The 72,089-nt window shown below is 45.6% G+C and overlaps 1 protein-coding gene and 1 non-coding gene across 12 annotated transcripts; both read left to right on the top strand.

Annotated features, from left to right (window-relative positions):
• The first annotated feature begins 20,442 nt into the window (after positions 1 to 20,442).
• Positions 20,443 to 43,532, top strand: LOC141020535 (uncharacterized). Of its 2 annotated transcripts, XM_020301166.4 has the most exons (11): positions 20,443 to 20,715; positions 20,820 to 20,999; positions 21,188 to 21,319; positions 21,831 to 21,970; positions 23,322 to 23,411; positions 23,587 to 23,709; positions 24,439 to 24,588; positions 25,657 to 25,743; positions 42,411 to 42,581; positions 42,705 to 42,784; positions 42,928 to 43,532. In XM_020301166.4, the coding sequence occupies exons 1-11, from the start codon at positions 20,565 to 20,567 to the stop codon at positions 42,977 to 42,979; spliced, it is 1,356 nt and encodes a 451-aa protein (XP_020156755.1). In that variant the 5' UTR covers positions 20,443 to 20,564; the 3' UTR covers positions 42,980 to 43,532. The 2 variants fall into 2 exon arrangements, with proteins under 2 accessions (XP_020156755.1, XP_073352532.1); XM_073496431.1 differs by lacking the exon at positions 23,322 to 23,411.
• A 107-nt stretch (positions 43,533 to 43,639) lies between these two features.
• Positions 43,640 to 50,260, top strand: LOC109742090 (uncharacterized). 10 transcript variants are annotated; one of them, XR_012181556.1, is made up of 12 exons: positions 43,644 to 43,871; positions 44,988 to 45,123; positions 45,191 to 45,303; positions 45,437 to 45,852; positions 46,416 to 46,497; positions 46,626 to 46,822; positions 47,077 to 47,167; positions 47,258 to 47,317; positions 48,937 to 49,027; positions 49,122 to 49,228; positions 49,620 to 49,721; positions 49,824 to 50,260. It is a non-coding gene; the product is annotated as an uncharacterized protein (transcript). The 10 variants fall into 10 exon arrangements; XR_012181559.1 differs by lacking the exon at positions 45,191 to 45,303 and adding an exon at positions 44,712 to 44,770 and having other exon boundaries at positions 43,660 to 43,871; positions 49,939 to 50,260; XR_012181553.1 differs by lacking the exon at positions 45,191 to 45,303 and adding an exon at positions 44,712 to 44,770 and having other exon boundaries at positions 43,660 to 43,871.
• Positions 50,261 to 72,089: the final 21,829 nt, after the last annotated feature.

The raw sequence follows: 72,089 nt of genomic DNA, 5'->3' as shown, positions 1-72,089 counted from the left end.
TACTGATATTCTGGTCGGCCTTAAGTAAATCTCACGTAGAATAGAAAAAGTAGAGTCAAAAGCACCGGACGTAGTGTATAGAAATAAGACTAGTACTCCAGTACTTAGCGAGTAGTAGTGCCTGATTCCTCGGGGCTTGAACCTGTAATCCAGCAGCCGGAACTTGCGGAACTCGGCCGATCGGACAGCAGATTTCTTTTGTCGGATTCGATCGAAAGTACAATTTGACAGCTTGTAGGACTCGGTGTAGAAACGAAAACGGATCTCCTGTCGACGGATCGTGTCGCGTCGTCGGCGGCGCACAGAACATCAAACCCTAATTTTTTTTATCTCAATCTGGTAAACTTGCACTTGATGCAGATCCTTACAAACCGGCTCATCTTCATCCGAGAATTTGTGAACCTCTCGACCCTGAGAGAGATCCCTCCAAGAACTCAACACCACCGTGCGCAGGCCCCACGGTGGGCGCCAACTGTCGTGGAATTGTCACGGCAGATGTCCTAGTGTGAGGACTTAGTCGTGAGGCCAACGCATCTATGCGGTAGCTTGAGAGGGGTTGATCGGAATCGAGAGACGCAACACAAGACAAGGATTTAGACAGCTTCGGGCCCCGGGAAACATCATCCAGTAACAACCCTACATGTTGTTTGAGGCTAGGTCTCATTATGATCACGGGAGAGTCGCCGGGAACTGGCTCTCGGTGTCTAGCCCTAGAGATTGTTTCTTGTTACTTGTCCCTCTTTGAGGTGCCCTGCCCCTCCTTATATAAGTTAGAGGGGCAGGTTACATGCGGAGTCCTAGTAGGACTAGGACTAGTCTATCTTTTCTTACAAGTTGAATACAAGTCCGGGTCTTGCTTCCGCGTAAAGGAAATATTCGTCATCCCTTTCCTTTTAAGCCGGCCCACCATCACATGAGCCGGCCTTCTGGGCCTTGGGGCTAGTCTTCTATCTGACCCGCCGTCGGGGTCATCCGTGAGTCATCAGGCTCGTGAGTCGTCTGGCAATGAGCCGCCAGACCCGTGAGTCGCCAGTCCTCCGGCGGGTCACGGTGAAGCGCCAAGTCCGGCCCGGTCATACTTCCGGCCGGGTCATACCGCGTGGTATATCCCTGACAGTGCACGTTCGCGACGTTGGAAGGAAGCTCAAGTTGATAGGCGAGGTCGCCTCTTTTGCCAATGATCTTGAAAGGACCCACGTATCTAGGGCAAGCTTCCCTTTGATACCGAAGCGACGAGTGCCTTTCATTGGAGAGACACGGAGGTAGACATGGTCTCCGATCTCGAAAGCCACATCACGGTGCTTACTATCATAGTAACTCTTCTGGCGCGATTGCGCGGCTTTGAGATTATCACGGATGACTTTACACATTTCTTCAGCTTCTGTGATTAAGTCATTGCCAAGAAGTTGGCGTTCACCAGTCTCTGACCAATTGAGAGGAGTACGGCACTTTCTGCCATAGAGAATCTCGAATGGGGCCTTGCCCAAACTTGCTTGGAAGCTGTTGTTGTAGGAGAATTCAGCATATGGAAGACAATCTTCCCATTTCATGCCAAAGGAAATGACACAAGCCCTGAGCATATCTTCAAGAATTTGATTGACTCGCTCGACTTGGCCACTAGTTTGAGGATGGAAAGTTGTGCTGAAGCGAATGTTGGTGCCCATGGCCTTCTGGAAGGAGTCCCAGAACTTGGAGGTGAAGATGCTTCCACGATCTGAAGAAATCAATTGTGGAATGCCATGCAATGAGACAATCCTAGAGGTGTATAGCTCTGCCAACTGAGCTGCTGTGATAGATTCTTTGATTGGAAGGAAATGAGCCACTTTAGAAAGCTTGTCGATGACAACGAAGATAGCATCATTTGCACGCTTGGACTTTGGAAAACCAGTCACGAAGTCCATTTCGATATGATCAAACTTCCATTCTGGGATAGCAAGAGGTTGGAGGAGACCAGCTGGTCGTTGGTGTTCTGCTTTCACTCTTCGACAGACATCACATTCATTCACGAACTGAGCAATTTCTCGCTTCATTCGAGTCCACCAATACGACTGCTTGAGGTCATGGTACATCTTCATACTTCCAGGATGAATGTGAAGAAGAGAATAGTGCGCCTCGTTCATAATGACTTTCCTTAGATCACCCTTAGGAACCACAATCCGGTCCTCGAAGAATAAAGTGTCTCTGTCATCAATGCGATAGCACTTGTATTTGGAAAGACCCTTGTCGATACCACGTTTCACCTTCTTCACCATGGCATCAAGAAGTTGTGCCTCACGAATCTGATCTTCTAAAGTAGGAGAGACTATGAGGTTGGCAAGAAAGGCTTCAGGAACAACTTGGAGATTCAGCTTGCGGAAAGCTTCACAAAGATCCGGTTGGAATGGCTTGAGGATTAAGCTGTTGCAATAAGCCTTCCTGCTTAAAGCATCTGCAATGACATTGGCCTTGCCTGGAGTATATTCAATACTCGGATTGTACTCTTGAATCATTTCGACCCATCGAGTCTGCCTGAGGTTGAGGTTGGGCTGAGTGAAGATATACTTGAGACTCTTATGATCGGTGAAAATGTCCACTTGTCTTCCCAACAAGAGATGTCTCCACGTTATTAATGCATGGACAACTGCCGCCAACTCAAGATCGTGAGTGGGGTAGTTCTTCTCATTGGGCTTCAACTGACGAGAGGTATAGGCCACAACTTTCTTCTCTTGCATTAACACAGCACCGAGACCTTGGAGAGAAGCATCACAGAAAACTTCAAATGGCTTGGATTCATCAGGAGGAGTCAAGACAGGCGCTGTGACTAGTTTCTCTTTGAGAGTGTTGAAAGCAACGTCACACTCAGGAGACCAGACATACTTCACTTGCTTCTGGAGGAGGTTGGAAAGAGGCTTTGCAATCTTAGAGAAATTCTCAACGAATCTTCGGCAATAGCTTGCAAGACCAAGAAAACTGCGGAGCTGCTTGACATTCTGAGGAGGTTCCCAATTCACAATTGCGGACACCTTCTCGGGGTTAACAGCGATGCCCTTGGCAGAGATGATGTGACCAAGGTAAAGAACTTCATCGAGCCAAAACTCACATTTAGAGAACTTCGCATAGAATCGATACTTTCTGAGCTTGTCGAGCACCAATCGCAAATGTTTGGCATGGTCCTTCTTATTCTTGGAGAAGACCAATATATCATCGAGATACACCAGGACGAATTCATTGGTATAGGGGTTGAAGATGAAATTCATCATCCGAGAGAAAGTTGGAGGAGCATTGACAAGGCCAAAAGACACGACAGTATATTCATAAGAACCAAAACTTGTTCTGAATGTTGTCTTGGGAATATCTTCTTCACGAATGCGAATCTGATGATAACCCATACGGAGGTCAAGCTTGGAAAATACTTTAGCACCTTTGAGTTGCTCGAATAGCTCATTGATGTTGGGAAGTGGATACTTGTTCTTGATAGTCTTCTTGTTCAATGGACAGTAGTCGACACAAAGTCGGTCCGTGCCATCCTTCTTCTTTACAAAAAGAACACCACAACCCCATGGAGATGAACTCGGTCTGATCAAAGCCAGACGCTCTTGTTCATTGAGTTGTTTCTTCAATTCCTTCAGCTCCTTGGGTCCAAGCTTGTATGGACGCTTGCAAACGAGTTCCGTGCCAGGCTCTAGATCGATAACGAACTCAACTGGCCGGTGAGGAGGCATACCCGGAAGCTCTTCTGGAAAGACATCTTGGTACTCACAAACGACTGGAATTTGAGAGATGGCATTCAATTCGCCCTTCTCATTGAGAGAAAATAACCGAATGGTTTCATCACGAGCGGCATAAATGATGACATCCTCAGAAGAATGTGTCAATTGCATTTCCCTGGCAGCACAATCAAGTTGAGCCTTGTGCTTAGAAAGCCAGTCCATCCCGAGAATTAGATCAATATCCGAGTCACCAAGAACCATTGGAGAAGACAGAAATTTATAATTGCCCATCTTGATAGAAACATCGGGAGCCATCATTTTGGTATTCATGAATAATCCCGGAGAGGAAACCGCTATCGGCTTAGGCAAATCAACAGTATGCAAATTGTTCATGGATGCAAAAGGTCTTGATATGAAAGAAATAGATGCACCAGTATCAAACAAGACTTTTGCAGGAATATCATTAACAGGAAGATTACCCATTATCACATCAGTAGATTCCTCCGCTTGAGCTGCATTCATCATGTTCACCTTTGCAGACTTTGGATTATGCTTGACCACTGCATTGCTGGAAGATCTGACAGGAGGAGTAGGCGGAATACGCCTTTGGTTGAAGCACTTGTTAGCATAGTGACCTTTCTGCTGACACTTGTTGCAAGTCACCTCTGAGAGTGGACGATGATAAGGAGCATTGGGCTTTGGAGCTTGATTCTGAGACTTGTTCTGATAGCCAGAGTTGGAAGAGTTGGAAGAACCATGGCCACCTTTGTTCTTCTGCTGGTAAGGCTGGCGAAACGGAGGAGGAGGAGGCAACCAGAACTTCTGTTGCTTAGCAGCCACAAGTGAGGAAGAAGAAGACTGAACTGTGTCCCTGACTCTCTTCTTAGAAGCCTCACACTTGAGCTGAGCAGCCTCTTGCTTCAGTGCCATATTGTAGAATTGATCAAACTGAGTAGGCTCAACAAGAACGAGAGCTAACTGCAGATCCTCTCTAAGGCCACCTCTGAAGTCATAGATCATGCTCTTTTCATCAGGAACGTCTTGTTTAGCGAAGCGAGCAAGTTTCTGAAACTGGATGTTGAATTGATACACAGACATGTTGCCTTGCTTGAGATTGCGGAACTCCTCACGCTTGCTCTCAACAACACTTTGTGGAATGTGGTGCGCTTAAGTCCCGACAGAAGTCAGTCCAAGTGATCACACGACCTCCTCTGGAATCTTTGTATTGCTGAAACCAATCAGCAGCTTGGTCCTTGAGCTAAAAAGAAGCGAACTTGACATAGTCCTCAGGCCTGACATTGCTACATTCAAAATGCTTGTTGATGTCCACGAGCCAATCATCGGCATCCGTGGCCTCGGCACAGTAGCTGAAAGACTTGGGCTGATTTGCGAGAAACTGGTTGAGGGTAGAGAAGTGAGGCTGATTGTTGCCTTGGCCTTGATTTCCTTGATTGCCTTGCCCTTGGGTGCGTTCTTGCAAGAGTTGCAGAATCATCTGAGCATTGGCGTTGGTGGCTGCCATGATAGCTTGCCATGCCTCCGGAGGCGGAGGTGGTGGCGGAGGGTTCGCTTGACTCCCTTCATTGCGATCTGGATTCTGACGCGTTGGCGGAGCCATCCTGAAGAGGGTGACATCCGTTAGCATCTTGATAGACAAATAGATAAGTAGAATCAACGGATAGAAATTGCAACATATAGTCTTCACAATAAACATTCGAACGAAGATGAACGAATGAATTCCATAGTAAATCATCACACTTCCGTTAAGTTGAGAAGCCACTTGAAAAAGATATGGAAACAACATATGACTTCGAAGCAACTCGAATACCACAAATGAAAACAAAACAAAGTATTGGCTTGCAGAATGAGCCGGAACAAACATATGATAGAGATTTCGTCCGAAGTTTCGTGGTGGGGCCCACACGGGCTCAATCGTACAGCACCATCATGTACAAGGCAGTGCACATGACATACGAAGCGTCCCCGAGTCGGCATAGCCAAGGACTCTTTAAGACACTACGAGACCACTGTAAAACCAACCGTGTACAGGCGGACCACTAGACGTCGAACCCCAATCTCATATCATGCGTCTGTCGGAAAGATATCCTAAGAGCTACTTGAATTCCCACTTATAAACTCCCGAAACTTTCTGGTTATGCAATCTGGTGTTGGGGATACAGGGGACACAAAATATATCACCCAAACTAACAATCCCTAGATCTAGCTATATCCATCCGTCAACACATAACCAAGAAACCTTCGGAAATCGTGTACCTCAACCTTTAAAAAGCATCCGTTATACGAGTTATGGCAATACTCCCGAACTCCCGCCCCAGTACTGGGTGGCGTCGAGGTGATCTCACCAACAACTGCATAAAAGAGATTTCGATGTCGGCGAAACTCAGGTATTCCAGAACTGCAACGATAAAATTGTGACGACAACACCTCGGAGCTCAACTCCCTGGGACACTGCCACAACCCCTAAATGTCAGGAGGCACCAAGAACAATGTTCTCATCACAAAACCATCGGAACGATTCCAAGATACCCGCGTGATCCTAAAAAAAAATTTAGTGAAATTTGAGGAGAGAAGAGTCAAAACTTCTACGTCAGGAGGCCTCACCAGAGCGACGAAGGGACTGAGGAGTAAAAAGAATCCTACTCTCCGATATATATAATCCTAAGACTCAAAACATTTTTGTTCTAGACTCAACAACGCCAGCGATTCGATCAAGCAGGGGGCTCCTAAGTCGGGGATGGCTCTGATTACCAACTTGTAACGCCCACGATGCGGCTATATCTCCCACGTGTCGAGGCACGACTTAGAGGCATAACCGCATTGTGGTTTTGTCGCAAGAAGGATCATCTTCACACAATCCCATGTAATGAACAAGAATGGGATAAAGAGTTGGCATACAATCGCCACTTCACACAATACATAAATATAATTCATACATCATCCAAAATACACACATAGACCGACTACGGTCAAGATCCAAATGAAAATAAGATAACCCCAAATGCTAGATCCCCGATCGTCCCAACTGGGCTCCACTACTGATCATCAGGAAAAGACACATAGTAACGACCACGTTCCTCATCGAACTCCCACTTGAGGTCGATCCCATCATCTGCACTGGCATCGTCGGCACCTGCAACTGTTTTGGTAGAATCTGTGAGTCACGAGGACTCAGCAATCTCACACCCGCGAGATCAAGACTATATAAGCTTATAGGAAAGGGTGGTGTAATGAGGTGGAGCTGCAGCAGGCACTAAGCATATATGGTGGCTAACAATACGCAACAGAGAGCGAGAAGAGAAGCAACGGAACGGTCGTCAACTAGTAATGACCAAGAAGTGATCCTGAACTCCTACTTACGTCATTCATAACTCAAACCGTGTTCACTTCCCGGACTCCGCCGAGAAGAGACCATCACAGCTACACACACAGTTGATGTATTTTAATTGGGTCAAGTGACAAGTTCTCTACAACCGGACATTAACAAATTCCCATCTGCCTCATAACCGCGGGCACGGCTTTCGAAAGATAATACCCTGCAGGGGTGTCCCAACTTAGCCCATCATAAGCTCTCACGGTCAACGAAGGATAAACCTTCTCCCGGAAAGACCCGATCAGTCTCGGAATCCCGGTTTACAAGACATTTCGACAATGGTAAAACAAGACCAGCAAAGCCACCCGAATGTGCCGACAAATCCCGATAGGAGCTGCACATATCTCGTTCTCAGGGCACACCGGATGGGCAAGACGTCGGGTTGGCATAGACCCTGGTTGCCCAGGGGGCGCCGGACATCGCCCAGTTTGGGCCAGCACTCAAAGGAGCACTGGTCCGGGGGTTTAAAATAAAGATGACCCTCGGGCTCGCGAAAACCCGGGGGAAAAGGCTTAGGTGGCAAATGGTAAAACCAAGGTTCGGCCTTGCTGGAGGAGTTTTATTCAAGGCGAACTGTCAAGGGGGTCCCATAAATCACCCAACCGCGTAAGGAACGCAAACTCAAGGAACATAATACCGGTATGACAGAAAGTAGGGCGACAAGAGTGGAACAGAACACCAGGCATAAGGCCGAGCCTTCCACCCTTTACCAAATATATAGATGCATTAATATAATAAGAGATATTGTGATATCCCAACATATCCATGTTCCAACATGGAACAAACTTCAACTTCACCTGCAACTAGCAACGCTATAAGAAGGGCTGAGCAAAAGCGGTAACTTAGCCAAACAATGGTTTGCTAGGAAAGGATGGTTAGGGGCTGACATGGCAATATGGGAGGCATAATATAGCAAGTGGTAGGTAGCGCAGCATGGCAATAGAACGAACAACTAGCAAAGCAAAGATAGAAGTGATTTCGAGGGGTGGTCATCTTGCCTGCAAGGTTCTCAGAGTTGTCGAAAGCTTGATCCTCGTAAGCGTACTCAACAGGTTCCTCGTTCATGAACTCGTCTCCCGGCTCTACCCAAGACAAGAACACAAGCAAAGGAACCACAATCAATCACGGGGAATGCACAAGCAACATGATGCAATACATGAATGATATGCAAGATATGATATGCGATGCGTATGCGTGCTCCGGAAGAAAAATGATGAACAAGGCAGTAACTTGGAAAACCAAGCATTCCACTGGAAAGATGAGATGATTTCGGTCGAAATCGATATAAAGATCACCGGAAACGGATGCACGGTTTGCAAATGGCAAGCAAAACAAGAATGACACGAATCTGCGATTAACAGCGTGATAGCACTTAAAATGCAACAAGTAACAATGCTACAGCACTCCAACATAGCAAGAAAGCATATGACAGTAATCTACAGGAGATGCTTGACAAAAGATGAACACTGAGCTACGGCTAGATCACAACATAACAAGATCAAACAAGCATGGCAAAAGTGCAAAAGATAACAGGTTCACAGACTTGGTGAAATTACTGGACATGCCTGAAACAGCATCAGGTAGCAATGTTCAGAGCATGAAATCAACATGCTACAAGAACTTAACATGGCAAAACAAGGCATGGCAGTGTTCTACTAGATTCATATGACAAAAATCCCTTACTGACCATAAGCCAAAGAGGACCAGAAGATATGATGGCAACCATGTAAACATAGCAAGTTTCGTTGACAGGTTTCAGACTTGGCAGAAAACAGAGCATGGCAGAAACAATAATATGAAGGCATCTTGGTGAGCTTGATGCACTCACCACAAAGCAATTCATGACAAAACAAGCATACCTACTGCAAGATGGCATGTTTATGAAGCTATCCATGATAAGAACAAATACATAGCATGAATGGAACAACTACAACAAGCTTGGCAAAATTGAATAACATGTAATCAATCTGCCAGAAATAATTTATAGCAAAAGTAGAGCAAGATTGAGTCATGCTATAGCACTCCATAATTGCAAACAAGGGCCGGAGTGGATCAATTACAACAATATCTAGAAAACATCCTTACTGAACATCTCCAAAATATGCATGGATCTCTCTGTAGCATCAAGTTTACATGGCAACAACATAACAGCAGACAAGGACTTAGAGAAATCACTGTCCCTGAAATCAGAAACATTACGGGGCCTAGTTTGCATGCTTGTTCTAGTCACCACAGGGATTACAAAAATACATGTCATACACCACTGGAAAGATGGCATGGCATACAACAAAACACATGTAGTGCTCATGCCCATGAGATGCACAGATTAAATGATAAAAAAATAACAAATCCTAAAGTTCTGTTAAATAACAGCAGATAACAGCAAGTAGCACTCTTGCACCAGAGATTTGGGCATCAAGATGGCCTCTAATTAACATAGTGCAATTGAACAAAATGTAGAGCATCACGAGGCAAATAATTTGACATATTACACGAACAAAACGAAGCTATATGCAGAGAGTTATGATGCTATCAACATGTGCACATGCTGTAAAAATCAAAGACTTGGGAAAAATTCGGGGGTCTCGGGGTCAACCTCAGGTTTGACCAGATCTGGATCGAGGAGCTCGGGCTCGCCGACGGGAAGAAGGGGAAGAGCCGGAGTCGGGGAGGAGGCGCCGGGGCACGGGGGCGGCGACCGCGGGCGAGCTCGCCGGCGCGCGGACGCCGGCGCGGCGGAGCAGCGAGGCGGCGGCGGAGGCGCGGAGGCGGCGGGCGCGGGGCGGCGGCGCGGCGAGGAGGCGGGCGCGGGGCGACTGGGAGACGGGCTCGGGGGGCCCAGCCCGGGCTGCGGCGGGCCGGCGGCGCGGGGGCAGCGGACGCGCCACGTGGCAGCGCGCGAGTGGGCGGGTTTGTCCGGCGACGTACGGACGTGTCCGGCGGCGCGGAGGGATAGGGTTAGGGTTTCATCTGCGATTGTATCTCGGGATGGATGCAAATATATAGCTAGAGGGAGCTAGAAGAGTCCAAATGAGGTGCCGTTTTCGCCCACACGATCGTGATCGAACGACCTACAACATGGAAGAGAGTTTGGTGGGTTTTGGGCTGTTTAGAGAGGGGGTTTTGCTGCAACACACAGAAGGCATCTGCGGTTACCCGGCTAACCGTTGGAGTACCAAACGACCTCCAAATGGAACGAAACTTGACCGGTGGTCTCCCGATGGTATACTAGGGCCACTTGACAAGTCTCGGTCCATTCCGAGAATGTTTGACACCCGCTCACGAAATAAAACAAGAGGGGTGCACCGGAGGAGGTGGGAGCGCCGGATTGCAAAACGGACAATGGGGAAAATGCTCGGATGCATGAGACGAACATGTATGCCAATGCAATGCACATGATGACATGATATGGAATGCATGACATGAACAAAATGCAAAACGAAAGACAAAACTCGACCACGAAGGGAATATCATAACACATAGCCGAAAATGGCAAGAGTTGGAGTTACAAATATGGAAAGTTACATCCGGGGTGTTACAATTATGTTTATCGCAATACGGTTATTCATTTAAGGAGAATAATGGTTACTCAGTTTATTTGAATAATACCTTCAATGGTCTTGCACCTAAAGTGAATGGTTTATTGAATCTCGATCATAGTGATACACATGTTCATGCCAAAAGATATAAGATAGTAATGATAGTACCACATACTTGTGGCACTGCCATTTGAGTCATATTGGTATAAAACGCATGAAGAAGCTCCATGGTGATGGATCTTTGGACTCACTCATTTTTGAAAAGATTGAGACATGCGAACCATGTCTATTGGTAGATATGCATGAAGAAACTCCATACAGATGGATCATTTGGACTCACTTGATTTTGAATCACTCGAGACATGCAAATCATACCACATGGGCAAGATGACTGAAAGGCCTCGTTTTCAGTAAGATGGAATAAGAAAGCAACTTGTTGGAAGTAATACATTTTGATTTGTGCAGTCCAATGAGTGCTGAGGCACGCAGTGGATATCGTATGTTCTTACTTCACAGATGATTTGAGTAGATGCTGAGTATATTTACTTGATGAAACACAAGTCTGAATTATTGAAAGGTTCAAGTAATTTCAGAGTGAAGTTGAAGATCGTCGTAACAAGAGGATAAAATGTCTATGATATGATCATAGAGATGAATATCTGAGTTACGAGTTTGGCACACAACTAATACATTGTGGAAATCATTTCACAACTAATACTGCCTGGAACACCATAGTGTGATGGTGTGTCCGAACATCATAACTGCACCCTATAGGATATGGTGCATACCATGATGTCTCTTATCGAATTACCACTATCGTTTATGGGTTAGGCATTAAAGACAGCCGCATTCACTTTAAATAGGGCACCACGCAATTCCGTTGAGACGACACCGTATGAACTATGGTTTAGAGAAACCTAAGTTGTCATTTCTTAAAAGTTTGGGGCTGCAACGCTTATGTGAAAAAGTTTCAGGCTGATAAGCTCAAACCCAAAGTGGATAAATGCATCTTCATAGAATACCCAAAACAGTTGGGTATACCTCCTATTTCAGATCCGGAAGCAAAAGTGATTGTTTCTAAAAACAGGTCCTTTCTCGAGGAAAAGTTTCTCTCGAAAGAATTGAGTGGGAGGATGGTGGAGACTTGATGAGGTTATTGAACCGTCACTTCAACTAGTGTGTAGCAGGGCACAGGAAGTTGTTCCTGTGGCACCTACACCAATTGAAGTGGAAGCTTATGATAGTGATCATGAAACTTCGGATCAAGTCACTACCAAACCTCGTAGGTCGAAAAGGATGCATACTACTTCAGAGTGGTACGTAATCCTGTCTTGGAAGTCATGTTGCTAGACAACAATGAACCTACGAGCTATGGAGAAGCGATGGTGGGCCCGGATTCCGACGAATGGATCAAGGCCATAAAATCCGAGAGAGGATCCATGTATAAAAGCAAAGTATAGACTTTGGAAGAACTACTTGATGGTCGTAAGGCTGTTGGGTGCAGATGGATTTTGAAAGGAAGACGGACAATGATGGTAAGTGTCACCATTAAGAAAGCTCGACTTGTCGTTAAGATGTTTTCCGACAAGTTCAAGGAGTTGACTACGATGAGACTTTCTCACTCGTAGCGATGCTAAGAGTCTGTTGGAATTATATTAGCAGTTACTGCATTATTTATGAAATCTTGCAGATGGGATGTCAAAACATTGTTTCCTCGACAATTTTCTTGAGGAAAGGTTGTATGTGATACAACCAGAAGTTTTTGTCAATCCTGAAAGATGCTAATAAGTATGCAAAGCTCCTGCAATCCTTCTAAGGACTAGAGTAAGCATCTCGGAGTTGGAATGTACGCTTTGATGAGATGATCAAAGATTTTGGGTTTATACAAAGTTTATGAGAAACTTGTATTTCCAAAGAAGTGAGTGGGAGCTCTATAGAATTTCTGATGAGTATATGTTGTTGACATATTGTTGATCAGAAATGATGTAGAATTTCTGAAAAGCATACAGGGTTATTTGAAAAGTGTTTTTCAACGAAAAACCTGGATTAAGCTACTTGAACATTGAGCATCAAGATCTATAAGGATAGATCAAAAACGCTTAATAGTACTTTCAAATGGATACATACCGTGACAAGATTTTGAAGGAGTTCAAAATAGATCAGCAAAGAAGGAGTTCTTGGCTGTGTTACAAGGTGTGAGTATTGAGTAAGACTCAAGACCTGACCACGGCAGAACAGAGAGAAAGGACGAAGGTCGTCCCCTATGCTTTAGACGTAGGCTCTACAATATGCTATGCTGTGTACCGCACCTGAAGTGTGCCTTGCCATGAGTTAGTCAAGGGGTACAATAGTGATCCAGGAATGGATCACATGGCAGCGGTCGAACTTATCCATAGTAACTAGTGGACTAAGGAATTTTCTCGATTATGGAGGTGGTAAAAGAGTTCGTCGTAAAGGGTTATGTCGATGCAAACTTTGACACTAATCCGGATGACTCTGAGTAGTAAACCGGATTCCTATAGTAGAGCAGTTATTTGGAATAGCTCCAAGTAGCGCGTGGTAGCTGCATCTACAAGATGACATAGACATTTGTAAAGCACACACGGATCTGAATGTTGCAGACCCGTTGACTAATAACCTCTCTCACAAGCGAGATATGAACAAACCCCATGGGTGTTGGATTCATTAAAATCACATAGTAATGTGAACTAGATTATTGACTCTAGTGCAAGTGGGAGACTGTTGGAAATATGCCATAGAGGCAATAATAAAATGGTTATTATTGTATTTCCTTGTTCATGATAATTGTCTATTGTTCATGCTATAATTGTATTAACTGGAAACCGTAATACATGTGTGAATAAATAGACCACAACATGTCCCTAGTAAGCCTCTAGTTGACTAGCTCGTTGATCAATAGATGGTTATGGTTTCCTGGCCATGGACATTGGATGTCATTGATAACGGGATCACATCATTAGGAGAATGATGTGATGGACAAGACCCAAACCTAAGCATAGCACAAGATCGTGTAGTTCATCTGCTAGAGCTTTTCTAATGTCAAGTATCATTTCCTTAAACCATGAGATTGTGCAACTCCCGGATACCGTAGGAATGCTTTGGGTGTACAAACGTCACAACGTAACTGGGTGACTATAAAGGTGCACTACAGGTATCACTGAAAGTGTCTGTTGGGTTGGCACGAATCGAGACTGGGATTTGTCACTCCGTATGACGGAGAGGTATCTCTGGGCCCACTCGGTAATGCATCATCATAATGAGCTCAATGTGACTAAGTAGTTAGTCACGGGATCATGCATTACGGAATGAGTAAAGTGACTTGCCGGTAACGAGATTGAACGAGGTATTGGGATACCGGCGATCGAATCTCGGGCAAGTAACATACCGATTGACAAAGGGAATTGTATACGGGATTGATTGAATCCCCGACATCGTGGTTCATCCGATGAGATCATCGTGGAACATGTGGGAGCCAACATGGGTATCCAGATCCCGCTGTTGGTTATTGGCCGGAGAACGTCTCGGTCATGTCTGCATGGTTCCCGAACCCGTAGTGTAACGCCCACAATGCGGCTATATCTCCCACGTGTCGAGGCACGACTTAGAGGCATAACCGCATTGTGGTTTTGTCGCAAGAAGGGTCATCTTCACCCAATCCCATGTAATGAACAAGAATGGGATAAAGAGTTGGCTTACAATCGCCACTTCACACAATACATAAATATAATTCATACATCATCCAAAATACACACATAGACCGACTACGGTCAAGATCCAAATGAAAATAAGATAAGCCCAAATGCTAGATCCCCGATCGTCCCAACTGGGCTCCGCTACTGACCATCAGGAAAAGACACATAGTAACGACCACGTTCCTCATCGAACTCCGACTTGAGATCGATCCCATCATCTGTACTGGCATCGTCGGCACCTGCAACTGTTTTGGTAGAATCTGTGAGTCACGAGGACTCAGCAATCTCACACCCACGATATCAAGACTATTTAAGCTTATAGGAAAGGATGGTGTAATGAGGTGGAGCTGCAGTAGGCAATAAGCATATATGGTGGCTAACATACGCAAAAGAGAGCGAGAAGAGAAGCAACGGAACGGTCGTCATCTAGTAGTGACCAAGAAGTGATCCTGAACTCCTACTTACGTCATTCATAACTCAAACCGTGTTCACTTCCCGGACTCCGCCGAGAAGAGACCATCACGGCTACACACGCAGTTGATGTATTTTAACTGGGTCAAGTGACAAGTTCTCTACAACCGGACATTAACAAATTGCCATCTGCCTCATAACCGCGGGCACGGCTTTCGAAAGATAATACCCTGCAGAGGTGTCCCAACTTAGCCCATCATAAGCTCTCACGGTCAACGAAGGATAAACCTTCTCCCGGAAAGACCCGATCAGTCTCGGAATCCCGGTTTACAAGACATTTCGACAATGGTAAAACAAGACCAGCAAAGCCGCCCGAATGTGCCGACAAATCCCGATAGGAGCTGCACATATCTCGTTCTCAGGGCACACCGGATAAGCGAAGCGTACAGGTACCAACATAACCCAAGTTGCCAAGGGATGGTCCCGCACGGTGCTCTAGTTTGGACCAGCACTCAGAGGAAGACTGGCCCAGGGGTTAAAATAAGATGACCCTCGGGCTCGCGAAAACCCGGGGGAAAAAGGCTTAGGTCGCAAATGGTAAAACCAAGGTTGGGCCTTGCTGGAGGAGTTTTATTCAAGGCGAACTGTCAAGGGGGTCCCATAAATCACCCAACCGCGTAAGGAACGCAAATTCAAGGAACATAATACCGGTATGACAGAAACTAGGGCGGCAAGAGGTGAGCTTGATGCACTCACCACAAAGCAATGCATGACAAAACAAGCATACGTACAGCAAGATGGCATGTTTAGGAAGCTATCCATGGCAAGAGCAAGTACATAGCATGAATGAAACAACTACAACAAGCTTGGCAAAATTGAATAACACGTAAACAATCTGTCAGAAATATTTTATAGCAAAAGTAGAGTAAGATTGAGTCATACTATAGCACTCCATAATTGCAAACGAGGCCAGGAATGGATCAATTACAACAATAGCTACAAAACATCCTTAATGAACATCTCCAAAATATGCATGGATCTCTCTGTAGCATCAAGTTTACATGGCAACAACATAACAGCAGACAAGGACTTCGAGAAATTACTAAGTCCCTGAAATCAGAAACATTACGGAGCCTAGTTTGCATGCTTGTGCTAGCCACCACAGAGATCACAAAAATACATGGCATACACCACTGGAAAGATGGCATGTCATACAACAAAACACATGTAGAGCTCATGCCCATAAGATGCACAGATTAAATGATACAAAAATAACAAATCCTCAAGTTCTGCTAAGTAACAGCAGACAACAGCAACTAGCACTCTTGCGCCAGAGATTTGGGCATCAAGATAGCCTCTAATGAACATGGTGTAATTGAACAAAATGTAGAGCATCACGAGGTGAACAATTTGACATATTACACGCACGAAATGGAGCTATATGTAGAGAGTTATGATGCAATGAACAGGGGCATGTGATGTAAAATAATATGACTTAGCAGATTTCGGGACAGGGAGATAAAAAATCAACCTAGGGTTCTGCCGATCCAGATCTGGCCGGGGCCGAGCTTCGAGCTCGCCGGCAGTGGGTGGCGACGCCGAAGGAGAGGAGGGAGAGGCCGGAGGGAGGCGGCGCTCGGGCCCGCGGGCGGCGGAGGAGGGAGGCGCCAGCGACGGGCGCGGCTCGGGCGGCGCCGGCGACGGGCGAGGCCGCGGGGACGGCGGCGAGTGGCGGCGGAGTGCAGCGGCGGCGAGGCGCCGGCGACGGCGTGGATCCGCGCGGCGGCGGCGAGGAGAACGGGCGGCGGCGGCGCGGTCCAGAGGAGGAGGCGCGCGGGCGCGGCGAACGGGCCTGGAGGGCCCCGCACGGGCTCGCGGGCCGGCGTCGGCGGCGAGCAGTGGCGCGCCACATGGCGGGCGCGGAGAGGCTACGGGCGGTGGCGTGTTTGTCCGGTGGGGTACGGACGTGTCCGACGGCGGCGGGGAAAAATGCTAGGGTTTCATCTGCGGATTATTTCGGGAGGGGAGGCATATATATAGGTAGAGGGAGCTAGGAGAGTCCAAACGGAGTGCTGTTTTCGCCCACACGATCGTGATCGAACGACCTAGAGCATGGAAGTGAGTTAGAGGGGTTTTGGGCTGGTTTTGAGGGGGTTTTTGCTGCAACACACAGACGGACATTGCGGTTACCCGGTTAACCGTTGGAGTACCAAACGACCTCCAGATGGAACGAAACTTGACCGGTGGTCTCCCGGTGGTATACCAAGGCCACTTGATAAGCCTCGGTCCATTCCGAGAACGTTTGACACCCGCTCACGACAGAAAACAAGAGGGGTGCACCGGAGGAGGTGGGAGCGCCGGATTGCAAAACGGACAACGGGGAAAATGCTCGGATGCCTGAGACGAACACGTATGCAAATGCAATGCACATGATGACATGATATGAGATGCATGACATGACCAAAATGCAAAACGAAAAACAAAACCCGACCACGAAGGGAATATCATAACACATAGCCGAAAATGGCAAGAGTTGGAGTTACAAATATGGAAAGTTACATCCGGGGTGTTACACGTAGGGTCTACACACTTAAGGTTCGATGACGCTATGGTTATAGGGAATAGATATACGTGGTTACCGAATGTTGTTCGGAGTCCCGGATGAGATCCCGGACGTCACGAGGAGTTCCGGAATGGTCCGGAGGTAAAGAATAATATATAGGAAGTGAGGTTTTGGCCACCGGAAGAGTTTCGGGCATCACCGGTAATGTACCGGGACCACCGGAGGGTTCCGGGGGTCCACCGAGAGGGGCCACCAACCCCGGAGGCTTGCGTGGGCCAAGTGTGGGAAGGGACCAGCCCCTAGGTGGGCTGGTGCACCTCCCACAAGAGGCCCAAGGCGCATGGAAAGGGGGGAAGGGGAAAACCCTAGGCTCAGATGGGCCTAAGGCCCACCTAGGGTGCGCCCCCCTCTCTCCCCCTCTTGGCCGCCCCCTCCATCCAATCTAGGGCTGGCCGCCACCCCTAGGGGGGAACCCTAGATGGGGGCGCAGCCCCTCCCCTTCCCCTATATATAGTGGGGGTTTTGGGGCTGCCATAGACACGAGTCTCCCTCTCTCTTGGCACAGCCCTTCCCCTCTCCCTCCTCGTCTCTCGCAGTGCTTGGCGAAGCGCTGCTGGAGTGCCACGCTCCTCCATCACCACCATGCCGTTGTGCTGCTGCTGGACGGAGTCTTCCCCAACCTCTCCCTCTCTCCTTGCTGGATCAAGGCACGGGAGACGTCACCGGGCTGCATGTGTGTTGAACGCGGAGGCACCGTTGTTCGGTGCTTAGATCGGATTCGTCCGTGATCTGAATCGCTTCGTGTACGACTCCACCAACCGCGTTCTTGCAACGCTTCCGCATCGCGATCTTCAAGGGTATGAAGATGCACTCCCCTGTCTCTCGTTGCTAGTTAATCCATAGATTGATCTTGGTGATGCGTAGAATTTTTTTTATTTCTGCTACGTTCCCCAACAAGAAACATGTTGTCAATACTTAATGACATTTTCACTATTGTCCTATGATCAATAATTTGACCATTTTGGTAACTTTACTCACAACTTACTTCGAGTATGATCATATCTGGTTATTTACATACCATGAAATTAACACAAGTGTGATTGAAGTCATGTATTTCATTCGTCAGTATTTCAAGATACCGATTGTTGCTAAGAGCTTTTTTCATGCAACTTTGACAAGAAACTCTTCCTAACGTTTTTCATACTAAACTACTTTTAATATTTTGTCATTATGTATTTTGGTTAAGGCTGATTAGACACTACTATCTCCATAGATTGTTATGCCTAATACCAGGACTATATATTGGTTAAGTACTTTATTGAAAAACTAGTTTTAATAAAGTCTTAGTTAGTATCAAGAAATTTGTATTAATTCCAATTAACAATGTGTCAAGTACACATATTGTTTAAAAATATTATTATGCTGCCACATACTTTCTTGTATATATAAGCATCTTTGCTTTCCTCGATGAGATCAAATTATTTGACCATTTCATCGGAATAATGATTTTAACTTTATTATGCTTGTTTCAATCTATTATAGGATCTCTTGAAGTTTGCTCACTTACTAGCATCCCATCGATCGACAAAATTACCTTGAACCGTATCAAATATACAACCTTAGTTCTATTTTCATATCATGAGAATCATTTTGACATCCATCTATTATATCTCATAATTAAAATATTTAGTAATTACCAGTTTAACCCGAACTGATTTTAAGTATTGCTAGGATGAGGCAATCTCATTGTAGTTAACTCCTTTAACCAAACGAGGTCTTCCGATAGATGTTAGAAGTTGCCCTCTCCTATCAAAAGTTGCTGATCTTATAGATCCAATCAACAACTGCTGGGATGAAGATTTAGTAAGACAAACATTGTGGCCAATTGATGCTTAGAGGGTGCTTGCGATTCCCCTCCCCACGTATAACATGTTAGATTTCGTTGCTTGGAGTTTTACAAAGAATGGAATGTTCACGGTTCGTTCTGCTTATCTTGAGGAATGGAACAAGCAACACGTGAGGAAATTGCAACACACAAATAGCATGGGAGGAATAAATGTCAATGCTATTTGGGGTAAGATTTGGAAATTATCTTGTCCAACAAAGATGCAGATTTTTATTTGACGGACCTTACACGGAACACTCCTGTGTCGTGTGACACTTGCAAATAGACATATGAAAGTTTCGCCCATCTGCCCATCATGTTCAAATGGGCCTGAAGACACAAAACACTTGTGATTTATGTGTCAAAAGGCAAAAAAGGTTTGGGAGAAGCTAGGATTGCATGAAGCCATTAAAAAGCATGTGCGATCGATCGTGCGGGAGAAGCAGTACTCGAGTTTATACTTTTTATGTCAGAACATGAGCTATCTAAAGTGGGCATACAGAATGTTCGCGAACTGATCGCTATAACAGCCTGGTATTTATGATGGGAAAGACGTTCGCTAGTCCATCAAGGGAAATCCCAAGATACATACCAAATTTCGATGGGAGCCCGTGCTATAACGACAAACTATGTTAATGTCCAATCCTCGAGGGCAACAAATAGAATAGAGGGATGGATGAGACCTCCTCTAGGTTTTGTGAAATTAAATGTCGATGCTTCTTTCGACCAAGACATGCTTAGAAGCACAACAGGAGCTGTACTTAGAGATGACAAAGGAAGATTCATCGTTTGAGAGAATTGGAGGATGAATTGGTGTGCAGATGTTTTAACAACAGAAGCCATGGCACTACGATTTGGCATATTACTTGCACAACAGGCGGGAGGCAACCATCTTGTTGTTAACTCCGACAATATGGAAGTAATTGACATAAGGAAGAATGGAGGACATTCAGCGGGAGCGACGGCTGATATGTTTGATGATTGTTATTTTATGGCTTGTGGTTTCTCGTCAATTAGATTTGAACATTGTAATAAAGAGGCAAATTAAGCTCATGAAATTGCTAGATTAGCTAAATTTTCTGAGACAAGGGATTGGTTCGAGGAACCTATGAATGATATTGTAATTTTTTTATAGATGATGTAACCATTACTTTTAATAAATAAAGAGGATGTTTTACTAAAAAAAGGTATTCCGGTAGATGTAATTTTCTACTCAAACACGCCCCATTTCTACCTGTCCTCGCACGCGTCGTCCTCCCCGGCCTCCACTGCATTCCCTCCCTTCCCGTCCGCTCCTCCCTCCTCCTCGCCCGACCCCTTCTACAACCCCTGGTTAAAGCCCTACGTACTGCCATTCTGCCAACCCCGTTGCCATGGCACCGCAGCCGCCTCTCTTCCCTCCCGCTGCCTTCGACCGCGGCGGCGGCGGCCTCCCTTCATGGGACCCCAGCCGCACCTCCAACCCTTCCTTCGACCAGGGCTTCCTCAAGGCGGCCTTCGACGGCGAGCTCCACCTCGTCAAGAGTAAGGACTACCTCCCTCTGTCCGCGTCCGCGATTACTTTCTTCATTTTCCGGTTCCCGTCTGTTTCCGTGCTGATTTTGGCGCCGATTCGTTTTGCATTTCAGAGGCGGCGAGGGTGGTGGGAAGGGGGGCGGAAGGCAGTCGCCTCGCTGAGAAGATGGGCGCGGTCAGGGACGGCTACGGCATGGGCTTGTTGCACACCGCGGCCCTAGGCGGGAGCCTGTCCGTGTGCCGCTACCTGGTCGAGGATATCCGGCTGGATGTCGATGACGTAGGCCCGATGGGTGCGTCGCCTTCCTTCAAGCCCTCTCCTTTCCTTTCCGTAATAAGTACAGGAGCTCTCATTCACGCACTGAATCATCCCTGCTTTCGTTGATTTGGTGCAGTGGCTCTCGTTCATTCAATCCAGGCAGTTGTTCGTTTGGATGGGCTGAATTTGTGCTAAGCTTCTCTGCTCTGTTGTCCCTGACAGGCGAAACGCCTTTGACTGTTGCGATTGGCCGTCAGAATGTGGATTTGGTGCGCTACTTTCTTGATCAAGGTGCTGCTACAATGAAGCTCAACGACAGTGGGAGTACTCCCCTCCACCTTGCTGCTGCAGCAGGTAGTATCGATCTCTACGCATAAGTATCTATTGCATACACTCATCATTCATAAATTGTTCTTCATCTCCCTGTGTACTACTGCGTGAGGAGCGAGGACCTATATATCCGTGAGACACGGAGTAAAGATTTCTGACCAAATATTCTTTATAGTGGCAAATATCCGAGGAAAGTGAGTATGGTGCTGGCTGTATGCGAAAGTTCTTCCTTTCCCCCCCATAGACGTCATATCATGGAGAAAATATAACTAGCAGGCCATCTGTTTTTTTCATGACATTGTTAATTTATTTTAGCCAAGTCCAATTTTTTTGAAATGCCCTTTTGTCCACATCATGCATACTCACTCAATCAATTCGCAAGACATATTGACTCTGTATTTCAGTATGTCCTTTAATTTAGACTTGTTTCTTATGAAGTTTCTTAGCACATTGTTAGATAGGATGGCCTGAATACAAGGACTTACAACAAAAATCTACAGTTGACTAAAACATATCCTGTATTATTTTTATCCAGGAAGCTGTGAAATAGTTGAGCTCTTACTCTCCAGTGGAGCTTATGTTGATGCACTACATCTTGGTGGGACGGCACTGCATTCTGCTGCCCGTGATGGGCGGGATGATATTGTGAAAGTTTTGCTAGACCACCATGCAGACGTAAGTGTCACTCCCATCTTTTCTTTTTCTGAACCTTCATGCTATTTGGAATGGTAAGATCGACAATATAGTCTTTTTATATACTTATTTCAGTGTTTCCCTATCCATCAACTTTATCCTATTTGAGTTTTTTTTCATGTGGCTGGCTTTGTCATGTTGCACTTGTTGTTTTTATTCCTTCTAGCTATAAGCTATAATCAGGTGGAGTCTGGCTCTTCACCTGCTCCAGTTTTCAAACCATATTCTCATTCATTTTCTCTCATCTACTAATCAACCCTTAGTATCCTTTTGAGCGCCGAGCCACCAATTTTCCCTGCTTCACTGCACACATTCCACCAGTGACCAGGTGGAGTGTAGAAGCCTTTTTTTTAGGTTGGTGGATTCTAGAGACTTGGCTGTACAACATGCTTCTTTTTCCTAGCATATGCATAACTGGAGACAGATTTTCAGCACCCGAGCTACATGTTCTTTTTTTTCGTCCAAAATTCAAAGAATAAAAATATTGCATGTATATACGCGTGAATCATGTACCCTCAAGTGCTAGTAATTTTGTTCTTGACTTGTACTACCTCTGTACCGAAATATAAGACGTTTTTGTAGGCTAAACTAGCCTAAAAACATCTTATATTTTGATACGGAGGGAGTAGTTTGCATGAAAACACAGGAATCAGGAGCTAAAAAGGCATTTTTTAGGTGCTTGTTTTTTTTCAACGCCAATAGAAAGACACAAACTTTTTCATAAAACATGAAATTTGAACATGATAAGGAGTCATCTACATGTGAGAATATTTTGAAGAACGAAAAAAATTATTTGAGAAGGCGGCAAATGCTTCCGAGCACCATTCGGCATTATCCATGCATAATCTCAGTTGCTACCATCGTTGCATGATATGTCTGACAACTTGAATTCAGCATGCTTACCAATGATTTAACATGGTATCACTCTAGTGTGTTCATCGCTAAGATCTTGCTTTGCAGCGTTCCTATATTTTTATTAGTGCTTGACGTTCAATGCACAATAACTGTTAAGATCTAGCTTTGCCTCTTGTATGTCCATGGATTTACTGTGCTGGAAACTCAGCCGTGCCCTTCTTTTTCTACTTCTCTTTCGTATGCATTTTTAGGAATGGTCACAGATGTCCCAGAAGGATCACGGATGATGAGGATTCACCAACTTCCATAGATAATATGAGAAGCTAATTCATTTACTTTTGCAATGTTTGTGTATGCTAATTTTGTTATTTCATCTTTTTGACATAAGTTTTTACTCACAGTAACATGGTTATATCTGCTATTTATTATATGCTAGTTCTAGTTATACGCAATTTCTAATTTCTTAGTCTCTCAACAGCATAAGATAGCTTTGGGTGGTACTGGTTATACAGCTCTTGCTATTGCTACTGTTGTGCACTCACTGAAATGTGTGAAGCTCCTGCTTGAGTTATGTTACTTCGTACATCAACTTACACATTATGTAATAATGAAAAAAGAGGATGCATTCTCAAAAGAAAAGAAGAGGATGTTACTCAACTAAATTCTTTGTTTTTCTTCAAATGATTATGACGCAATTTGTATGTGTGTTGTATGAAGCATATAACCCAGATTTTTATTGTTAGGCTGGTGCTGATGTGGATGGTAATTGTAAAGAGACACCATTGATCATTGCTGCCATTAGTGGCTCAACTGAAATCCTGAAGTGCTTAGTTCTGGCTGGTGCGGATGCTAATGTTCCTGACAGTGTAAGCTGTTGTACCTTGTTGTTACATGCATGCTTTTGTGTCTATACCTAATATAAGATATTCTAGTAAAAGTTCATTTTTGGTTTTCCATTTCAAACTGTTAACTTGAGACAAACATCTGGATGAATTTGCTTATTGGCAGGTCTATTTTGGGTGTCTAGATTTATCCTAATAGGAATAAAATACATGAAACATCAAAGCTACATTTGAAATTCAGTCCCCTGTTCTATTTTATTATTTGGAGAGGCACGTGATGGTTCTAGGCTATCTACTAGATTGGAAGAACATACCTTAGAGTTTCCACTTCGAACAAAATTTTCTACATGGAACTTGTAAAGAACTTCTTTGGGTTGTTGGGATAAAAAATATAACAGTTGTTCTTACCATTTTGGAGGAAAAATGAAGCAGAGGTTGCAAATACCAGGAAGAGTTACTACCTCTCTGTTTCATCCTAGAAGTTGTCAGGGTAGTATTAGATCACATATGTTAACAATATAGTTCTTGAGTTTTGGTTGCTGTCCTATCACATGTTTATGTGCTCATTGCTACAATATAAGATACACTACATGGCTTTTGTAGCACTTAATGTTATGCTGATCTCTAGAATTTATTTTATTTCATACCATGTGTATGTGCCCGATGGTTGCTCATATGTCTTGCATACTGCAAGTTTGTCGTTTTCCATTGCCAAATACTGAGTGAAGTTAATCCTGCTTGTTATCATGGCAGTTAGGACGAGCTCCTATTGAAATTGCTGCCCGCTCTGGTAGGCGTGAAGATGTTGAGATTCTATTTCCGGTCACTTCTCGTATTCCAAATGTACGTGACTGGAGTGTAGATGGGATCATTAGGCATGTAAAATCAGTGCGTCCAGTGAAGGTATAATTTGAGTACCATTATTATATTTATTTAAATGGTTTGTGTGCAACTGTGTATGTTGGCTGTTAGCTTTCAGACAGAGACCTTCCCAGTTTGGGGTTTCTTAAATTCATTGCTGTTACTTCAGAAATGTGCTTGAAATTCATTGCCCACTCTTTCTCTGTGACTATTTGAAATTTTGACTACAATTGGTGGCTAAGAATTGTATTGACCATGCATGTTAAGTGTGCGCCAGTCTTATTGGTGCATGCTTTTCTTAACTATGACCTATGAGCCGGTGAAATGAAAATATTGTGTTGCATACTAATCATTTGGGAGCAATACAGTTTTGTTGAAAGCAGTTTAAATATTTACCTTGATCTGTTCTGTTAAGCTTGTAAACCGTATAGTCTTTCTGACATGACTTTGACGGCACATTGCATGTTAGGTTTGTAATATGCAACGTGCATAGTGATTTACTGGTATCCCTGTGGTTATGTGTTTGACCTCTTCTGAATCTTGCAAGGACTAACCTAGCCAGGGTTAACACCCCGTGTTGATTTTAAATCAGTTTGGACAGAGATGAGCATTTAACAACTAAGGTAAAATAATGTCTAATAAATTGGCGAAGAAGAAATACTAGTTTTAAGTGATGAGATTATGATCTGTGGGGATTCTGCAGAGGTAGCCTATTCCAACTTGCTTGTGACTGAAGGCTTTGTTGTCCTTGGGGATGTAGAGGATGCAAGATTGGGTCATAAGCAATGCAGATAAGAGAACATTTGAAATGTGTGAATTTGAGATAAGTCAGACTAACTTCTATCAGTAATTTGGGTTGGATCACAGTAGAATCATGTAGAAGTTGAAACAAATCAAACAATTCTTCCAACTGGGGATACTAAGCTTTATTATTATTTTTATGGATAAACCGCGTGACAGGAGGTTTAATATTCATGACCACTTTATACATGGTAGATATTGAGATGAGATATTGCATTGATTCAGGGAGAAAGTAGTTATAACATGTGGGAAGGGATAAGGTGTGGTAATGAATCTTTTTATATCATTTGGTTGCTCTCAATGTTTCAGAAAGCCATGCTTACTAGTGCAAAATCTAAAGCGCATGAGGCGTTCAAGAACGGGAACTATTATCTTGCAGCAAGAATTTACAAAGAGGTATATTATTACGAATTTGCTAATTCTCAGTTGCCTGAAATTTTCGTAAATCTGAGCCACCTAAAATTGCTCCTTGGTTGGTCTGAACTGCACTTTTTATACTAGTTCTTGCATGTTTTACGGCATAGTGCAAATTTTGTACAAAGTGTGCAACTTCTGCAAACTAAAATTTCTGGTTTAGTTTTTATCCTGTATATATAATATTCTACTTGTTTTTCTCTATCAGAGTAAAACTTCTCCAGAAATTCTATATATTGTAAATATATTTTTTGTTTCAGTAATTGTTTATTTTTATCTTTTATAAAATATTGATTTTGTTTTTTCTATTCTAGTATTATGGGCTAATACACAAAAGTTGACGTTTTGAAAAATTTCGTTCATCTGATGGATATACAGCCCCATATTATTAATCTTGTTGTATAAGTTTATGGACTTGTTGACTGTTCAAAAAAGTTCAAGATCCTATAAGGCATTTTAGCCTTATTTGTTTGTTTCTTCTTGGAATGGCATGTTGGTATGGGGATTATGCTTTCTGCACATTTGCAGATATGCTAATGTTGCGAAGTTGATAGAGATTGCAGATATGCTAATGTCTCTGACCCGTTCCTATTAGAGCATCTACAGCCGGATTTGGCAGATCCGTCTCCCTATATGCCCGCGGGCGCATCTGTAGACGGCGCCGGGCGGCCCCTCATTTGGCCTGCCGGACAGCCAGACTCCTCGTATGTACGTCGATCATAGAGCACAAATTCATCACAATTCAACAATTTACCAAATGCGACAAAGCAAAATAAATCATAGTTCGATAGTCCGGACATGCCAAAATGTAATTGAAGTCCGAGCATGAGAGATCGCTCGCTGGCCGGATCACTCGCCGGACACCATCCATGCCTCCTCCTCCGTGGCCAACCTTGCCTCCTCCTCCGCGGCCAGCCTTGCCTCCTGCTCCGCAATCATCTTTGCTTCGTAGTCCTTACGTTCGTTGATCTCCTTCATTCCCACAAGTCACTTCTTTGCATGCTCATCCAAGGTACTTTCGTCCGTCAACATTATCGTGGCATCCTCCGCGTCTCGAGCAAGTTGCAACCTCTTATTCTCAAGCTCAATTTCTCCAAATGTCTGGGCCTTCTCCATCTTCCATTTGATCACCGCTTCGCTCTTCTCCAACTCGATCTTGTCCCTCAATTTGCAGCTTCTTGAACGCCCTCTCCTGGTCCCAATCCATCCTCTCTTTTTGTGCATCCAACATGAGCTTGTACCTCTCCTCTTTCTTGCTCTCCCTTACGGAAAAAATGCCCGTCCAAGTGGAGGACATTTTTATAGCCACAGCATCACGAGAGGCCCTCGCCTTCTCCTATTTGTTTCCCATCACTTGCCGGTTATCCTTTGGCACGGTGGCTCTTCCATTCTCCCCTACAATTTCTTCCTCTTCGTCGTCTAATGTCTAACCCAATTGATTGGTGGGAGCTTGAGCCATCATTCTTCCTCTTGCCGGCCTTGAGATCGGCCACAAATTGTGTCCACTTTGGTTTGCCATTCAATAGCACCCAACAATGGCTAAAACCGAATATCTTCTTCTCCGTCTCTTGATACATAATGGCCGCCACCATCATCTAGCAAACAATGCATGTATAACGACGAGAATGCAACAAAAAATACAAGCAATTCAAACTATGACAAAATGAAGTGATTATGCTTACGTGAGTGGACATACCCATCCCACTTTGAGGGCGGCCAAGCACTTGTGCATAGTAGCCGACGTATTTGTTCACTTCCCCTTTAATTATCCCCGATGGATGTTGGAGAGATGCCACATTGCGGTTGGTAGCGATAGGATGCGGCTCCACATAATGCTTGTGTTCATGATAGTGCTTGTGGATCTTCTCCCAATACCGATTGCCTTTTTGCTCCGTGCTATGTATGAGGTCCAATGTTGTGGCCAACCAAGATTTAACCAACAAGATGTCCTCAAAAGTTGTGAATGCCGGACCTCTTGCCTTGGGCATCTTTCCCTTTTTCTTGTTCGGATTGGGGTTTGATGTGCCGCCGACTTCAAACATAGGACAAGCTGGATCCCCCAACTCATACTGCATTTGGGTCGGATCATGATTACCATTGATCATGTCGACGTGATCAATTCCTACAATTATCATGATTTCAAATGAACTAAAGGTCTATGCAAAACATTGATCATCACATATGCAAAGTTGATCGGAAGAGGAGCAAAGTAAACGTACCGAGTCCTGCTATGTCATTCCGTCGAACAGGGCGTGGGCAGCCGATGCGCCACCGGTGTCGGGCCTGTACGCGACCAAACGAGCGGCGGCGAGTCATAGACGCCCCCTCGAGGTCCGCTTCCCTCTCCCGCTGCCTCCATCGCCGGTCCCTCTGGGCGATGTTCTCCGGCTTGCGGGACAAAGCCAAGGACGCGAGACCCACGGACGATGTAAACACAACCTCCATGACAGTGGTGGGGGACGGGCTGGACGACATCTAGGGCGGCGAGGATGGGGGAGCAAGGGTGGCCGACGACAAGGGATCGGACATGGGAATTTGTGGGAGGGAGGAGCGCGGTGGGTTTGGTGAATTTGGTGCAATTTGTGATGGAGCCGGGTTGTCTAGTCCGACATGGTGGTCGTGCCCGAACCTCCCCATGTCTGCCCCAGATTTAGGCTGGATATGAGGGGTGTCGGTCAGTCCGGGCGTTTGAGGCGCCAGTCTGAATCGCTTTTTTTTTTGACCGGTCAGTGATCGGGCCGTCCGCCTGGGCATTTGAGGGCTGTTTGAGGCGCCCGGCTGTAGATGCTCTTAAGCTGCTATATTTGTTGTTTCTTGCTGTGCATGCTTGTATCCATGAGGCAGTTGGATCACTGCCAGAACGGGTCGTACCATCCATTTCATTGTTGTGCTTGTGGACATAGGCCATGAGCATCAGCAACAGCACATACATGCAGGGGCAGGATGTGACCAATACTAGCGGACACCGCAAGGGTGGCTGACGGCAAGGGATCGGACACGGGAATTGGTGGGAGGAAGGAGCGTGGTGGGTTTGGTGGATTTGGTGCAATTTTGTGGAGTCGGGCTGTCAAGTACGACGTGGCGGTCGCGCCCGGACCTCCCCATGCCTGCCCCAGATTTAGGCTGGATATGAGGGGTGCCGGTCAGCCCGGGCGTTTGATGCGCCTGTCTGGGTCGGTTTTTTTTACCGTTCAATGATCGGGCCGTCCGCTCAGGCATTTGAGGGCTGTTTGAGGCGCCCGGCTGTAGATGCTCTTAAGCTGCTATATCTGTTGTCTCTTGTTGTGCATGCTTGTATCCATGAGGCAGTTGGATCAGTGCCAGAACGTGTCGTACCATCCATTTCATTGTTGTGCTTGTGGACATAGGCCATGAGCATCAGCAACAGCACATACATGTAGGGGTAGGATGTGACCAATACTAGCGGCTAGCTTGCAGCTTTCAGGGAGAAGTTGACACCTAGATTATATCCATGAATAATAGATTCGGAATTGGTTTAGAGATAAGTCCATGGAATTAGGAAGTGAATTCCAATGTGTAAGTAGTCAATTAGCCATCCTTGTCCAGGTGACCAGGTTAAATCCTTCTAGGTGAGTCCTGTCAATCTATAAGCCAGGTTCAGTCAGGAAGTCTAGGTAGTCCTTATAAATGGATGATGTGTAAGTGGTTCCTGTTAGGGAAATAGCAACTTGTACTTTTTGGTGGCCGTGGGCCGATATATATACATGTACAGCTATGGTAAATATGCAGGAAAACTCTTAAACAATGAGATATTACACGGAAAATATAAAACTCGACGCCACCCCCCCCCCCCCCCCCCCCCCGCGTCAGCCTCAGGGTGGATCAACAACACTTGAGTTTGGAGAGAGAGAAACCATGTTGCACTCTAGTCTGGGCCTTTGTAAAGAAATCCGTCAACTGTAATTGGGAAGACACATACTGAAGAGCAATAACCTGATCCTGCACACCAACACTCACAAAGAAGCATCAACACCAATGTGATTGGTGAGCTCATGCTTCATAGGGTCGCATACAATGTTGATAGAGAAGAGTGGAGTAGGTGTGGTAACATAAACACCAAACTCGTGAAGTAACCATCGTGACCAAGTTACCCTTGCCGTCAAAAGAGCCATAGCTCACAACTCAGTCTCTGCACTCGAATGGGAAACTGCAGTTTATTTTTTCATCTTCCAGGCAATAAGAGAACCACCAAGAAAAACATAGTAAGCAGAAAGTGACGTTGATACGAGGGATCACCAGCCCATGTGGCATCCAAATAGGCCTGAAGTTGTAACGAACTGAAGCAGGGAAAGAGAAGACGGTGAGGGATCGTGCCATGAAGAGAACCCGAAGGAGGTGATATAGTGAATTGAAGTGGGAGCAGAAACAAACTGACTAAAAATATGGACAGGATAGGAGATATCCAGACGAGTGACAACTACATAGACAAGACTCCCAACAAAATGACGATAGGCGTCGGATCAGACATGGGGTCACCATTAGAAGCATGGAGGCGAACATTGAGCTCCATGGGAGTCTGAATAATGCGCTCATCAGTAAGAGCAGCACGAGCAAGAAGATCCTAGATATACTTTTCTTGGGAAATAAAGAAGCCATCAGAGGTAGAAGAAACCTCAATCCCAAGAAAGTAGCGAAGAGGTCCAAGATTAGACATAAGAAACTACTCACTAAGACGTGTTCTCAAAGGCAATGTACTTGGGGTTGTCACCAAAGATGATCATGCCATCAGCATATAGAAGAGTCTGACCACGAGTAGAAAGGCAGACAAACAACGTAGGATCCTGAGCACTCCCCGAAAAACCAGCGCAGTCACCATGGAGTTGAAGCGCTCAAACTTGGCATGGGGGGCTTGCTTAAGGCCATAGAGAGAGCGGCAAAGACGGCAAATCATATCAGGAGGACCAGAATACCCAAGTGGTGGTTGCATGCAAACCTCCTCACGCAGCTCACCATTAAGAAAAGCATTCTTACATCAAGCTGAGATACAAACCAATGGTGAAAAGATGCCACAACAAGAAGTGTGCGAACAACGGTCATATGGAAGGTTGTCAGAATCATGATTCTCTTAACTATCAGAATCGTAAAAACGTTGATTCTACTAACCAAAATCGTAGAATCAGAGTGGTTAGTTTTGATCTTAAAGTCGTAGAATCGTACAATAGGATCGTGATTCTAACAACCTTGGTCATATGGACCATAGGAGCAAAAGTCTCATCGTAATCACGACCATGCTCCTGCCGAAAGCCACAAGCCACAAGACGGGCTATGTAGCGCTCAAGAGAACCATCAGAGTGAGTCGTAACCTTGTAGACCCACTTACAAGTGATGGGATGAACACATGGAGGAAGAGAAACAAGATCCCACGTGTTTGAGCTCAAGAGCAGCAATCTCCTCTGCTTGCAATTGCCGTTCAGGATGAATAACATCATGATAAGAAGTCGGCTCAACAACAACAGCACTAGGAAAACCATAGCGGTCAATGGCGGGGCGAGGCCGATCACGAGGATCATAAGTCAGCTGAGAAGAAGTACATGGCACATCAGTAGACTCATCCACTACAGGTGGACGACGAGAGTATAATAGCGAGGAAAAGAGGGGATACGAGGATGAACCATCAGAACAGACTCATGTGATGGAGATGGAGATGGAGATGGAGAATCCATCAGAGATGAAGATAACAAGGGAGAAGAGGAAACAGTAAGAGATGGCAGTGTCGGATCTGCAACAGTGGGATGAGTAGGAGTGTGGGATGGGGGGGGCAAAGTGAGAGATGTGTAAGGAAAAGTGAGGAAAAAGATATTGTCCACTGAAAAGGTCGAAGAAGATGGACGTGGGTAGAAGGGACAAGACTCATCTGAAGTCACATCGCGAGAAACAAGCATTCGACGAAATACATGATCCCAACAACGATAGCCTTCATGCTCATCACCGTATCCTAAGAAGACACACTCGACTGACTGAGCGGTCAGTTTGGTGCGTTCATGCGGGGCAACAATATAGCAAACACAACCAAACAAATGATGCGTCGAATAATCAGGAGAACTATCAAAAAGACGCTCGAAAGGAATGCCACCCTATTGAGCAGTTGAGGGTTGAATGTTGATGAGATAGGTGGTAGTGGAAACAACCTCAGCCCAAAAGTGAGGCGGAAGAGAGGTGACGATCGAGCTCTCTCAAGAAGATGATGATGCTTGCGCTCAACCACACCATTCTGAGTGTGAGCACCACGAAAAGAGAACTGAATAAGAGTACCCTGCTTAACAAGGACACGATGCAACATCTTGGAGATATACTTTCCAGCAGAGTCAACACGAAAGCACACGAATAGGCATAGAGAACTAAGTGTGGACCATGGCAGGAAAATGCTTATATAGAGAGAGAACCTCATTGCGAGAAGACATAAAATAAAGCCAGTGTAGCGAGAGAAATCATCGATAAAAATGATATAGTATTGATGGCCCCCTTCCGAAGCGAAGGAAGCTGGACCCCATACATCTGAATGGACTAAATCAAAAGGATGTTGAGACACTAATTCACTAGTATTATAAGGTAGTTGAATCTGTTGCCGAGCCTACAACCCTGACACTCGAAGAGACATCTACTGAGACAGACCCCAGAAGACCTCGACGAACTAAAGGCAACATACGAGAACCACAAAGATGACCGAGTCGATGATGGCACTGTTGGAAGGAGCCGGTAGCTGAAGCAACGGAAGCAGAGGGACTGGCAATAGTGGTGGCAGTGAAAGGGACGTGAAGCCGGTCTAACTCTCAAAGACCTTGAGAGTCACAGTGGCGAGGGCCAGCCCCAATCCGGGTGTGTGTGCGGCGATTCTGAACAGAACAAGAATCAACGTCAAGAATGACGCGACAACCAGAGTCAGTAAGCCGACCAGCAGAAAACAGGTTCATGGTAAGTTAAGGAACATGAGCCACATCAAGAACGAAAAAAGAAAAAGTGGTAAGAGTGCCTTGACTAGCAACAAAAAGAGGAGTACCATCAGCTGTGAGAACATGAACAAGAAAATCTTAGAGATATAAGAGAGCACAAGGTGGAAGAATCAGAGTCGGGATGTGGGATGTACCTGATTGTGTAGGTGATGGTCGCTCAGTGCCAGAAGCATCAGTCATAGAACCTGCAACACTCGAAGAAGAACCTGTAACGGAAAGCAACCGCTTAAGCCTCACAATATCCTGCTCAGTCAAGGCGATGGTTGAAGATGTTGAAGTACAAGCATGACTCCCAGAAGATGTGCGCCACATGTGCCACTTCTTTGTAAAGCAATCAGACTCGGGATGACCATCCTTGTCTCAGTAACCACAATGAGTACGAGAACGACCCTCGCCACCAGGAGCAGTGGGGAGGAGCGGCGGAGTACTGGACCGGGAAAGAGCCGGTGCAGCAGATGGCGTAGCAGGAGCTCGATCAACAAGCACAGATGGAACCTCAAGTAAACCAGCACCACATAGGCGAGTCTCCTCGGCACGAATCTCAGAAAGCGCCTCTATAAGAGAAACACGACCACGAGCTAATAGCTGAGCGGCCGTGGCTCAAACTCCTTACGGAGCCGAGACAAGAACTCGTACATCCGCTGAAACTCCCAAGTCTGACCGCACAACATGACATCACAGGCAAGAACCACAACCAGCAGTGCAAAGAGAATCAAGCTGGCACTAGATGTGAGTACAAGTCATCAACATTGGTGTCACCCTACTGAAGTGTCCTGGCGGACCATAACCAGGTATAGGGCATCACCAGAGGGCTGATAGCGTTGTCGAAGATGGCTCCACATCTCGAAGACGGCAGTGAGGCCCATAAACTTAGAGACAAACTGAGGTAGAACATTGGAACTGAGAACAGCTGCAGCACGAGCATCATCATCAAACCGCTGAGTGTAGGCAGATAGTTCATCATGATACATCTCAAGAGCCACCTGGTAGTCTGAGGCCTGCTGCTCATAAGCAGCGACCGCAACGTCAGCAGCAGCCTTGAGCAGTGACCGCATCAGCAGCAGCCTTCACGGCATCCTCATCAGCCTGGGAAGCATCGGAGGCAAGAACTGGTGGCATCGGCGGAGTAGGAGCCACAAGAGGAACAGAGTGCAGTGGGTAGAGAATCTATCGAGAGAGAACGCTCCAGAGTCGAAGGCCTCGCATATGAATGCATAAAGGCAACAAAGTAGTGTAGATAGTACCATAAAAAATCACCGGGCAACGAGGAATGGCGACGTTAGCCCGACGATGAAGACGATGTACCTTATTTTTTATTTCGCTCTTTTCAAGGCAAAACAGCCGATCGATCCAACAGCCGAACATCCAAAGTCGAACGAAACAAGGATCGGCAGCGGCAGCGGACCATGAGTGGAGGCGCCAGCGCACCAGATCAAGCCTAATCGAGATGGGGGCGTCGTTGACCTGGGAACGGCGCTACTAGAAGGCAGCAGCCTTTTTGCCTCTTCCTAAGAGGGGACCGGGCAGAGGCGGGGAGCAGCGGCCGGCATTGACCTGGGCAATACGGACGGGGTTGCTTCAATTGGCTCGATCTGGGCAATCTGGACGGGGTATGAATTGGGAAGTCTTTGATCGGCAGCAGCAGCAGCTAGAGGAAAAGCTCGAGCGGGAAATGCATGAGTTGCACGTGCAGGGTAGGCAAAAACCTAGGCTCTAATACCATGTTAGGGAAATAGCAACTTGTATTTCCAGGAGGCCATGGGCTAATATATATACATGTACAGGTGTGGTAAATATGCAGGAAACCCCTTATAAAACGAGGATATTACACGGCAAATATATACAACTCTAACAGTTCAAAACAAGACGATAAATTAGTCTATTTCTTGTTTAAAGTTCTCATCCTAGTCTATATCTATTCGTACTTAGGTTCAAAACCCCTTATGAATTAGTCTATTCCTCAACAAACATTGTTCTTTCAAGCCAGGCTGTTTGGTCATCTTCTGTTGCTAGTTACCCTGATGCATACTTAGGTTCACATCATTTGTGGGACTACGTTGTAATGAGTCTTTTCTTGTACTTCGTTATGAAGTACGTGAACAACTTGTTTAGTCTGTACATGTGCTCTAGATAATTTTGCATTTCCAAGGGTGGATCCAGTTCATAAGATTATTTTGCTCACAGCATGCAACTGCATGTGAATTTAGGTATCACTTGTCCAGTTTTTTTTTTCGTGGGATGAAGCATGTTCATTCTATTGATCAGAGTGCCGAACAGAATCGCTGGCCACAAGCGTACAGGTGAAGGTAGGAACACCGCGGAGCCCCTCAGCCCCTCTCTCCCCCGAGGCGGCGGCGCCGCGCCGCCTCCGGGGAGTCCCCGTCCACACCGCCCTCAGCCCTCCCCCTCCATCGCCTCCCACTACCGCCGCCGTCGCTGAGGACGTCGCGGGGCGAAGCCCCTGTGGTGAGGCGGCGGCGGCGGCGCAGTCCTCGGCCGGCGCTAACGCGTGGGGGCAGCGGCGTCCATCTCCCTCCTCCTCCAACGGCAGTGCGCAGCGGGTTGGCGGTGGCCAGGAGATCTCTGGCGGCCGTTGGCGGATGAGATTTTGGCTGCGATGAGATCTGATCTGGGCCCGAGGGGTTTAGATCGGGATCCACTGTGGCTGCGCCTCGTCTCGACAACGGCAAGAGGAGATCCCCCTTGGGTTATCTTCGCGGCACGACGATGTCCGGGTCTCTTGGCCCGGGCATGGTGGTGGTGGCTGCCTTCTCCACCGAAGGCGGTTGGCCAGGCTCGTAGTGACGGATCTTGGATCCCACTATTAGCACCGGCGGCGAGTTGGGGAGACATAGTCGCCGGTGAAAACCGAGCCGACTCCGGTCATGGCGGGCGATGGCGGCGTCTACGTCGTTACCTTGATGAAGGCATCGTCAAGCAACTATCCTCAACCTGCTCGTGCCGCTCCGGGAGAAATCCTAAGATCATCGGATCGGACGATGGCGGCGCTGCGGTGTCGTGTTCCCTCTTGGGGGCATCGTTTGTGGAGCGGCGCCGAATGGAAGAGGTGTGAGGTGGTGTGGCGTGCCTTCTCTCGCGTCGACGACGGCGGGTCTTGGCGGCATGGAGCAGCGGGGTCTTGCCGGTGGGCGTGTTGTGATGGACGAGCGCAGGATGGTGGCGTTGTCTGGCGTCGACGGCAGCTAGACTGGGCAAGGTAGATGCAGCAGTACATCACTGAAGATGGATTGGTGGCAGGTAGCTGCGGCGGCCTCATACCCAGCAGGTGTCCTGGTTGAGGAGTGCGCCGGACTGGTGGGTGCCCCATACCCGACAGGCGTCCTGGTTGGGACCTCAGGTCTTAGATGTTAGGTTTGGCTGCGAGGTCTGTTTGGTATTAGGCCTAGACTATCAGCATCCCTTCATCAACTGGATAGGAGTAGCGACAGATGTTGCCTAGACGGTGGCTTTAGTCTTACTGGTGTATGACTTTGTAAGGTCTTGTGTGAATAATTAATAAAGTGGCTGCATGCATCGTCCAGATGCAGAGGCCGGGGGTCCTCCTCCATTTCTAAAAAAATTAAAAAAATTAGGGCCGGTTCTTTTGGGGCCATAAGCCTCAAAAGAACTGGCCCTTAGAGGTAGGAGATGCCACCTCTAGAGATTGGGAAGTGGAGTGGTAAATAGGTTAGTTGTGGTCCCAACAGTAATCATGAGGTTTGTTATATTTTTTTAGGAAGGAGGATAGCCCCTGGCCTCTGATGAGGAACACTAGATGAGAAGAAAGAAAACACATGCCAGATCTGTTTGGCTACTTCTAGATGCTTCCACTCTAGTGTAGTATTTCTTTCCTTTTCTTTTCTATCCTACCTACTGTTTTCTAGAGTCTTCTAGTTGTGAGTAGCTATGAGTAGAATGGTGAAACTTACATAATGTTTTCTAGAGTATTCCAGCTATAAGTAGAAGTATGTGAAGGCTTCCCAAAGCCCTATAAATAGAGGTCCTCGCCTTTACTTTGGAGGCAGACTATGTACCCCTACCTATAATAGAACTTGTTGTTCTTATCTAAGATCTTGGAGTAGATCTTGTGCCCTAGGAGTTCTGGATTGAACTCTTGCTGCCCTATCAACCTACATTCGCCTCTAGAGCGATATCTAGCGCAGCACGTTGAAGCTGTTCCTTCAACACTTGTGTTGTACACATTGTAGCAGCAAGGTGGAGTTGCTCCTTCACAAACTTTGTGCTGCTTCAGGTGGTATCAGAGCCTCGTTGACCCATACTAGTTCTTGTTGTCCTCTTCGAGAGTAAGTTGCAGCAAGCAATGGAGCAATTGGAGAAGAGGATGGATGCTGCGGAACAACAAATCAAAGAGCTGCGTGAAGATCTTAATCGGAGATTTGGTTAGCTGGTTGAGATGATAAGAAAGGGTGTCCCCCCTGCTACCAATGAAGGAGATTTATCTAAAGAAGAGGAAGATGTTCATCAAGGAAGAAGGAGAGGTAATCTTGGAGTAAGACCGCCACGACAACATGTTGTTCAACGTGCTTCAAGAAGGCCAATTTATGTTGAAGCTTCAGAAGGTGAAGAATATGATGATGCCCTTGAAGAAACAGATCTCTACGCATATCGGAGAGTACCCAACCCTACATATGCAAGAGATACATACAAGGTGAAAGCTGAGATCCCAACTTTTAATGAAAATGTTGATATTGAAGGGTGCCTAGATTGGTTATATGAAGTGGAGACTTTCTTTGAGGTCATGGAGGTTCCGGAAGATCGTAGAGTTCCTTTGGTCGCATACAAGCTGAAAGGAGGAGCCGGTGCATGGTGGCATCGCGTTCAAGAGGAGCGCAGGCTCAGAGGAGAACCTCGTGTTAGAACTTGGCGACAAATGAAAGGCCTCTTGAAAGGGAGATTTTTGCCCGCTGATTATGACCAGATCCTATTTATCCAATTTCAAAATTGTGCTCAAGGAAACAGGACTGTTTCAGATTACACGAAGGAGTTTCTAAGGCTACAAGTGAGGTGCAACCTTGCTGAAACTGAAGAGCAACAAGTTGCAAGGTACATCAATGGTCTCAATGATGCTATTCAAGATCGATTGATGATGCAACAAATCTGGTCCGTTGATCAAGCACAAGCTCTAGCCTTAAAGGCCGAGAGGTTTGTGAGGATGAGAAAGACAACTAAGGCTCCATATCCTCATACCGAAGGCTCATCTAGGAGCCAACCTAATAGAGTGGAAGAAAATACCACTCCACCAAAGACAAAACAGCCCATCCCGAAGCAAACTAGAGGCAAGGGTAAGGCAAATGAAGGCCCAAAGTGCTATAAATGTGGTAAAGAGGGACACATATCCAGCGGCTGCCCACTAAGGAAATTTGTTAACACGACTATCCATGATGGTGAAAGCGATGAGGAAGAATACGAATCTGAAGATGTAGACGGACAAGAGGTTTGTCAAGAAGAAGGTGAAGAGGTGGTATGTGTGATCCAGCGTGTCCTATGTTCCACACCACAACTCGATGACACACAACGGAAGAAAATATTTGAGAGCAAATGCACGGTGAATGGCAAGGTATGCAAACTAGTGATTGATAGTTGCAGCTGCGAGAATCTTATCTCCCAGAAGTTGGTGGACCATTTAAAGCTTGAAACCCATGATCATCCAAATCCCTACACTATTGGATGGATCAAGAAAGGAGTGAATACGAGGATCACCAAACAATGCAACCTGCCACTTTCTTTGGGTAAGCATTATCGCTCAAATGTGTTGTGTGATGTGGTTGACATGGATGCCAGCCATGTTCTTCTTGGGAGGCCTTGGCAATTTGATGTGGATACTACACACAAGGGCAAGGAAAATTCTTACTCTTTCATTTGGAACAAGAGAAGGATCATTATCTTACCAAACAAACCCGAAGGTAATACCTCTAAGGAGGAGGGGAAAACTATGTTAACTATCTCCCATACCTCTCATGAGTTTATGGAAGACTTGAAGGAGGCAGATTTGTGTGCTGCACTTGTTGTAAAGGGAGAAGAGCACCTGACTGTTGAAATTCCAGCAAAGGTACGTGGTTTATTGGCAGAATTTCAGAACATACTTGGGGAGCCACATGGCTTGCCACCGATGAGAGGAATTCAACATAGAATTGACTTAATTCCGGGAGCAAGTCTTCCTAATCTTCCACACTATCGAATGAGCCCAAAGGAGCATGATATATTGAAGGAGAAAGTGGAGGAATTGTTGCAAAAGGGGCACATTCGAGAAAGTATTAGCCCATGTGCTGTACCAGCCCTACTCGCGCCAAAGAAAGATGGATCTTGGCGCATGTGTACGGACAGTAGAGCCGTTAACAAGATCACCGTAAGGTATAGGTTCCCTATTCCCCGTCTGAATGATATGCTGGATCAGCTTAGTGGAGCAAGAGTGTTCACAAAGCTAGATTTAAGAAGTGGATATCATCAAATCCGTATAAGACCCGGGGATGAATGGAAGACCGCCTTCAAGACAAAGGAAGGGTTGTCTGAATGGCTAGTCATGCCATTTGTACTCTCAAATGCACCAAGTACCTTTATGCACTTAATGAATCAAGTCCTTAGACCCTTCTTATCCCACTTTGTTGTGGTCTATTTCGATGACATCTTGATCTATAGCAAGGATGAGGATGAACACTTTGATCACATTCGGAAGGTGCTAGAAGTACTAAGGGAAAATGAGCTCTACGTCAACTTGAAGAAATATGTTTTCCTGCAAACACAACTTCTTTTCCTAGGATTCGTCATAACATGTGACGGCATTCGTGTTGATGATTCTAAGGTTGAAGCAATCCGAGAATGGCCAACTCCTAAGACCATTTCTGAGGTAAGAAGCTTTCATGGCCTTGCAACTTTCTATAGGCGATTTGTTAAGAATTTCAGCACTATCATGGCACCAATTACCGAGTGTTTGAAGAAAGGAAAGTTCCAATGGGCAGAAGCAGCTGAAGCTAGCTTCAATGAGATTAAACAAAAGCTATCACAAGCTCCTGTCTTGGTACTACCTGATTTCAACAAGACTTTTGAGTTGGAGTGTGATGCAAGTGGAGTAGGCATTGGAGCTGTCCTATCTCAAGAAAGGAAGCACATTGCTTTCTTTAGTGAGAAGTTAAGTGAAGCTAGATAGAAATGGAGTACCTATCAGCAAGAATTATACGCCGTTTTCAGAGCGTTGAAAACTTGGGAAGTCTATTTGCTGCCTAAAGAGTTCATTGTTTATAGCGACCATCAATCCTTGAAGCATTTTAGAAATCAAAAGCATGTTGACCGCATGCTAGCAAGATGGGCAGCATATCTTGAGAGGTTTAACTATCTCATCGTGCATAAATCTGGAATAACTAACAGAGTGGCCGATGCTTTGAGTCGTCGTGCATGCCTCTTGACTTCTTTTGAAGCTGAACTTCCGGGCATGGGTCAAATAAAGGAGTTGTATGAGGGTGACGAAGACTTTGGCCATGTTTGGGTAAAGCACGCAAGGGGCCGACCATTAGGTGATGACTATTTGATGCAAGATGGATATCTCTTCAAAAATGATCGTTTGTGCATTCCAAGAAGTTCTCTACGTGACAAGCTGGTTAGAGAGCTCCATTCAAGTGATCTTAGTGGCCATGTTGGACGGGACAAGACTATCGCTAACCTGGAAGCTCGCTACTTTTGGCCACAACTAAAGAGAGATGCTGGAAAGTTCATTCAACGGTGCCCCGTATGTCAGACCTGCAAAGGCCAAGTCCAGAACACAGGGTTATACATGCCTTTGCCTGTTCCTGTTGCTCCATGGGAGGACATTTCTATGGACTTCGTCTTGGGCTTGCCAAGAACAAGACGAGGAAGTGATGTTGTATTTGTGGTCGTGGATAGATTCTCTAAGATGGCTCATTTCATCCTATGCCGCAAGACAACGGATGCTCATCATGTGGCAAACCTATTCTTTCGAGAAGTGGTCAGACTTCATGGAGTTCCAAGGTCCATTGTCTCAGACCGTGATAGCAAGTTTCTTGCTGCATTTTGGCTCACTTTGTGGAAGCAATTCAACACTGAATTGAAATTTTCTAGCACTGCTCATCCACAAACAGATGGACAAACGGAAGTGGTGAACAAGTTTTTGGGTAATCTGATCCGTTGCATTTGTGGAGAAAGAAAGGGGCAATGGGATTTGGCTTTATCTCTTGCAGAGTTCTCCTACAATAACTCCAAGCATAGATCCACAGGAAGGAGCCCTTTTTCCATTGTCTACACTAAAGTTCCAACACATGTGGTGGACCTGGTGAAGCTGCCATCAAGGGGAAACTCAAAATCAGCATTGTCCTTTGCTGATAATTACACCGAGTTATTTGAAGAGATTTGCGGCGCTTTGGAAGCACAAAATTAGAAATATAAACAACTTGCTGATTGCAAAAAGAGGCCAAAATCATTCCAAGTCGGTGATAAGGTGATGGTCTACCTCCGAAAAGAGAGGCTGCCTTTAGGTGTTAAAGGGAAACTTAGGCAGCGAAGGTATGGGCCCTTCTCTATCATGAGGAAGATAAATGATAATGCTTATGTGATAGATCTTCCAAGTGACATGGGTATCTCCAACACTTTCAATGTTGCGGACTTGACTCTCTACCATCCAGAAGAAGCGCTCTATGAAGATAACTCGAGGGCGAGTTCCAAACAACCAGGGGAGAATGATGAGGAACACTAGATGAGAAGAAAGAAAACACATTCCAGATCTGTTTGGCTACTTCTAGATGCTTCCACTCTAGTCTAGTATTTCTTTCCTTTTCTTTTCTATTCTACCTACTGTTTTCTAGAGTCTTCTAGTTGTGAGTAGCTATGAGTAGAATGGTGAAACTTACATAATGTTTTCTAGAGTATTCCAGCTATAAGTAGAAGTATGTGAAGGCTTCCCAAAGCCCTATAAATAGAGGTCCTCGCCTCTACTTTGGAGGCAGACTATGTACCCCTACCTATAATAGAACTTGTTGTTCTTATCTAAGATCTTGGAGTAGATCTTGTGCCCTAGGAGTTTTGGATTGAACTCTTGCTGCCCTATCAACCTACATTCGCCTCTAGAGCGATATCTAGCGCAGCACGTTGAAGCTGTTCCTTCAACACTTGTGCTGTACACATTGTAGCAGCAAGGTGGAGTTGCTCCTCCACAAACTTTGTGCTGCTTCAGCCTCCCTGCATCATTGTGATGCATACGACCACAGTAATCATGAGGTTGCTATTTGAGAGGCTCACCAGTGAACACACACATTATACTTCTGCACTCTGTTTTTCTTTCCAAATTCTGCTGATATTTTTCTTATTCGGCACATCTTTATTGATTGGTTTTTATGTGCTTGAGCTATATATATGGATTCAAATTGTTACATCCAGGAGTAGATTATGACTTCGCTGAGCTGTTTTCCTCTGACATGCTTATGCAAATTAATAGTCATTGATGACTTGTGTCTACTGCATACATTTTATTCAGCGAGTAATAGGGATTCACAAGCATGCTTATGCAAGTTAATAGTCATTGATGACTTGTGTCTACTGCATACATTTTATTCAATTAGTTTTAGGGATTCGCCCAGCACAACAAATTCCTGCGGGGCAAATCTAAGAACAATGCACAGAATTGTGTTTAATGCTTCTTCTGTCTGTTCGTAGGCAATGGCACTTGACCCTGGTAATGCAACCTTGCTTTCAAATAGGAGTCTATGCTGGCTTCGCCTCGGTGATGCAAAGAACGCCTTGAATGATGCTCAAGCTTGCAGTATGATGCGACCTGGCTGGCCAAAGGCCTCATATCGTCAAGGAACTGCTCTAATGTTACTGAAGGTGTGATAACATGTTGAATTCAGTTCTATATTTTCTGTAGAAAAACTTTTTTGAATTACAAGTTATGCATTTTATGCTGTAGTCCCTTTTTATGTATGTATAATTCAAACTCATGGTCTTCAGGACTATGAAAAGGCATGTGATGCATTTCTTGATGGTCTTAAATTGGAGCTTGGGAACGTAGAGCTGGAAGATGGATTACGGTATCCTCTCTGTTCCTTTTGGCTACATTGATGTCTAGTGTACAGCGATAACCTCTCAATGATCTTTGTTTCCTTGTCGCTACGATGTTTCACTTAGAGAGCCTATAGGCATATTTGCTTATCATTCAAATTAAAATGTGCAGGCAGGCTTTGGAATCCTTGAAGATATATTGCAGTAGCCCTGGGCAAGACTAGCTGGATGAGCATCATCAAGTAGATGCGAGAAACTTGTAGTTACCAGACTTACACTGCTCACTGGAGAGACGGAGGTGCCCTGTTTTTCTGTCTCATAGGGCGTAGCTGAAGGGTTTGAATCAGACAAGTAGATTGGGTAGTTTGGATGGCCTTTTGCTGATCATCAGCTATATCGTGAGAAACTATGAAATACCTTCCTCACTGGATGGTCGAGACCGTTCTGCTGATTGCAATTTCGGGAGCAAATGCTGTTCAGTATGCAGCATTTTTTTTTCTATGGTTCCGTGGATAGAGAAACATTTCTACCATGGACATTCCTAGTAATAGCCTCTTAACTGACAGTATTGCCAGATTGACGTTGAATGCCTGTGTCTTGCTTCAGATCTCATGTCAAGCTAAAGATCATTGCCCATAGACTTTGATCAATGTGGGTGGGGCATAGGGCAAGTAAACCCGAAACTTGGAGCTTGTATGGTCATGATTGTTAGGAGACTTTGCTGACGACGAACTGTTGAGCTTTACATGATTCTCGTCAATGTATATTCTCTAGAAACTGGTCTTTATTTCTAATGTCTGAATTGATGGATAGTCTCCACGGTTTATTTTTGCTGTTTTTTTTTGTCCCCCTCCCACCACGACCACTCCACGCTGTTTTCCTCCGGGGTTCGGAAGAAAAACGGTTCAGACATCGCACGAGTCGCTCGTGTCCCAGATCCCCTAGCACGCGCTAGGGTTCCTCACGCCGCTGCCGCAACAACATGGTGTTCGTCGACCTTTCCTGCCTCCCGCGCTCTAGGGTTCCTTGCGCTGCAGCCGCCGCAGCCGCAGCATGCTAGAGCTCTCTTCCAGCAGGTCGACGAGCGCGCAGCGACGAAGGAACCCGACGGCGACGGTAAGCTTCTTCCTTCTCCGTGCTCTCGCTACACCCCAATTTTTGCCCGTGCCTCCGCTCCCGCGCCCCCTTGTTCTCCTCCCCCACGGCGCCTCCTCCCTCCCTCTTTCTCACCAGCGGTCCCCTCCGTCTCCCATGGCGCACGCCCCCCTTCCTCCCGCCTCCTCGTTGTTGTGATTCCTCGCTGTCTCCTCCGTCCCTACTCTGAGCCCTAGAACGACACTATCAGCATGGTCCCAAATCCTAACCGCAGCAATCAATCACGCACGAACTTTTCCTCGGTGTGGCCTTTGCTTCCTCCCCGTGGAAACCCTAACCCTCTGATCTAATCCGAATGGCCTCTTCTCTGTCGCTGCCACCGGCAAGCAGCGCGTACTGCACGCACCAGTCGTAGCTCACCGGCAGCCAAACGTGCATATAAATCACCTAGCCTCCAGAGGCCAACCTTATTTGTTCATGCTTGTAAGTCAGGCCATCAGTGTTCGTGCATATAAATCAGGATCCTTGATTTTCCAGTGACTGCTCTCTGATGTATTTCTATTTCCATATGGCAGAGTAATTAGCATTTCTGTTTTGATATCTCCCTCCTTAACTGAGTTTGTGAGTGATTTCAGCTCCATGAAGAAACCTCAAGTTTGATATTGCTTACTTATTTGAAAAATATCAAAGCATGTCCATATCTTCAGACGGAAGCTATATACTCTAATTGCGGAGATTTTCTTTCTTTGTTAATCTCTTGAATAAGTTGGACCAGCTGTATATCTCTTTTTACACCACGATTTGTTTTTCATGTGGAGTAGATATTGGCCCACTGATAATACTAATATTGGTCCATTGAAGGTACTAATTTCAGAAAGATCATATGGGTGCATACCAGTATCAACTATTAAGGGAGCAAAGTAATTACTTGTCATTCCTTATTGTTGTGAAAGTTCATATTTGTTTGCTATATAGATGCTCTTCATAGACTAACTGTGGTTTAAAAATTCAAAATCCTTTGTATCTCTTTGTTATTATTTGGTTCAGTACCTGCTACGTTCCTATGGTTGGCTGCCCTTAAGTAGTTAAAAATAACGATGGCTCTTCAACATTATTGATTGTCTGATGTCTTTGCAGGTGAGAATATAGATGATAGGAGAATGGGGGAAGATATAAATGCCTTGATTGAATAAATAAATGGAGGATTCATGGGGCTTCACTAATGGATAGCATCACACTGTCGCCTGAAATTGCAGTAGTGTATACACCCAGGGTATGTATATGGAACTAGCTACGTGAGTCATGTACTCATGTTTGAAATATATTATTTCCTGATGAAGGTGTCATAGCTTTGGCTGGACGTAAGAACATGCTTGGAGGTGATTGGTAATTTAAGATTAATCTTTGTTGCAACATAGCTTCTGGCCAGGAATTATCGGGACATTTTTACCAAGTAATTGATTTTTTTTCTTTGAGCTGCAGTTTGTTAACCAACTAGATGCACCATTTTTAACAAAGAAGGCCCCTTACTGTCCATTTTCTTTGCATCCTCGTGCGGATTTTTACACGCCCGTTTTCTGTAGCAGGCGCCTACATGCTCATGTTAGAGTTAATGGAGGATGAAGTGTGACCGTACTATCTCCTTGTGTCTACAACGACGTGTGCCAGTACTGTCTCCTTGACCGGCTCCTTAGGCTCTCCCTGTGCGGTAGCGGCTCAATCTCCGTGGTGCCGTCGAGGAGGGGCTGGGGCGGCCGTGTCTGGTGCGCTCTCGCTACTCATCGACCTTGCTGTTACTACCTCATCCTTGAAGCCATGGGTGGCCTCTAACTTTCCCTTTGGAGTGTTCAATGCAAACTGCAAAAGTAGAGCTGGTTGGCTAGCTGTTGATTTGATCGGGGGATAGCATATGAAGTGAGTAAACAGAAAGAAAGTGAGCATCCAAGCAGGAACTGCAAATGCTCTATTTTAGTCAAAGCATGGGAATGTGCACAAGGGAAAGGTCAGCTCTTGCAATATCATTTTCATGATACAGTGATCAAGTTTCTAAACAATCCTTGCAGACATGCCTTCCAATAGTATTTTATTCCATGGTCCATATTAGTATGTCATTTCCATGATACAATGATTTACTTTTTAGTTGTATATGCCTCCAAATTTGCTTTACATGTAACCATTGTAGAGGATTATAATGTGATATTGTGATCTACATGAAGAGTGTAGACACTACTATCTATTTCAACTTTTTTCAAATTCAGACTTCAGTGTAGATGTAGAGCTGCATGTGCGCCAATATGACTTACATTTGAATATAGGGAAAGTAGTGGCTGAACCCCACCTTGGTGCACCCACGCAATAAAACATACCAAAACATTTTAAAAAATCTGAATATATGCACCTTGCTTTTAAACTCTCAACTAGATCCACTCATCTTTGGTAATGCTTGCAGAGTGTGGACGCACAAAAAACGGTTGAGTACTTACGGATGTGAGATCTTACATACACCCTTATATATTTATCTTCATGCCAATTGACCTGCTTTCTGCCGAATCTGTTCTAATATAGGCATGTATAAGTAGCACAATCGTGGTGCGCATGTGAAGTCTAGAAGCGGATGGCACAAAGTTGGGAAAGTTGTCTTCTAAAGGTTAAGGTTTTTCTTTAATTTTTACACTTCTAGGTTATACTGTGATTGAACCATTCCTTTAATATTACTTTCTTCCAGCTATGAAGTACGGAGTATGAACTAATACTAAGAAATCTTTTTGTACATAGGTTGATGTCCCGGGCAAGACGCAGTACCTCATGTTTGTCTCTTTTTGGGACATGCTGCAACACATGGGCAAGTTGGAGATTGGAGAAGTCGATTGGGGGCTTGAGGCATGAGAGGATACCATGAGAAGGGTAGTCAGGAGGAAGCTCTAGAGTCTACATTCAGCACCAAAGCCTGCACCATAGCAGAGAACAATGATGTGAGTCTGGTGACTGATGTTTCTACCTGAAGAACATATTTTGTTCTTTTCTTCCATGGGGTTTGTTGTTCTTTACCAGTTCATTTTAGTTAGGCCTTTAAGAAAACAATTCTTGTCCTTATTTTTTATATTTGCCGGTCTTTTCCTCTCTCTAGTGTGCTACATGAAATGTGAATGTAAGATCTCTCACAACTATTTCTTTCTATCCTTTTTTATTCTAATCTCCAATCATTGTGCATGCTTTATTACTACAGGAATGCAAGGTATATTATCTAGGAAATATATCGCTTCAACCTAATGATCCATGATGGTGTCAGCTCGATTTGATTCTGGAGGCTTCCTTTGGTTAGTAATTCACCTACTCTTAATCATTGCCTGCAATTTGTAAATCAACCTGACTTTAATATGTTCTGACTGGTTCTTTTGCTTTATCAGCTCAATATAGGGATTGTGACATGTTTGGGTGGTCTGCAATGTGGACTTGTACATTTCAAGGTATATAATACTGATGATTGTTACACTAATATGTTACATAGGCAATGGTACTGCGCCTTTCTCACCCATATATCTCTATACAGATTTCTCCACTGATTGGTGACCCCCCAATCAATAGAACATGTATGATCTGTATATGCTAGCTAGAGTACAACATATTTTTGTGAACAGGAGAGAGTAGAGATGCATATTTAAAAGAAATTTTGCAAGTTTTTGTGGCATTATATTCCAAATTTTTAGTCATTATATTCCAGATTTTCTTTTGGCATGTGTTGTTGTGACGTGCAGTGAATAGGCGTAGGGGAAATTAGAGCAACATGGCCGGTGAACAAGAACATTGATAGTCATGTTTTGACATGAACTCACGCCCATGTTGGGAATCTTCAAACGTGCGCCTTTTCTATTGAGGGGATTTCAGGTTGAACGAGGGGTTTGAGGTATCCAAAACGTATCGCAGCAGTATCCCAGGAGTATCGAACATTATTTTCTTTTTCTAAAATCAAAAAATCGAAAGATATTTACGGGATACGTATCGGGGCAGTATCCGGCTGGATACGTGCGCTTTCTGAAGTATCCACGCAACGTAGATTGAGGCAGGAGAGGATACCATTAGAAGGGTAGTCAGGAGGAAGCCTAGATTCTACATTCAGCACCAAAGCCTGCACCATGGCAAAGAACAATGATGTGAGCAAGATTTTTGAGTCGCCTAGCCAAGTCGAGTCGCCATGCCTCCAACTAGTGGCTCGCTGCGATTAGTCTGTGACTCGTCGTGATTAATCGCCCCCAAGTCGCCCCAGGTGTTAAGAGGAGGAGGAGGGGGAAGAGGAGGAGGAGGAGGGGGAAGAGGTGCTGTTGCACGCGGAGGAGGGGGAAGGCAGCTGCTTGGAGGATACTTCAGCTCGGAGAAGGCAGCAGCAGCTCGTAGGAGCAATGGAGGCGGCGATTCTGATGTGGGATGGGAGCACGCGTCTTGCTCCTCTGTTTCGTGCTAGAGAGCTGGCCCAATAGGCCCATTATGTAACCCTAGCTTCCAAATAAAATCCCAACCGTCCATATGCTCTAATCTGGACCGTGCATCTGCTCTCCCATGTGCCTTTCTCCTTCGTCTCTTCCGTGCTTCTCGTACAGGCGGCGCACTCTCCAGCTTCGTCTCCTCCTCCCCTCCCTCAAACTCTGGCCTCCTCACCTTCCCAGTCTTCCCTCCCTTGGCCTTGCTGAAGCAAGCCGCCCTGCTCTGAGGTCCTAGTCGCCCGACTAGTCGTCGACTAGCCTACCAGCCGCGCGACTCGCTCCTCAAGCCAAGTCGCCTGTGCAAGCCAACCTCGCTCCAACGACTTGGCGATTAGTCGGCGACTCAAAAACCTTGGATGTGAGCCTGGTGACTGATGCTTCTACCTGAAGCACATATTTTGTTCTTTTCTTCCATGGGGTTTGTTTTTCTTTACCAGTTCATTTTAAGGCTTTAAGAAAACAATTCTTGGCCTTATTTTTTATATTTGCCTGTCTTTTCTCTCTCTAATTGTGCTACATGAAATGTGAATGCAAGATCTCTCACAACTATTTCTTTCTATCATTTTTTCTTCTAATCTCCAATCATTGTTCATGCTTTATTACTACAGAAATGCAAGGTATATTATCTAGAAAATAGATCGCTTCAACCTGATGTCCATGATGGTGTCATGCTCGATTTGATTCTGGAGGCTTCCTTTGGTTAGTAATTCACCTACTCTTGATCATTGCCTGCAATTTGTAAATCGACCTGACTTTAAGTATGTTCTGACTGGTTGTTCATTTGCTTTATCAGCTTAATATAGGGATTGTGACATGTTTGGGTGGTCTGCAATGTGGACTTGTACATTTCACGGTATATAATACTGATGAATGTTAGACTAATACGTTACATAGGCAATGGTACTGCGCCTTTCTCGCCCATATCTCTCTATACATATTTCTCCACTTATTAGTGACCCCCTAATCAATAGAACCTGTATGATCTGTATAGACTAGCTAGAGCACAACATATTTTCGTGAACAGGGGAGAGTAGAGATTCATATTTAAAAGAAATTTTGCAAGTTTTTGTGGCATTATATTCCAAATTTTTAGGCATTGTATTCCAGATTTCTTTTGGCATGTGTTTTTGTGACGTGCAGCGAATAGGCGGGGAAAGAGCAACATGGCCAAGCAAGTGTTGAGTAAAGAACCATGAGAATAAACTGAGTTTTTGATTTTCTTTTTTGGGTGCACTTTTAATGTTGCATGGACTGAGCATACACTGATTTTTTTACTTCTTCCATCGTGTAGCTACAGGAGCACAAACTAAGTCCCCCTGTCCTCCCCTCTCATCCGCGCAGTTGTCGCCGACTACGCGTGTGCCTCCCGTTGTCACCACTGACTCCCTTTACTGTAAGAGTGTTCATCATTTCCGTAATTGCCGTGAAAGATATCTAACCTCTAATATGAGGTTGTAAGATTACTTTGGTTAAACTTTCTATTTACCCCCTTCAGGACAATTGTATATGGCATTTGGTTATTCATGTACACCAGTATGACTCATGGCATTTCTGGATTGTCAACAGCCCTGATCTGATTGTTTGATGTACTTATATCATTTTCTTTTCAGTCACCTCTTCATCCGAGCAGGGGTGGCGAGGGAACAGAAATGGTCGTGGTGAAAGTCGATTTAGTGCATCAAGAATTGGAGGTTGTGAGATTTGCAAGAGGTGATGAAGGACAATTTGTTATCGTGCCTTATAACATATAGCAGTCGATGATGAGTACAAGCATAAGATGGTTGACAATCTGTAGAGCATGAGACATACTTTTACAATCTGTAAGAGGATCAAATAATATGTTTTGTTGACAAAGATGATTTTGGAATTTCTATATAACATGCATGTACAATATGTTAATGAAGCTACATGAATGCTCGATGCTCTGTTCAAGACTTCTCAAGTAGAAGTGTATCAGTTTATCATTTTCATCTTCCTAAATAAAACCATCGATGTTTAACATGATTTATGGATATCTGGTTGTAGCTTAGCAGGCTTGAGGCCGCTGGCGTTTATCAAGATGAGTTTGGAAATACCCAGTTGAGAGGCGGGGGTTATCGGGTTCGTGTGAGGGGCGTGTGACGTCACCAAAACATCGAAGATGGTGGCGGGGCTTATATAGATGGTTGGGGTTTCTGGTGGCTTGGGTTGGGCGGTGTTGACACATGATTAGGCAGGTGTAGGTGGTCACCAGCATTAGAGATGGTGGTAGGGTTTAGAGGAATAGCTGAGGGTGGCGGATGCTGGGGCGGGGTGGCGGCGACGGACGATTAGGCAGGTGGAGGTGGATGGGTCAAAGGGTGTGCGGGGTCACCAGCATAAAAAATGGTGGTAGAGTTTAGAGGGAGGCGGCTGCTACGCGTAAGCCGGCTGATTTTTTGGAAGATCAGCCGCCCGCACAGCCGTCAGATACAGCCGTGTGTGGCCATTAGATCGTAGGCTAGCACCAGCGCGTCTTCCTCGTCTCTCTTCGCATCCTCCTCTCGCGTCACATCTCAGCCAGCAGGCGCGATGAAGGCTCGCTCCCTCCCGAACTTGTATCGCAGTGCCAAGTCGTTCGAGCAGCAGCTCCTTCCCGGCCGGTAGTGCAGTGCCGTCGTTCGCCGGAGTCTCGTTTTGGTCGTAGCAGCTCCTCCCCGGCCGGTAGTGCAGTGCCGTCGTTCGCCGGAGTCTCGTTTTGGTCGCAGCAGCTCCTCCCCGGCCGGTAATGCAGTGTCGTCGTTCGCCGGAGTGACGTTTGGTCGCAGCAGCATCCCGCAGCCCGTTTCTATGCTCCAACACAGCACCGGCAGTCCAACGATGCTCCGTCGCAGCTCCATAGCAGCACCGACGACTCGGAGATGCTCCATTGCAACCTCATTGCTGCACGGCGCGGTGCTTCGTCGCAGCTACAGTGCTACACCGCCCCCATCGTCGGTGCCTCCATGAAAGCTACATTGCAGCTACGCCGCCTCCCTCGATGGTGCAGCGAAGCAACGATGCACCCATTGTGGCGCTGCCGCCGGCTACCTCGAGCATCGGAGCCACCGAAGAGCTCCAACGGAGCAGCACCGAAACTGATGAAAAAAAGCTTTGCAACGCCGACGACACCCCAGGGAAGCTCCATGGCAGCACCGCGGCTCCAAAAAAGCTCCGATGCGGCACCGTCGACGCCCGGCAAAGCTCCATTGTAGCCTCGGTCGTGCTCCATTGCTGCTCCGGCGAAGCTCCATTGCAGCCGTGGCGAAGCTCCAAGCCTCCAATGCATGACCTCGCACACGCTCCATTGCAGCCCCACCGACGGCGGAAGCTGCGATGCAACTCCGGTGGCGCTTCAATGCAGCCACGGCGGAGCTTCAACAACCTCGCTCGGCGCTCTACTGCAGCCCCGCCGACGGCAGAAGCTGTGATGCAACTCCGGTGGCACTTCAATGCAGCCACGGTGGAGCTTCAACAACCTTGCTCGGCGCTTTGCTGCAGCCCCGCCGTCGTGAGCATGAATCAGGCGACGTTCGCTAGTCCCTTCCTCCGCTACGGTGGTGCCTCTGCTCTGCCGCTTAACGAATGCAACAAATCGTCGGATGACCGTTCCATTGCCGCTCTGCCACCGGCGACTTGCAGCACCAGTAGCGCCGACGAGGTTGCATCGCAGCACGGCGGCCATGGATGAGTTGATGTGTCGGTGCCTGGCGGCCCTGGACGTGTTGCTGCGTTGTAGCACCGACGGTCGTTGATGAGCACCGTATTGCATCGCCGGGAACACCTCCATGGACGCTTGTTTGCAGGTATGCCACCTCCAACGATTCAGCGGAGGAGCACCGGCTGCTGGTGCCGATGGCTGGCGGTAACCCTTTTTGGTTTCCTAGATGATGTGGTGGTCTCGCCATGACTCCTCTACGGCCGTTAGTGAATGAGATGGCAAGGGAAGAAAGAGATATGTGGAGGAGGCTGCTTCGCGGCAAGGGAAGAAAGAGATATGTGGAGGAGGCTGCTTCGCTAGAGATAAGGTTGGGAAAGCGGTGGGCAGCTTCACGCAGGACACGTGGCGCATGGAGAGGGAGGTTTACGAGACGAAAAATCAGTCGGATGAATTAGAGAGTTCTCCTTAGAGGGATGGTCGGGGGTGGAATGGAGGAAGAAGGCAACATTGGGAGGAAGACATTAGTGTTTTATGCTAATTGCAACTACATGCTGCCACATTTCATTTGCATAATTTATCCCGGACAATCGTAGAAACTGAAGAAATATGTGCAACCATATCAGAGATCTATTTGGCTGGATAGAGCAGGGAGAGTGTAGGGCGAAGCTTAGGATGGTCTGGATTGTCGTCGTCTTCCACAGTGACTCCTCTTTTAATCGCCCTTGCTTTCGGATGCAGTCGTCGTCATGAGTAAGCGGTCTATGGGAAAATACGATGTGAAGGAGAGAGGGTGTCATGGACAAGGTGACGTGGGTGTCATTCAGTTTTAAAGGAGAGGGATCCATCGAGAAATGTCCCGGTATAATGAAAAACCGAGCATGAAGTGGATATTCTGGTAGGAAAAGGGAATGATGCAACATGGGATGGGTTTTTGGATAGGGGCAAGCATTGGGGATAACAGGGCGCATAATCTGGATAATGACATTTCTCCTCATATATGGGTTGGATTTGAGGAAGCAAGGACTGTCCAAACGATTGAGTTTTGGGGAGCCCACCGGCGCTCATTTGATGCCCGAACACACGGTACATATAAGGAAGACATGAGCTTCGACCTTGCCAAAGATCTTAATTATTTGTTTGATTTATTTATATACATTGTAATCCGTAACAACGCACGGGCATTCTACTAGTATATGTAGTGTAACAGTATAGTAAGATGTTCCCTCAGAAAAAAGAGAAAAACAATGCTAATCAAGATGAACAATCCATCACTAGTTGAGGCCCGTAAACGTGCTGGATGTGCTTATTTTCAAATAACGGCTATTACTATGACCAAATTAACGTGTGAACTACCTTTTTTTTCTTGAGCAACACTAATGGTTGGGTGGATAGGGGTGTTGTGCTTCCACCCTTCCAGCCCATTGTGAAACAGCCCCTAGATATATGGTCATGTCTTCCTTTGGGTTTCCCCTATAAAAGAGGAAATGTTAACTTCGGGTTTCCCTTTTTAAGAAGGAAAATGCTTGTAGACGGCGCGTCGGCCGAAACTTCAGCCGGCGCACACGTAGCATTCAATTCCTCTACATCATACGCCCCGTGAGTCGCTCTCCCACCGCACATTCAGTTTTTGTTTTTTTTTCTCTCTGCTTTATCTTCTTCCACCTCTCTTTCTCTTATCCATTCCCATTTTTTCGTTGCCCCCCCCCCCCCCGACCTCCATGAAACTCGGGGCTGCTCCTAGAGACCAACCGCCGCCGCCGCCGCCTGCTGCTAGGGGAGTCATCGCGGGCGGAGAAGACGACCATAGCCAACGCCTCCTTCCGCTCCCAGGCACCCCCACCTATGGGCACGCATGAGCTGGAGTGGCGAACAGGATGCATGTTGCAATGGCGATCGACGGGGGTGCAGTGAGTTGGTGAGCACTGATGCACGACCGGCGAAGGCAATGCTGGAACCGTAGTATCCCTTTTTGCTGCAACCGCTGACAAAATAGCTTCAAACCCAAAAGCTTCAACCGGCTATAGAGAAAGCTCGGCACTGTCAATCAGGGAAAGCTTCAACCGTGGATACAAAATGCTCCAACACTGAATGAAAAAGGCTTCAACGAAACCATAGAGAATCCTTTTGCTACAGCCGGCCAGGGTTCTTTTTGCTACAGCCATCCATCCATTTTTTGCAGCAACCGTCCATGGTTTTCGCTACGTCCAGCGATTTTTTTTGCTACGGCCATTCATGGCAGAGCTGTGACCTACGACGGCGGGGTGATGATAATTTTGGTACAACCATAACCTCTTTCTGTTACAATCGGTAGGATGATTTGCTACATCCATTCATGGCAGAGCTGTGGAGCCGACGATGGTTTTTGCTCCAACCGCCTTCGCTTTTGCTACAATCAATGTTTTTTTGCTACATCCATTCATGGTGTGACTGGTGACCTTAGTTGGCAGAAAGTCACGCGTCGACAGCGAGGGCCGGCTGGCGCGCACCATAGCGCTGCAACCATGGAGCATCAACGGCCGGAGTTGCGACCGGTCGAGGGGGAAGTTTCGAAGGGGAGGGGGGGGGGGTCGTCAATGGGATCTCCAACTGAAATCGACGACGAGGGGTGGTTCTTCAGTGAGCACCGTCGCCAGAGACGAGGGGCGGCTTTGCCGTCGTGAGCGAGGGCGCCATGAACAACGCCTTTTTTTTTGGTTTCTGTGACGGTCTGCGGCAGGGAGCGACGTCCGCGTTGTACGACTGATGTACGCTTTAGGGATAGGGGCATGGGGGAAGAAGATGATCACGTGGGGCATAAAATCGAATGGCTTCTGTATGCTGGATCCCACGGCTGCGTGCGGAACGACCCAAATTTGGGCCGGCGCACCGGCTGCCCTTTTAAGAAAGGGAAATATTATTTGGCAAACGTCAGATTTTCTGGCCCTACCAGCGAACATCCTTGTTTGCATGGCGTTGGTGCCCATCCCTTCTCCTCGCGCGCCTTGCCTCGTCGGCATCGGCGGGTCACCCCTCCGTTGCCACCTCCTCTAACACCAGCTACAGGCCAGCACACCCACATCCTCATCTGGACGGCGGACACGGGGCCACCGTCACGCCGTGACCCGAGGATGACCCCAGACGGTGAAGACGGCTTCCCCACCCTTGACAGCACCGACGGGACACGATGCTTCCCTCCAAGCCTCGCGGCGTTGCCCGAGACATGGTCACGGCTACGATGCCCGTGCTCGTCTTCCCTGGATGTCGTTGGGCGCCGCGGCCGCCTGCGGCTCGATGACATCCTGCGCACCATCATTCTCCCTCGGCTGCTACCTGTGAGCATCCCCAATCCACCATCCATGCTACTCCTACATGTTTCTTCTCATCTTAGCTCATTGAAAGAATTTTTTTGTCATCACCATTCTGAATCCTACCATCCCTTACAACAGAACAATATAGTACATCATTGCGCTAAGCGTGTGCTAACTGCTTTATAACTTTGACCAATTAAGCTCCCCGAATCGCTAGCACCTTAATTTTCTACCATGGCAAATTTATTAATCATGTCAAAATCAGCAGCAAAAATGGAGTCGGGGCAGATGGTGAGGATGCAGTGATGCTTAATCATGTGAAATTTTTTAGGATTTTTCTTTTGTAAAAGGTCGCATGGCAAGTGCTTTTGTAGTTTTCCCATATTACTCATGCCAAAGTATGAACATGTTCAGCTCATTCTCCCCATTACATTGCAAATGCACAGAATTTTGTTTTGATGGCATTTATATTGTTCATACCATGGCAAATTCTCTTTTTATAACTTTTTTTATTGCAGATACCATGGCAATTATTGAACATGTGATAAATTTATCTTATGTAGCTTGGCAAATCCCTAATTTTGGAATATAATATATGCCATGAGTATGTAGAGGCTTTTATATAGTTTTTTGCCATGGGTCATAGCAAATTTTGCTATTAGTTTTTAACCTTTTTAAACAAAACATGGCAATTTCACTATGTGCTTTGTGTTCACTTTTTTATATAGATTTTTTTGCCATAGATCATGGCAATTTTGGTCGTACTTTAAATCTCGCGCAAACTTGATCATGTCCCGATTCTGGCTTTTTTCTTTTTCTTTTAAGCAACTGTCCCCGATTCTGTTGGTCGCGCGTCCTGTATATGTCGTCACCTGGGGAACGTGGCCCGTTTATCTTCTTTTCGTCCGCTTTGCTGTGCATTTTTTGTGGGCTGTTTTTTCTTTCTTTCTTTCTTTTTCTTTTTCCCTTCTTCCTTTTTCTGTTTTTTTGTTTGTGTTCCGTCCTGAATGTGTAAAAAAATTAGTTTTTTTTCTTTTTTTTCCTTTTTCTTTTTTGTTGTTCATCTTCTCTTCACTTTACTTTTTATTATTTTTCACTTCGTGATATTTTTAGTATGGAATTGCTATTTTCATATGTCTAGATGTAATAAACTTACTTCACATCTAACCCCTCAACCATGCGATCAAATGCTAGAAGATTCGTAGAGAGGAGCAGTAGCCCACGTAAGTCTATATTTTATTTTCCTAGGCGTTGTTAGTTTTCCCTATCGCATGCCTGGTTGTCTGTTCTTTATCGGGCTGATAAAACGTTTTTATATTGGCCAGGTCCATGAGTACGCCCGCAAGCGCGCCTCTCTTACTTTTCCTTTCACGTTGGTCTGGTTGGTTGGGTTGCACCAATACGGATTTTTGAATAGCTAAAATTGTTTGTTCGTTTTTCCTGCACTGGTTATTTGTGTTCTATTGGGCGATAAATTGCCAGTGGACATGCCACCACGCGAGGTCGTTATCCGCACCGCCCGTCCACACGCGATTCGTGCTAATTCAATACAAAGTTGAAGTATAATCTCCCATGGGCAGCGTACGTCAGCTCGTATAGCACTCGTATTTGCCTCTGCATGCCACCGTAAAGGCCCACATGGCAGCCTGTAGCGCCAACAGCTAGCTGCGTCAGGCGGGAGCGAGCCCCGCAGAGGTATTTATTGCACGGAAGTGACAACGGCTAGCTGCACCAGGTGGCAGCGAGGCGCGCGTTGATCACACTGCTAGGCACAACGGCTAGCCGGACGACGCTTCTTCGTGTCTTTCTAAACTCCCATGCTTCCTTGCTTCGGACGGTCATTCGAAACTGATCATCTTCTCCAATTCCTCCCAGCTCCCCTGGTCTGCCTAACTATGTGTTCATCCATGTCCCGTAGTAGTTTAACACCAACTCCATCTCACCACACGAGGAATCACATGCCTCCACTCCCTTCAGCGTAGGGTCTGCCTTATTTTTTTATGTTCTACTTGTTGCTAGCCGAACTGCATGTATCTTGCTCATGCAGCTGGTCTATCAATAATCTATCTACATACCGTTTGAGAGCGGACGCCATAACCGCAATTAGCCTGTCCCTAATGAGAAATAGGTGGAAACACGTTCATGCACCGAACGGCTCCCACCAAACAGCAAGGAGCGGCAGACCGTGCCTTCCAAAGGAAGTAACTGCCCACTCGCCGCACGCCGTTCACTTGCATGCAGCAATAAGAGAAGGCACTGCGCACCATCAATACACCCACTAACTCTACGCCGAATAATTTCACCCAGCATGAATTGATTATTTCAATTAACACGGGTGGTCCAGCAGGCTGAATCGCTAGCGGACAAGGCTGTATTACTACGATCATAAATGCTTGCTGGCCCACGAGCCCGATGGTATAGATAGAGTATTCTCATTTTCGAAATAATTTACACTGTGAGTGTTTGTCGAAGTTCAATTGCATGTCTATCATTAGACACACAACCATAAATGTCGACCTGCCTTGCAACTTTGTTCTGTTTTCCTTTTGTTTATTTTATTCTTTCTATTTGTTTTTTATTTTGTTCTTTCTTTTCACTTTGTGTTTTATTTTTTCCTTTTTTCAAATTCGTGAATATAATTTTTGTGAATATTTTTATAAATTTTGGAAACATTTTTTTGATTTTTGTGAATACATTCTAAATTCGTGCATTTTTTTGTACATGATTGCTAAAGTAAATGATTTTTAACGATGTCTCATATATGCTTGTCATTGTTCGATTTAGTTTCTATACCTTTTGTTCAACCACTCGAACCCCGACCCGCTAGTCGTTGTTTGGTTGTCGTGCATTCTTTTGTTCGCCTGTTTTCCTTTTCTTTTATCGGCCCATTATCACGGCATGCTGGTAGCCCATTTTGGTGTGTTGTTTCTATAGTGACGTACAATTGGAAGGTACGTGAAAAAGGGAGCTCTATAGGAGTCTTTCACTTTCCAGTTCATTTCAAAAATGATATTGTAGTTTTCTGTAGTAATTCGAGTTGCAAGCCCATCCTTGACTCATAACCATGATCGTAGTTTGTTTCATCCTAATTGCAAGTCTGTACTTGACTCACAATTGGGCTCGTAGTTTTGTAGTTGTCCCACTTGCAAGCTCCCCTTGACACGCAATTAGGCCCATAGTTTATTTCATCCAAGTTGCAAGCCCACCTTGACTCGAAACTTGGTCTGGTTTTTTTCATGCCAGTTGCAGGTCTACCCTTGACTCGCAACGCGATCTGTAGTTTGTTACATCCTAGTTGCAAGTCGACCCTTGACTCGCAACTCGGCTCATAGTTTCATAGTTATCCCAGTTGTGAGTCCATCCTCGACTCACAAATGGGCTCATAGTTGTCCCACTTGCAGACTCACCATCGACCCGTAAATGAGCATGTGTTTTGTTTTTCACCATAGTTGCAAGTCCACACTCGACTCGCAACTGGTCTCATACTTGGTTATTGTTCCAGTTGCAGCCCACCTCGACTTGCAAATGGTATTGTAGTTTGGTGTAGTCGTCCCAGTTGCAAGTTCGCCCTTGACTTGCAACTAGGATCATAGTTTGTTCCATCCCAGTTGCAAGTCCATCCATGACTTGCAACTGGGCATGTGGTTTCGTTGTTGTCCTTGTTGCCATTGCACCCTCGACTTGCAACTAGTATCGTAGTTTTGTGTAGTTGCTCCAGTTGCAAGTCCACACTCAGCTTGCAACTAGGCATATAGTTTTTTTTCATCCTGGTTGAAAGTCCACCCTCGACTCGTAACTAGGCCCGTAGTTTCTTTTATCCCAGTTGCAAGCCCACCCATGACTCGCAACTCCGTCTGTGCTTTATTTTTCATCCAAGTTACAGGACCAATCTTGACTCACAACTGGGCCCGTAGTTTGTTTCAGCCCAGTTGGAAGTCGATCCTTGACTTGCAATTGGGCTCGTAGTTTCGTAGTTATCCTACTTGCAAATCCACCCTCGACTAACAACTGGGCTCGTAGTTGTCTGAGTTGCAAGCCCACCACTCGAATCACAACTGGATCCGGTGTGTTTTTTCATCACAGTTGAAGTTCACACTTGACTCGCAATTGGGCCCACAATTTATTTCATCCCACTTGCAACTCGGACCTTTGACTCGCAACTGGCCTCGTAGTTTTGTAGTTGTCCCAGTTGCAAGTCCACCTCCGACTCACAACTGGGCTCATAGTTATCTTAGTTGCAAGCCCACCCTCAACTCGCAACTAGGCATGTATTTTTGTTTTTCTTCCCAGTTGCAAGTCCACCCTTGACTCGCAATTGAGACTGTAGTTTGTTTCATCCCAGTTGCAAGTCGACCCTTGACCCGCAATTGGGCTCATTGTTTCGTAGTTTTCTTAATTGCAAGTCCATCCTTGACTCGCAACTGCGATCATAGTTTGTTATTGTCCTAGTTGCAAGTACACCCTCGACCTACAACTAGGCCCATAGGTTGTTGTTGTTGTTGTTGTTGTTGCTGTTGGTGTTGTTGTTGTTGTTGTTGTTGTTGTTGTTGTTGTTGTTGTTGTTGTTGCTGCTGCTGCTGCTGCTGCTGCTGCTGCTGCTGTTGTTGTTGTTGTTGTTGTTGTTGTTGTTGTTGTTGTTGTTGTTGTTGTTGTTGTTGTTGTTGTTGTTGTTGTTGTTGTTGTTGTTGTTGTTGTTGCTGTTGCTGTTGCTGTTGCTGTTGCTGTTGTTGCTGTTGTTGCTGTTGTTGTTGCCGTTGTTGCTGTTGTTGTCCCAGTTGTAAGTCCACCCTCGACTCGCAACTGGGATGTGTTTTATTTTCATCTTAGTTGCAAGTCCACCCTCAACTCGCAGCCCGTATCGTAGTTTTATACACTTGTATCAGTTACAAGTCATCCTTTGTTGTTGTTGTTGTTGTTGTTGTTGTTGTTGTTGTTGTTGTTGTTGTTGTTGTTGTTGTTGTTGTTGCTGCTGCTACTGTTGTTGTTGTTGTTGTTGTTGTTGTTGTTGTTGTTGTTGTTGTTGTTGTTGTTGTTGTTGTTGTTGTTGTTGTTGTTGTTGTTGCTGTTGCTGTTGCTGCTGTTGCTGCTGCTGCTGCTGCTGTTGCTGTTGTTGCTGTTGCTGTTGTTGTCCCCGTTGTAAGTACACCCTCGACTCGCAACTGGGATGTGTTTTATTTTCATCTTAGTTGCAAGTCCACCCTCAACTCGCAGCACCGTATCGTAGTTTTATACACTTGTATCAGTTACAAGTCATCCTCGACTCGCAACTAGGCCTGTTATTTATTTTATCCCAGTTGCAAGCCCACCCTTGACTCGCAACTGGGCATGTGTTTTGTCTTCCATCCAAGTTGCAAGTCCATCGTTGACCCACAATAGTGATTGTAGTTTGTTTCATCCCAGTTGCAAGTCGACCCTTCACTTCGCAACTGGGCTTGTATTTTGTCTTACATCCCGGTTCCATGTCCGTCATTGACTCGCAACTGGGCTCGTAGTTTTGTAGTTGTCCAAGTTGCAAGTTCACCTTTGACTTGCAATAGGGATCATAGTTCTCTCGGTTGCAATCCCACCCTCGACTCGCAACTAGCATGTGTTTGGTTATTCATCCTAGTTGCAACTCTACCCCGGACTCGCAATTGGGATCGTAGCTTGTTTCATCCCAGTTGCAAGTCGACCCTTTACTCGCAACTGGGTTCATTGTTTCATAGTTGTCTTAATTGCAAGTCCATCCTTGACTTGCAGCTCAGATCGTAGTTTGTTGTTGTCCAAGTTGGAAGTCCACCCTCAACTCACAACTGGGCCCATAGTTTGTTGTTGTCCCCACTTGTAAGTCCACCATTGACTCGCAACTGGGATGTGTTTTCTTTTTCATCTCAGTTGCAAGTCCACCCTCAACTCGTAACTCGTATCATAGTTTTATATACTTGTCTCAGTTACAAGTCCACCTCGACTCGCAACTAGGCTCGTAGTTTGTTTTATCCCAGTTGGAATCCCACACTTAACTTGCAAGTGGGCCTGGGTTATTGTCTTTCATCCTAATTGCAAGTCCATCATTGACTTGCAATTGGGACCGTAGTTTTCTTTCTCAGTTGCAAGTCGACCCTTGACTGGCAACTCATCTCATAGTTTGTAGTTGTCCTAATTGTAAGTCCATCCTCAACTCGCAACTCAGCTTATAGTTCTCCTAGTTGAAAGCCCACCCTTTGACTCGCAACTAGGCTTGTTCTTTTGTTTTTCAACATTCAACTTGCCCCGATCCCTATCTAGTTCCATGTCCACCCCCAACATGTAAACCCACCCGGTCCACTTACATGTCCAAGCCAAACATGCAACTCATGCCAGACATAGTTGCCTGTCCACTCTCGGCACCAGTTCAATGTACGCCGCAAGTTTTAGCACTAAACTGATTTTTCAAACCAGGTTGTGGCACCAGTGGTGTAATTGACTCATTTGGATTCTTTTAGTTTGTGAATAGTAATACCTTCTAAATTCGTAAATATTTTTTTAGTCATCTAAGTTTGTCGTTGTTCAATTTAACCTCTGTAATTTTTATGCAAGCACTTGATCCGCGTTGGCTGGTTGCTAGTTTTTTTGTCGCACACATCCTTTTGTTGTTTTGTTTGGCTTCACTTTTGTCGGATTTCTTTGTTTGCGCACCTATGATCACTTTTATCTGGTTTGCGTTGTAGAAGTGGGCACATGCTATGTCGTTTGTTGTTGTCTTTTCCTATTTCTTTCCAAGTTTGATGTTGAAGATACATGCTTCCAACTGCTCCAGTCAGTTTTTGTCCCAGTTACAAGTTCATCCTCCACACAGAATGGGCCCGCCCTTATTTTGTTCCCCTTGATAGTTCAACCTCGACTCACAACTCAGGCCAACATTTTTTTGTCCCAGTTGCAAGTCCACCGTCGACTCGCAACTGGGTCCAACCTTTTTTTATCTTTGTTGCAAGTCCATTCTCGACTTGCAATTGGGACATGGTATTTTTCTGTCTCGTTTGCAAATCCACCATTGATTCGCAACCGGGGCCTAATTCTTTTGTCCCAATTGAAAGTCCACCCTCGAATCGCAACTTGAGCCCGACCCTTTTCGTCCCAGTTGCAAGTCCATCTTTGCCTCGCAACTAGGTGTGATTTTTTTATCTCAGTTACAAGTCCATCCTTGAGTCGCCACTAGGGCCTGACCTTTTTTATCCCGGTTACAATCCCATTCTCGACTCACAGCTAGGGCCGACCCTTTTCTTTGTCCCAATTGCAAGTCCACCTTTGACTCACAACTGGGCTCGACCTTTTTTGTCTCAATTGCAAGTCCATCATCGACTCGCAACTGGGGCCTGACCTTTTTCTTCCCAATTGCAAGTCCACCCTCGACTTACAAATTGGGCCCAACTTTTTTGTCCCACTTGCAATCCCATCCTTGACTCGCAACTAAGGCACGACCTTTTTTTTGTCCCAGTTGCAGGTCCATCCTCAATTCGCAACTGGAGGATGAACTTTTTTTGTCCCAGTTGCTAATCCACCCCTCGACTCGCAACTCGGGTCCGACCCTTTTTGTCCCAGTTGCAAGTCCACCCTCCACTCGCAACTGGAGTCTGACTTATTTTGTCCCATTTGCAAGTCTACCATCGACTCGCAACCGAGCAACAACATTTTTGCCCTAGTTGCAAGTCCACCCTCGACTTGCAACTAGGGACCGACATTTTTTTTTCCGTAGATGCAAGTCTACACTCGACTCACAATGGGGGCCGACTTTTTTTGTCCCAGTTGCAAGTCCATCCTCGACTCGTAACTGGGGCCCAACCTTTTTTGTCCCAGTTGCAAGTCCACCCTCGACTCGCAACTGGGGCTCGATCTTTTTATTCTCAATTGCAAGTCCACCATTGACTCACAACTAGAGCCCAAACTTTTCATGTCAATTGCAAGTCCACCATTGCCATGCAATTGGTCGCTTTGACCCTTTTTTCCCTACTTTGCAAGTCCATCTTTTGACTCACAACCGAGCCTGCTTTTTTTTGCCTCGGTTGTAATTCCACCATCAACTCGCAAATAGGTTTTTTTGTCCTAGTATCGTCTAGGATCGTAGGTTGTGACATCCCAGTTGCAAGTACACCCTTGACTCATACTAGGCATGTGGTTTCGTATTTCTCCCAGTTACAAGTCCACCCTCAACTCGCAACTAGTATGATAGTTTTGTGTGGTTTTCCTAGTTTCAAGTCCACTCTCGACTTGCAACTAGGCTCGTACTTTGTTTTCCATCCCAATTGCAAGTCCATCCTTGACTCGCAACTGGGACTGTAGTTTGTAACCTAGTTGCAAGTCTATCCTTAACTCACAACTAGGCTCGTATTTGTCCCAGTTGCAAGCCCTCGACTCGCAACTGGTATCGTAGTTTCTTTTTGTAGTTTTCCAAGTTGCTAGTCCATTTTGGCTCGCGACTGGGCTCCTAGTTTGTTTTGATCCCAGTTGCAAGTCCACCCTTTGCTCGCAAATGGGGTCGAATTTTTGTTGTCGCCTCAGTTTGCAAGTGCGCCCTCGACTTACAACTAGCACCACCCCTTTTTTTGTTCTCCTCTCGTAGTTGGTAGCCCACCCTCTACTTGCAATCAGGACTTCTTTTTACTTTTTTTGTTGCCTTAGTATAAGCTCACCCTCGTTTTTGCGTGTAGGTCATCACTTTTTATTTTTAGCCCAATTTGCAAGTCAACCACTGACTTGCAATTGGGCTCCATGTTTTTTTGTTGCAATTACAAGTTCACATCAACCTGTAACTGGCGTGAGCAACCAATTGTTATGCAAGATACAATTGCATCTTAAATACGCAAAATGTGAGCCCCGACAATGATAGTTACTTGTCCACCTTTTTTGGCTCTTTTTAGCTGCTCAACATTATTTATTTTTTCTTTTTTGGGCCTAACCCATTTTTCAAATGTCCCAGTTGCAGCCCCATCTTCGACCCATTTTGTTTTTTTGAAAGATATGCAATTGAGTCGGAGCGACCCAATTTTTTTTAAATACCCACCATTTATATGATTTTTTGGTTCTCAACGTGTTGAGCTAGTTCCCCACCTTTCTTCGAAATCTCATAGTTGCATACAAATGAGATACACCCTTTTGAGTTTTATCCTTTTGTATATAAGGCTAGTTTCTTCACCAATTTGAAAAACGTTCTAGAATTTTAAAAAATATGCTTTTTCTAAAATCGTGTTCACTTCAAAAAATGTACACATTAAAAAAATACTCTATAATTTTAAAAGTGTTCGTGTTTTTAAACATTGCTCCGAATTTCAAAAGATGTTCATATTTCAATTTTTTTACAAATTAATTCTTTTTTGGAATATTTAAAACTTCTTCACAGCCATAAACAATGCTTAGAATTTTTTAAAATTGGTCGCATGTAACAAAAAATTTCGTAATTTTGAAAAAGTGTTCAAAACTTGAAAATTTGTTTGCAGTTTTTCAGTAATATTCAGTTACGCGCTACCATTATTTTAGATTACGCGCTACTATTTTATCACTACAACTAGTTTTCATGTTATTAACAACTTACTTGTGTCAAGTGATCATGCTTATGTGACATATCTTAACGTTACTTGCAAAAAGAACAGTAGATGTCGCATAATTATTGTGGCCATTCTTCATGAGACAGAGTGGGTTGTCCTTGATGTAAATAGAAAAGTAGTATTGCCATCGGGGTGGGGGTAGCTCCCGCACTAACCAAAAAAACATGGTGCTGTAGCGCTGTATTGAACAGTGTCACTGTCCTGTAGAACGGGATGGATCAAGGTGTGCATGCAACAATATAGATTTTCCATTTTGTTGGCATTTTTACACATGACGGGTCGTTGTCAGTTTGGCACTTGGCCGGCCAGTCGAAGAAGCTCCCGCCGTTCTGGGCTGGGCGCCGTTGGTGACAAACATAAAAAAACAAACAAACAATACAATGATGGGGCTTTATTTTATTTGATGATGTGGGATGATGTCATAGTTAGATGTGAGATATTATCTCACATTTAGATGTGACATAATCGGATCCAAAATGTAGGTAAATCTATGTTTACGACATAGCAAAGTTTTAGGAAAATTTGATCTACTCATATGGCATTTTCAGGATTTTGTTTTTGCCATTCCACTAGTGCAAATTCCCTCATGCTTGCTTGTGTTTTGTAGTGTATTATGGCAAATAATGTTTTCGAATTGGAGCATGATTTATTTCTGTTTTTACCATGGCATTTTTATTGTACATACCATGGCAAATTCTCATTACCATGGCTCTTTTTATTGTAGATACCATGACAATTATTGCAAACTTATAATATATTGACCATGATAGCAACTATATTAGACTTAACATGGCAAATTCATTAGACTTAACATGGCAAATTTATCTTATGTAGCTGGGAAAATCCGTAATTTTGCTATACAATATAGTTGTCAGGACTTTGTAGACTCTTATATAGTTTTTGCCATTGGTCATGGCAAATTTTTCTATTAGCTTTTGTTTTACCTTTTTTAAACAATATGGCAGTTTCGCAATGTGCTTTGTGTTCACTTTTTCAATGTAGCTTTTATTGCCATGGATCATGGTAATTTTGGTCGTACATAACATTTTGTACCATTGCATTTTTGTGTTGCATCTAAGAAAAATGTAGGTAAAACTATGTTGGAACTTTCACGATTTTTTTTGTCGTTCCAGTAGTACAAATCCCCTCGTGTGTTGCCATGTATCATGGCAAATTTTGTTTTTGAATTGGACCATGGCAAAGAAAATGTTTTTACATTGTACATACCATGGCAAATTCTCTTTAGAGCAACTTCAACGCGCCGATCCATTTCGTCCGTGCATGTCCGTTTGGGTCGACGCGGACAGAAAAGCCGGCCTAATGCGCCAACCCAAATGGACGCGCGTCCACTTTTCGTCCGCCTACCAACCCATTCACGGATCAAATTTGAGTCTTTGTGTCGGCGCGGACACGAAATGGGCACGTGCGACGCGTGCCTACTCCTCCCCCTGGCCGCCAGTCGGTGGCACACCTACCACCATTTCCCTCCTCTTCCCCAAAACCCCCCCGCCCGCTCGCGCTCCCGGCCGCTCGCCATGGACGACGCGTCGACCCTCGATGCCGCCACCGGCCTCGCCTCCCTCGTCTCATCCAGCCTCACCTCCGCCACCTCTGCCAAAGGCAAGCCCTGCGCGCCCCGCAAGACCGTGGCGCCACCCAAGAAGAAGAAATAGTTGACGGTCGAGGAGCGGGCCGTGCAGTCGACCAAGAGTAAGGGCCGAAGGCACGCGCGGGACGCAAAGGACAGAGCGGCGGCCGTTGCTGCCCTAACCGCCGCCGCACAGCAGGAGGAAACTAACGCCCGAGTCGTCACGCCAATGAGGGAGGCCCTGATCTACCTAGGGTTAAACCCTGGCCAACACGGGCTGGTCAGCGTCGTCGTGGATTCGACCAGCATGGGCTTGTTGGCATTTCCTCGGATGGTGATGCCAGAGTCGCCAGGCGCGTTTGCCACGATTCCCGGCTTCCACATCTACCCGCAAGCCTCCCGCTTCTTCGAGGAATGCCCACCGGAGGTGAGCGTGCTGGCGCCGTCCACGCCCACGCCCACACCCGTGTCCATCGAACTCAACGCCACGCCGGTGGCTGGTGCTGTTGGGAACATTGCATGGAAAACAAAAAAATTCTACGCACACGCAAGATCTATCCATGGAGATGCATAGCTACAAGAGGGGAGAGTATGTCTACGTACCCTCGTAGACCGTAAATCGGAAGCGTTTATCAACGCGGTTGATGTAGTCGTACACCTTCTTGATCCACCCGATCAAGTACCGAACGCACGACACCTCCGTGTCCAGCACACGTTCAGCTCGATGACATCCTTGCCTTCTTGATCCAGCAAGACGAGCGAGGTAGTAGATGAGTTCCGGCAGCACGACGACGTGGTGACGGTGGTGGTGCAACTATCTCCGTAGGGCTTCGCCGAGCACTACGAAAATTATGACCGAGGACGAACTAGAGGGAGAGGGGCACCGCACACGGCTTGGGGATCGTGGTGTGTGTTGCCCCTCTCCCTCCTCACATATATATAGGTGGAGGGGGAGAGGAGGCAGACCTAGGGCACCCCCAAAGGGCCGGTGGCCAGCCCTAGGGCCTGCCCAGCCGCGCCCCCTTCATATATGGACATGGGGGGGAAGGAAAGGAGGCTGCCTACCTTAGAGCGCCTCTCCCTTCCTTCCCTCCCTTCCTTGGTGCATGGGCAGGGGTGGAGGGGCGCGCCAGTCCCCTTGTGGGCTGGTGTGCTTCCCCCCTTTGGCCCATTAGGCCCACCACTTACCGGTGGCCTCTCGAAACCCCTTCCGGCACTCCTATAAATACCCGGTACATTCCAAAACCTTTCTGGTGACCAAATAGCATCGTCCTATGTATCAATCTTTACCTCCGGACCATTTCGGAGCTCCTCGTCATGTCCGTGATCTCATTCGGGACTCCGAACAACATTCGGTCACCAACTCACATAACTCATATAATAATATATCGTCAACGAACGTTAAGCGTGTGGACCCTACGGGTTTGAGAATGATGTAGACATGACCGAGATGCTTGTCCGGTCAATAACCAATAGCGGGACCTGGATGCCTAGACTGGTTCCTACATATTATACGAAGATCTTTATCTGTCGAACCTTTATGACAATATATGGTGTTCCCTTTGTCTGTCGATATGTTACTTGCCCGAGATTCGATCGCCAGTATCTCCATACCTAGTTCAATCTCGTTACTGGCAAGTCTCTTTACTCGTTTCGTAATATATCATCTCGTAACTAACTCCTTAGTCACTTTGCTTCCAAGCTTCTTGTGATGCTGTATTACCAAGAGGGCTCAGAGATACCTCTCTGATATACGAAGTGACAAATCCCAATCTATGCCAACCCAACAAACACCTTCGGAGATACCTGTAGAGCATCTTTATGATCACCCAGTTACGTTGTGACGTTTGATAGCACACAAGGTATTCCTCCGGTATCCGGGAGTTGCATGATCTCATGGCCGAAGAAACATGTATTTGACATTAAGAAAGCAGTAGCAATAAACTAAGCGATCATATGCTATGCTAACAGTTAGGTCTTGTCCATCACATCATTCTCCTAATGATGTGGTCCCGTTATCAAATGACAACTCATGTCTATGGTTAGGAAACCTTAACCATCTTTGATCAACGAGCTAGTCTAGTAAAGGCTCACTAGGGACAGTATTTGTTTATGTATTCACACATGTATTTAAGTCTCCGGTCAATACAATTCTAGCATGAATAATAAACCTTTATCATGATTAAGGAAATACAATAATAACCACTTTATTATTGTCTCTAGGGCATATTCCCATCAGTCTCCCACTTGCACTAGAGTCAGTAATCTAGTTCACATCGCCATGTGATTAACATCCATAGTTCACATCGCCATGTGACTAACACACAAAGTTTACTAGAGTCAATAATCTAGTTCACATCGCCATGTGATTAATACCCAAATAGTACTAAGGTGTGATCATGTTTTGCTTGTGAGAGAGGTTTAGTCAATGGGTCTGCCATATTCAGATCCGTATGTATTTTACAAATTTCTATGTCTACAATTCTCTGCATGGAACTACTCTAGCTAATTGCTCCCACTTTCAATACATATTCAGATTGAGACTCAGAGTCATCCAAATCGGTGTCAAAGCTTGCATCGACGTAACCCTTTACGGTGAACTCTTTATCACCTCCATAACCGAGAAACATTTCCTTAGTCCTCTTAGGTAATTAAGGATAATTTTGACCGATGTCCAGTGATCCACTCCTGGATCATTATTGTACCCCTTGCCAAACTCATGGCAAGGCATACAACAGGTCTGGTACACAACATGGCAAACTTTATAGAACCTATGGCTGAGGCATGGGGAATGACTTTCATTCTCTCTCTATCTTCTATCGTGGTCGGGCTTTGAGTCTTACTCAACTTCACACCTTGCAACATGCTACTTCTTGAGCTTGCGTTGGTTTTTCCCTTGAAGAGGAAAGGGTGATGCAGCAAAGTAGAGATAATTATTTCCCTCAGTCTGAGAACCAAGGTATCAATCCAGTAGGAGACAACACATAAGTCACCGAATACCTACATAAACAATCAAACAACTTGCACCCAACGCGATAAAGGGGTTGTCAATCCCTTCACGTTTACTAGCAAAAGTGAGATCTGATAGAGACAGATAAACGGTAAAGTAAATATTTTTGGTATTTTTGGTTTATAGATTGGAAAGTAAAAGATTGCAAAATAGTAGATCGGAAACTTATATGATGAAAAAAGACCCGGGGGCCATAGGTTTCGCTAGAGGCTTCTCTCAAGATAGAAAATATCATGGTGGGTGAACAAATTACTGCCGAGCAAATGATAGAAAAGCGCAAAGTTATGACGATATCTAAGGCAATGATCATGAATATAGGCATCACATCCGTGTCAAGTAGACCAAAATGATTCTGCATCTACTACTATTACTCCACACATCGACCGCTATCCAGCATGCATCTAGAGTATTAAGTTCATAAAAAGTGGAGTAACGCATTAAGCAAGATGAAATGATGTAGAGGAATTAACTCAAGCAATATGATCAAAACCCCATCTTTTTATCCTCGATGGCAACAATACAATACGTGCCTTGCTTCCCCTACTATCACTGGGAAAGGGCACCGCAAGATTGAACCCAAAGCTAAGCACTTCTCCCATTGCAAGAAAAACCAATCTAGTTGGCCAAACCAAACTAATAGTTCGAAGAGAATTACAAAGATATCAAATCATGCATAAAAGAATTCAGAGGAGATTCAAATAATATTCATAGATAAGCTAATCATAAATCCACAATTCATCAGATCTCGGCGAACACACCGCAAAAAAGTATTACATCGAATAGATCTCCAAGAACATCAAGGAGAACATGGTATTCGGAATCAAAGAGAGAGAAGAAGCCATCTAGCTACTAGCTATGGACCCGTAGGTCTGTGGTAAACTACTCACGCTTCATCGGAAGAGCAATAGAGTTGATGTAGAAGCCCTCCATGATCGAATCCCCCTCCGGCAGGGTGTCGGAAAAGGTCCCTAGATGGGATCTCACGGGTACAGAAGGTTGCGGCAGTGGAAAAGTGTTTTCGTGGATGCTTCTGTTGGTTTGGGGATATATGGGAATATATAGGCGAAGAAATTAAGTCCGGGAGTGCACGAGGGGCCCACAAGGGTGGGGGGCGCGCCCTCCGTACTTGTGGCCGCCTTGTGGCTCTTCTGACTTCATCTCCAAGTCTCCTGGGTGTCTTCTTGTGAAAGAAAAATCATCGCGAAGGTTTTATTCCGTTTGGTAATCCTTTTCTGCGAAACTCAAAAACAAGGAAAAAACAGGAACTAGCACTGGGCTCTAGGTTAATAGGTTAGTCCCAAAAATAATATAAAATAGCATATTAATGTTGGGGAACGTAGCATGTAATTTCAAAAATTTCCTACGATCATGCAAGATCTATCTAGGAGATGCATAGCAACAAGAGGGGGAGAGTGTGTCCACGTACCCTCGTAGACCGAAAGCGCAAGTGTTAGGTTAACGCGGTTGATGTAGTCGAACGTCTTCACGATCCAACCGATCCAAGTACCGAACGTACGGCACCTCTGTGTTCAGCACACATTCAGCTCGATGACGTCCCTCGAACTCTTGATCCAGCAGAGGGTTGAGGGAGAGTTCCGTCAGCACGATGCCGTGGTGACGGTGATGGTGATGTGATCCGCGCAGGGCTTCACCTAAGCACTACGACGCTATGACCGGAGGAGTAAACTGTGGAGGGGGGCACCGCACACGGCTAAGAGAATAACTGTTGTGCCTTTGGGGTGCCCCCCGCCCCCGTATATAAAGGAGGAGGGGGAGGCCGGCCGGCCCTAGGGGCGCGCCAAGTGGTGGAGTCCCACTAGGACTCCTAGTCCTAGTCGGCTCTCCCTTCCTTCCAACGGAGAGGGGAAAGGGGAAAGAGGTGGAGAGGGAGAAGGAAAAGGGGGGCCGCGCCCCCACACCTTGTCCAATTCGGATTGGGCTTGCGGGGGGGGGGGGGGGGCACCTCCTGCGGCTGCCTCCTCCTCTCCACTATGGCCCATGAGGCCCATTAACTTTCCCGGGGGGTTCCGATAACCTCCCGGTACTCCGATAAATCCCCGAACCTATTCGGAACCATTCCGATGTCCGTATATAACCTTCCAATATATCAATCTTTACCTCTCGACCATTTCAAGACTCCTCGTCATGTCCGTGATCTCATCCGGGACTCCGAACAAACTTTGGTCACCAAAACACATAACTCATAATACAAATCATCATCGAACGTTAAGCGTGCGGACCCTACGGGTTTGAGAACTATGTAGACATGAACGAGACACATCTCCGGTCAATAACCAATAGCGGAACCTGGATGCTCATAATGGTTCTACGAATATCTTTATCGGTCAAACCGCATAACAACATACGTCATTCCCTTTGTCATCGGTATGTTACTTGCTCGAGATTCGATCGTTGGTACCATCATACCTAGTTCAATCTCGTTACCGGCAAGTCTCTTTACTTGTTCCGTAATGCATCATCCCACAACTAACTCATTAGTTACATTGCTTGCAAGGCTTATAGTGATCTGCATTACCGAGAGGGCCCAGAGATACCTCTCCGATACACGGAGTGACAAATCCTAATATCGATCTATGCCAACTCAACAAACACCTTCGTGTTGGAAATATGCCCTAGAGGCAATAATAAAATGGTTATTAT

Source organism: Aegilops tauschii, chromosome 4 (assembly GCF_002575655.3).
Source record: "Aegilops tauschii subsp. strangulata cultivar AL8/78 chromosome 4, Aet v6.0, whole genome shotgun sequence".
NCBI classification, from domain to species: Eukaryota; Viridiplantae; Streptophyta; class Magnoliopsida; order Poales; family Poaceae; genus Aegilops; species Aegilops tauschii.
The sequence above is the reverse complement of the archived record's forward strand: the minus strand, read 5'-3'. Positions and strand labels throughout refer to the sequence as shown.

Coding starts and splice junctions, on each gene's coding strand:
- LOC141020535 (XM_020301166.4), top strand. CDS start 20,565: ATGGCACCGCAGCCGCCTCTCTTCCCTCCCGCTGCCTTCGACCGCGGC. Junction 21,320..21,830: donor CCACCTTGCTGCTGCAGCAG/GTAGTATCGATC, acceptor ATTTTTATCCAG/GAAGCTGTGAAATAGTTGAG. Junction 42,582..42,704: donor CTGCTCTAATGTTACTGAAG/GTGTGATAACAT, acceptor CATGGTCTTCAG/GACTATGAAAAGGCATGTGA.